This window comes from Drosophila obscura, unplaced genomic scaffold (genome assembly GCF_018151105.1).
Source record: "Drosophila obscura isolate BZ-5 IFL unplaced genomic scaffold, ASM1815110v1 contig_180, whole genome shotgun sequence".
In the NCBI taxonomy this organism is placed as follows: domain Eukaryota; kingdom Metazoa; phylum Arthropoda; class Insecta; order Diptera; family Drosophilidae; genus Drosophila; species Drosophila obscura.
In genome coordinates this window covers 191616-263704 of record NW_024542768.1, presented here as the reverse complement: position 1 = coordinate 263704, position 72089 = coordinate 191616, and the positions used below count along the sequence as shown (strand labels likewise).

General features: G+C 46.8%; 2 protein-coding genes and 1 pseudogene across 2 annotated transcripts; 2 read left to right on the top strand and 1 right to left on the bottom strand.

The window, feature by feature from the left end:
• Window positions 1-591: 591 nt before the first annotated feature.
• Window positions 592-5706, top strand: LOC121404018 (annotated as a pseudogene).
• A 49191-nt stretch (window positions 5707-54897) lies between these two features.
• On the bottom strand, window positions 54898-60119 carry LOC121404017 (myb-like protein A). The gene is made up of 3 exons (XM_041592531.1): window positions 59996-60119; window positions 55779-55957; window positions 54898-55182 (listed from the first exon to the last, which is right to left on the bottom strand). Exons 1-3 carry the CDS (start codon window positions 60117-60119, stop codon window positions 54898-54900), a joined length of 588 nt encoding a protein of 195 aa, XP_041448465.1.
• A 2766-nt stretch (window positions 60120-62885) lies between these two features.
• Window positions 62886-69044, top strand: LOC121404016. Its single transcript, XM_041592530.1, has 3 exons — window positions 62886-63139; window positions 68370-68646; window positions 68974-69044. Exons 1-3 carry the CDS (start codon window positions 63065-63067, stop codon window positions 69042-69044), a joined length of 423 nt encoding a protein of 140 aa, XP_041448464.1. The 5' UTR covers window positions 62886-63064.
• The last annotated feature ends 3045 nt before the right edge of the window (window positions 69045-72089 follow it).

The window sequence follows — 72089 nt, the reverse complement described above, 5'->3', positions numbered from 1 at the left end:
TCCGCTTCCACTAACAGACGACTGTATAAGGAATTATTATTTTTTTTGCATATTCCTTCCGATAGTCTCTGCCACACCAGTAGCAGTTAATTTCTTGGCTCCGATCCTCGTGCTCGTGTATTCTATCGGCCCTACCACCTCCACGGTATAACAAGGGGAGCAAGAAATCGACCAATTCCGTCCACAATCCATCCGCACTAGATAAGGAAGATTAGTTGCCCACTGCAAGGGTCCGTCAAAAGGGTAAACGGAGGAAAGCCGCACTAACAATATTTTTTTTTTCAAATATTGCCACAGCCAGTGTGACCGTTCCTCTCCTCGGCGTGTATCAATTTGATCCACTCATTGCTTGGGAACCTCGATCCAGAGCGGCCACAAATAATTCGAGTTGGTATTAAAAATTGTTGTCCAACATCGCGCGAGTCCCTTTCCTTTCTATTCCTCCAGCAGTGGGTTCCTTTTTGTGTGTTGAAGGGATTTAGTGCCTTCTCGTGTGGTGCCCAGCCCAGGATTAGTTTTTTTTTCTGTTCTTTCGCCAATCCGCGGATTCCGCATCCGACTTCGCATCCAACCTCTGCGTGTGCGAGTAGTATGCCAACGGGGGACAAGGACAGCAAAGGGTTCTTGGCTGCGACATCTCCACGTCGGCTACGCACCTCTTCCGCCTCAGGAACTACCCCCACTCAAAAGATCAAGTCGCCAGTCACTCCCAGAGCAGCCAGTAGCAGCCCAGCTGCGAGGACCAAGTCGGTTCTCTTCCCGTCTCCCGTCACTCTCAAGGTGCCAGCTCGGATCCAAGGCGATCCAACCAGCTCCTTCGGTAATAGTCCCGTCAGCTCGAGACCTTCCATCACAATGGCTCAACCCGCCACCACTACTGCACGAGCAAAATTAGCCGCCGCCATTGGCCGGCTGGCTCATTTGGAAGCGCGCATCACTTCCGCTCCATCCGCATCTCTTTCCGAGGTTCGCCGAGGACAAATACTGAGTATGTGGGCGGATGTCGAGGCGGAATATAAAGCTTGCTCCGCAGTGATGGTTGACGAGGACCCAAAGGTCCAAGAAGACATCCGAGAGAAGTACGGCGAGTGCTATGGGGTATTTGAGCAGTGCCTCGCCGACCTCAATGCTCAGCTGGTCCAAACAGCAGTCCATCCGTCTGCACCGCAAACCTACCAGGGCGGCTGCCGACTGCCTCCCTGCGACATCGAGGTCTGCGCAGGAGATTACGTCCGTTGGCCTACTTTTCGAGATTTATTTACTGCAATTTACATAAATAATTCTAGGCTGTCTCCGGTAGAGAAGTTGTACCATCTCACCGCGAAGACAAGTGGCGATCCGAAGGCCATAGTCGAGAAGTCCCCGCTCAGAAACGATGGTTTCGAGTCGGCATGGTCGGCCCTCCGAAACCGTTATGAAAATAATCGGCTCCTGGTGACCAACCAGATAAATATTTTGCTCTTTTTGCCTCGCGTCGAGTCCGAGACCAGTCGAGCTTTAAAAGAGCTTCAAAGCACGATGCAAGGGGTCCTCACCGCCCTTGCTCACTCCAAGGTCTGCACCGACAACTGGGATAGCCTCCTCGTTACTATTTGTGCCTCCAAGTTGCCGAAGTTGACCCGGTCTTTGTGGGAAGCGTCCGTCACAGACAAGAAGGAGGTGCCTCCATGGACGGAAATCGATGCCTTCCTCACTCAGCGCTATTTGACGCTAGAGGCCATGGAGAGCGACCCGTCCACTTCCAAAGGCAATCCGACCCCACCATCGTCCAAAAGTTCCTTGAATCCGCAATCCTCTGGAAGCAACTCCAATCCGTTCCGGTCTCATGGTAGTCCCGTGCCAAGGAAGTTTCACTCCTTCCAGACACAAGTGAGTCCGAAGAGAGAACGTGTGATCTCTGTTCCAAAGAGAACCATCCGATCCGACTGTGTCCGCAGTTCCTACAAATGACTGTGGATGCACGAGCCAGCTGCATTAAAAAAAGGCAGCTGTGCTTGAACTGTTTCGCTAGAGGTCATCAGCTCCGTGAATGTGGAGTCCGCCACCACACGCTCCTGCATCGGGGGACTCCAGCTCCCAGCGAGCTGACTTCCACAACAGCGGAGGATCCCGCTTCTTCCGTCGCTCCGCCCAACGTTCAGAACTATTTTGCTTCGGGAACAAGAGCGGTGCTTCTCGGTACGGCAATAATCAACATCTGCCACCGGGGGACAAATTTCCGTGCCCGCGCTCTGATCGACTCGGGCTCCGAGGCGACGTTCATTACGGAACGTCTCTTTAATATCATCCAGTTGCCATTCCGCCTTATTCAGGCCCAGGTTTCAGGCCTAAATGAGACTGTAGCAGCTCAATCCAAGAAGCTCTGTGATTTGTCCATTCGCTCCCTGATGACGCCGAGCGTACAGTTAAACGCCACGGCCTACGTCCTGCCCGACATAGCCGGCAATCTCCCTTCATATCCGATCCCGCAGAGCGCGTTGCGAGACTTGCCGAACCTGCCTTTAGCAGACCCTAAATTTTATGAGAGCTCACACATAGACGTTCTGATCGGAGCCGACATCCTTCCGTCAGACCGACATCTGTGGTTCCCTCCTCGGACAGCAAACCATCTTTGGATGGGTCCAGTCCAGTGCCAAGTGCTGTTCCAGACCAGATTGCATCTTTCTCCACCCAAATTTCCCACGTCCGCGATGCTCCATTGGACAAACTTCTCACAAAGTTTTGGGAGGTGGAGGATCTACCTATCAAGGTATCAGAAGAGTCGGACTCCTATTGCGAAAGAAATTTTCTTCGAACCACGTCAAGAACGTCAAGTGGAAAGTACGTGGTAACACTGCCGTTTCGTGACCCCGATCATTGTGGATGAGGCCTGGGGCATTCAAGGTCCATTGCCCTAGCTCAGTTTCTCCGAAATGAGAATCGGCTAAAGAGAAACGTTCCATTTCAAGAACAGTATAACTCTGTGATCCAGGAATACTTAGATCTCGATCATATGACAAAGGTTCCGTCCACTAACGAGTCCGCCAATTATTATCTTCCGCACCATGCGGTAATCAAGCCGGAGAGCACTACCACGAAAGTCCGAGTGGTATTCAACGCGTCCAGCCTTTCTGCGAACGGCACGAGCTTGAATGATCTTCTTCATGCTGGTCTGGTCCTCCAATCCGACTTAACCCTCCAAATCCTGAAGTGGCGCTATTTCCGATACGTCTTCAACTCCGACATTACAAAGATGTATCGCCAAATTTGGGTACATCCAACGTGCACGCCCTTCCAGCGAATATTATTTCGAAACCAGGAGGGTGAGATTCGGGATTATGAGCTGAAAACCGTGACCTTTGGTGTCAATTGCGCTCCGTTTCTAGCCATCCGGGTACTGCAACAGCTTGCCGACGACATCCAGTCGCGATTTCCAAAGGCAAGTCACATTGTACGGCATTTCATGTACGTCGACGACGTCCTAGTCGGGGCAGACTCCATCAAGGAGGCTCAGCTGGCTATCCACGAATTGCAGGCCGCCCTCAGCTCTGCAGGTTTTCCACTGCGCAAATGGACGTCCAACCAAAAGGAGATTTTGGCCGAGCTTCCGAGTGACCACCTCCTGCACACCGATTTTCTGGAAATCGATGCCGAGAGCACGGCAAAGACCCTCGGAGTGCGCTGGAAGGCGGCGTCAGACGAGTTCTTCTTTGTTTCTCCCGTGTTCACGCTTGAGTTATCCTACACCAAGCGAGAAGTTCTTTCCCAAATTGCGAAGCTGTTTGACCCCGCGGGGTGGCTAGCCCCATTCATCGTCCGGTCCAAGATTTTTATGCAGGAGATCTGGTTGCAAGATTTGGGATGGGACGAACCTCTTCCAAGTTCGTTGTACCAACGCTGGCTGGAATTTCTGCAAAGTTACGCATCACTACCCGAGATCAAGATTCCAAGATGGGTATGTTACCAGCCATCGGTAAAAATCGAACATCACGGTTTCTGCGATGCCTCCGAAAAGGCGTACGGTGCAGCGCTCTACGTGCGCGTCGAGTGTGACCAGCATATCACGGTGCATCTACTGTCGGCGAAAACACGAGTCGCTCCCGTGAAGACCGTTTCGCTTCCTCGACTAGAGCTGTGCGGTGCAGTGCTCCTTTCCGAAATGGCGACGGCTATCCTGCCAAGCATGCCGACGGGAAGTCATCAATGCTACTACTGGACCAATTCTACTATTGTACTGGCCTGGTTGAGCAAGCCCGCTTGCCATTGGACTACCTTTGTGGCCAATCGAGTGACGAAAATAGCTCAGACTACCGAAACCAGTCATTGGGCTCATGTTCGTTCCGAACATAACCCCGCTGACTTAGCCAGTCGAGGCGTAGCTTTACCAGAACTGGTGGGTAGCCAACTCTGGTGGCATGGACCAGCGTGGTTGCAATCTCCACGTGATCAATGGCCAGCCCAAGCCGCCGAAACTCCAGTTCAAACCCTAGAGCAGCGGGCCGTGAAGGTCCATCTCGTTTCCAGCCCACCCGAAGATTTCCTGGAGCGGTTCTCCCAGCTTGAGAAGGCTCTTCGAGTGCGGGCATATGTTCTACGTTTTATTCAGTGTTGCCGGAAAGTACCACTCGCATGTATGGACCACCTCACTAGTGGGGAAATTAACGAAGCGGAGCGAACTCTTATCCTAGAGGCTGAGCGCCGGGACTTCCCCCAAGAATCTCACTGCCTGAGTGGTAAACGTCCCGTGCCAAGTTCAAGCTCTATTTTGAATCTGAACCCCTTTCTAGACCGACAGGGGATCATGAGAGCCTGTGGCCGGATCACAGCTTCACAAGATCTGAAGTATGATGAGCGCCATCCAATCATCCTGTCCTATAGTTGCCGCCTGTCTCGCCTGCTCGCTCACTTCACGCACAGGATCACTCCCCATGGCGGCAATCAACTGATGACGCGCCTCATTCGCTGCAAATATTGGATCCCGAGAATCCGGAACCTGATGAAGGGCGTGGTGAACTCCTGCAAGGTCTGCATCATCCACAAGAAGAAGCTACAGATCAACTGATGGGTGATCTCCCGACAGACCGAACTTCTTTCTCCAGACCGTTTACCCATACCGGTATTGACTATGCAGGTCCTTTCGACATAAGGAACTATACCGGGAGAGCGTGCCTGATCACCAAGGGTTATGTGTGCGTATTTGTATGTTTTGCCACGAAGGCCATTCACTTGGAGGCTACTTCCGACCTGACCACCGAGAAGTTTCTAGCAGCTTTCGCTCGCTTCGTCGCTAGACGAGGTTGTCCGCAGCGTATCCATTCCGACAATGGAAAAACTTTCGTGGGAGCAGCAACTGTACTTTCTCGGGACTTTCTAGAGGCGTTCCAGGATTCGGTGACTGAGGCATACAGCCATCAACGGGTTGCATGGCGTTTCATCCCGCCAGGAGCTCCACATATGGGGGGCCTTTGGGAAGCCGGCGTAATGAGTTTTAAAACGCTCTTCTACAAGGCCACGTCCACCCGGAAATATACCTTTGAGGAGCTCTCGACGCTGCTCGCTAAGATTGAAGCATGCCTAAATTCCAGGCCACTCTCACCTATGTCCGAAAGTCCGACAGAGTTGCTGGCCCTCACTCCAGGGCACTTCCTTATCGGAGGACCGTTAATGGCGACCGCAGAGCCCGAAATTAAAGAGAACCTCCAGTCGATCATTAATCGGTGGCAGCATTTGAAGGCTCTCAACCAGCAGTTCTGCCAGAGGTGGAAGGATGAGTACCTCAAGGAACTCCACAAGCGCAACAAGTGGCAGACGGATATGCCCAATCTTCAGATCGGCGATATGGTTATCGTGAAAGAAGATAACCTGCCTTCTAACGACTGGCGACTCGGAAGAGTACAGTCCGTGTATCCCGGCGCCGATAACAGGGTTCGGGTGGTAGACATTCTTACTGCCCGCGGTGTGCTCAAACGCCCGGTCGCAAAAGTCGTTCTCCTTCCGGGGGAACTCCCTCGTCCCGTACAACAATAACGGAAGGCGTCCTCTGCCTAGCCCGTTTAGTAATGCATCTCCGTGTCTACTATTCCATCCAAGTTTCTTTTCGCCTCCAAAAAAACCCTCGTTTGTTCTTCCAACAGTACTTAGAGAAGTGCCTGTCACCTGTTCCTAGCACGTTACTAATGCTTCTCCGATTCTTTTTTTCCGAACCAGTTCATTTTGCATCCAGATCCTGATGGCTCCACAACCCCGTGTCAATCACACCTCAGGGAGCAGACGCTCCCGAGTACAAGCTACCTCCCGCTGCCGAGTCTGCTCCGGAAGCCATCCACTACGAGACTGCCGTAGCTTCCTCAAGCTGAGCGTGGCGAAGAGGCTCCGAGCCGTGCTGGTCAACAAATACTGCCGGAACTGCCTGGCTCATCAGCACTCTGGCAAGGATTGCCGAAGTGGTGGCCGGTGCAAGGTGTGCCACAAGGACCATCACACGCTGCTCCACATGCGACCGTCCCAGCGCCCAGCCCGCTCGGAGTCGCCAGCTCCGTCTCCAGCTCCGTCTCCAGCGCCGGTGTCCCGAGCCGATCGCCGCCCCCGTTCTCCGGAAAGACGCCCCAAGCCGGGGCCCTCCCGGCGGCCAGCCCGCTCAAAGTCGTCGGCCGCGACTCCAGGTCCGTCTCCAGCTCCGGTGTCCCGAGCCGATCGCCGCCAACGGGTTCCCGCAAGACGCCCAAAGACGTGGTCCTCTCAGCGCCCAGCCCGCTCGGAGTCGTCAGCCGTGACTCCAGGTCCGTCTCCAGCTCCAGTGTCCCGAGCCGATCGCCGACCCATCGTGGGTCATCCGGCTCCATCGGTCGATACGCTGCTCCAGCACCGAAGCACCAACTGCCTCCCGACAGCCCGAGTGGTCTTGGACACGGGAACGAAAACCCACGAGGCAACGGCGCTCATCGACCCATGCACGCCTGTGAGCTGCATTGACGCTTCCTTGGCCGCCGACTTAAAGTTGCCCAGCACGCGCATCGGAGCGGAGAAGGTGGCCACAGCCATTATCCGCGCCAGGACCGGCGATGTCCAATTGGACGTGGTCCTCAAACTGGCTCCCCGCTTACGCGTCCGCACGCCGCTGCGACCCTTGAGCGAGGCGACTCGGGTCAGGTTCAACGACATCAGCCTTGCCAATGAGCATTTCCATCGCCCGGCCACCGTCTCTCTAGTATTGGGAGCGGATGTCTACCAGAAGGTGATCCAACCCGGGTTCCTTGCTCGAGGAGACGGCCTTCCAGTGGCCCAAAGCACCGTTTTCGGATGGATTGTGTCCGGGACCTGTACGCAGCCATAGGAGGTGATGTTGCAGTCCTGCAAGGGGGGGAGGATGTTTAGGGCAGCAGCGCGGTTAACAGCGCTCTGTTAGCTCGCGCGCTCTCCCATGCCCTTCGCTCTCGCGCGGCGTGGACGCGATCCACTTAAAAATTTGTCCGATTATTCATGTCACATAACAAGATTATGTAAAAAGAATGTTAACTTCGAATGGACAGATAAATGTCAGAAAGCATTCGAATATTTAAAAGTACAATTGATGAAACCAACCTTACTGCAATATCCAGATTTTAGCAAAAAATTTTGTATAACAACGGATGCAAGTAAACAAGATTATAATGGAACTCAGCTACCAGTAGCGTATGCATCAAGATCATTTACAAAGGGAGAAAGTAATAAAAACACAACAGAACAAGAATTAGCTGCAATACATTGGGCAATAAAACATTTTCGACCATACATTTATGGCAAACATTTCACTGTCTAAACTGACCATAGACCACTTACCTATTTATTTTCTATGATTAACCCCAGCTCAAAATTAACACGTATGAGACTAGATTTGGAGGAATATGATTTTACTGTGGAGTATCTTAAGGGAAAGGACAACCATATAGCAGATGCGTTATCAAGAATAACCATTACAGACTTAAAAAATATACAAACAACCAATACAGTATTAAAAGTCACTACAAGAAATCAAAGTAGACAAAAAACCTGCGCAGGTTCAAACACAGAATTGCAAAAGCAATCGATCTCTTCAAAGCCCAATATATACAACGTCATACAAAATGATGATGTTAAAAAAGTAGTGACCTTACATTTATCTTCGACTAAATGTTTCTTTAAACATGGGAAAAAGATATTTGTGAGAATTAAAGTTAGCGACCTTTATACTAATGGAACCTTCGACTTAGGTCAATTTTTCCAAAGGCTTGAAAAAGAAGCCGGTATAAATAACATCAGCCAACTTAAAATGGCACCGAGCGAAGAAATCTTTGAGAACATTTCAACAGATTCTTTTAAGAAGAAGGGCCATAAAATATTAAAGAATTTAAGAGTAGCGCTACTCAAACCGGTGACCACAATAAAAGAAAATAAAGAAAAATAAGAGATACTGTCTACATTCCATGATGATCCAATCCAAGGAGGTCACACAGGTATAGCTAAAACATTAGCGAAAATAAGAAGGCATTATTATTGGAAAAACAGGACACGTCAAATTACAAATTATGTGAGAGAGTGTCCCAAATGCCAAAAGTCCAAAACGACTAAACATACCAAGACCCCATTGACTATAACTAAAACACCACAAATGGCGTTTGATAGGGTAATTGTGGATACGATCGGTCCACTTCCTAAATCAGAACAAGGAAACGAATATGCAGTCACTTTAATCTGTGACTTGAAAAAATACCTTGTAGCCATACCAATCAAGAACAAAAGTGCAAAAAGCTAAAGCTATACTTGAAGATTTTATTCTAAAGTACAGTCCAATGAAGATGTTCATTACAGACATGGGAACGGAATACAAAAATTCAATAATTGAAGATTTATGTAAAAACTTAAATATTCAAAACATAACATCCACTGCACATCATCACCAGACTGTAGGAAAAAAAGGGAGGGACTGCCTTGTGCAGTGTCTTGTGTTCGGGCTGATGGACTGCCTGTATCTTGTATTCGGGCTGATGGACTGCCTAGTGCAGTGTCTTGTGTTCGGGCTGATGGACTGCCTACTCTATCGGCCGATCTTGGCCCTTTTATGCAGCTGGCGATCGCACCTGAGACCAGGAAATAATTAATTCTTGCTGACTTAAGGTTATTGGGTAATAATAACTGTGGTAACTAGGCCGAAGCTTGGTGCTTCGTTGACAATTTTTAGTGAGTCAGGGTGGTTTTGCTGATGCTGCATCCCGGAAGGTGCAGTTGGGAATTGGGTATTTGGTTTCAAAAGAAATGAGTTTTCGCTAACTCTGCATCGCAGAAGTTGAGTGGCAAGTCGATCATTTTACGTTGGCTTGACTTATTGTGAAATAACGCAAATGATATTTCTTATGTAGGCCGTCGATTGCGAAATGTCACAATTGTTGTGTGGACAAAAATGTGTAGAGTTGAGAGTTCTTAATTAAATTGCGAGCGTTGCTTAGAAGTATTTTTATTTCCTGGGTGCTGACACACCGCTATTTGTGGAGAACCGTGGCTAGAGCCATGGTTCGTTAGCTCGGTGTATATCAGTTTGGTTATTTTCTCCCGCCAGCGTGGATGCGCTGACACTTCGCCCTTTGTGACGAGCCATGGCTAGAACCATGGTTCGTTACACCCCCCCCCTTTCTTCCGGGTGGGTGATGGAGAGATTAGTGGGGTGCTGAGGTTCGCCTTTTCCCTGTTCTTTGGCTTGTGCCGAGTCTCCGGATTCGTCGCTTTTAATCTCGTCACTTTAGCGTGGCGTCGGTAACGTTATATTTTCTACTGCTGCTGTGATCGTGGCCTTTCTGCTGTTCTGGGTGCTTTGTAGTTGGTGTCTGCTTGGTGGGTCGATTATCCCATATGACGATGGTTTTCTCGGCGGTTTTCTTCGGTCGTTCTTTATCCACGCATTCTTGAATCGGCGGTGCTATGTCGGGAGCCAAGGATCCGTCGGTAGTTCTAGGTCGTCTTCGGTGGGTTCGGTGGCTCCGGAGTCAAACGTTTGATTCGGGTCTTTCGGTAGGATGGGTCTGTCGAATGTAAATGCTTGGATCAGCTGTAAAAGCTATGACAAAGAATTGCTCCATCGAAAAAGTTAAACTTATCATGGAAGCGGGACAGTTCAATAACATGAACGAAGCTGTCTCCAAGTTCGTAAATAGTTGCACAGATGCAACCGGTAAAACTGATACCGTTCTGTACCATAATCGGCAGAGTAATAACTCATATAGAGGAAACTCATACCGAGGCGGAAGCCGAGGTGGATACCAAGGTAATTACCGAGGTAGTTACCAAAGTAGCCAAAGCCAAAATTCAATTGTCAAATAGACTTAAAACCAGAAAATGATTGGCTCATCCTGAGACCAAATAATTTCAATTATCCCATCAATATTCCAATATATCATACACTAGAAAACAATTTAACAATTTTACCAGCACGATCCGAAGTTGTCCGAAAGATTGCTATAAATACAGCAATTGAATATATATTCATACCAAATCAAGAGATTCAAAATGGAGTATACATTGGAAACTCTATTTCAGACTCTCAAAACACCTTCGTCCGAATATTAAATACAACAAATAAAAATGCAATCATTGAATTAAATACTATAAAATTCGAACCATTAGATGATTATGACATAGTAAATACCAATCCTAATAATATTCAGACCGAAATTTTAGACAAGTTAGATAAAAACCTCCCCTTTTCAATTCAAAACCATTCTTACAGAATTATGCACCAAATACTGTGATATATTCGGAACAGAAACCGAATCGATATCAACTAATAATTTTTTTAAACAAAAGATAAGAATGAAAGATGATGAACCGATATATATAAAAAACTACAGAATTCCCCACAGTCAAAAAGAGGAAGTAACAAAGCAAGTAGAAATGCTAATAAAAGACAAAATAGTAAAACCCTCAGTCTCTGAATACAACAGTCCATTATTAATTGTCCCGAAAAAATCATTACCGAATTCAGATAGTAAAAGATGGCGCCTAGTGATTGACTACCGCCAAATAAACAAAAAAGTTTTATCAGACAAATTTCCACTTCCCAGAATAGATGAGATTTTTGATCAATTAGGTAGAGCTAAAAAAGTAGAAAAGTATTTCATGCCTAGATCTGATGTCAGGTTTTCATCAAATAGAACTTGAAGAAAGTTCAAGAAATATAACTTCATTTTCAACGAGCAATGGCTCCTATCGCTTCACGCGATTACCATATGGTTTAAAAATAGCGCCCAGTTCTTTTCAAAGAATGATGACAATTGCAATTTCAGGTATTATAGAGAAATACCCAGTCCCAACGGACGCAGATAGCGCTAGAAGATTCGTTGCATTTTGCAATTATTATAGACGTTTCATTAAAAATTTCTCCGATTATTCATGTCACATAACAAGATTATGTAAAAAGAATGTTAACTTCGAATGGACAGATAAATGTTAGAAAGCATTCGAATATTTAAAAGTACAATTGATGAAACCAACCTTACTGCAATATCCAGATTTTAGCAAAAAATTTTGTATAACAACGGATGCAAGTAAACAAGATTATAATGGAACTCAGCTACCAGTAGCGTATGCATCAAGATCATTTACAAAGGGAGAAAGTAATAAAAACACAACAGAACAAGAATTAGCTGCAATACATTGGGCAATAAAACATTTTCGACCATACATTTATGGCAAACATTTCACTGTCAAAACTGACCATAGACCACTTACCTATTTATTTTCTATGATTAACCCCAGCTCAAAATTAACACGTATGAGACTAGATTTGGAGGAATATGATTTTACTGTGGAGTATCTTAAGGGAAAAGACAACCATATAGCAGATGCGTTATCAAGAATAACCATTACAGACTTAAAAAATATACAAACAACCAATACAGTATTAAAAGTCACTACAAGAAATCAAAGTAGACAAAAAACCTGCGCAGGTTCAAACACAGAATTGCAAAAGCAATCGATCTCTTCAAAGCCCAATATATACAACGTCATACAAAATGATGATGTTAAAAAAGTAGTGACCTTACATTTATCTTCGACTAAATGTTTCTTTAAACATGGGAAAAAGATATTTGTGAGAATTAAAGTTAGCGACCTTTATACTAATGGAACCTTCGACTTAGGTCAATTTTTCCAAAGGCTTGAAAAAGAAGCCGGTATAAATAACATCAGCCAACTTAAAATGGCACCGAGCGAAGAAATCTTTGAGAACATTTCAACAGATTCTTTTAAGAACAAGGGCCATAAAATATTAAAGAATTTAAGAGTAGCGCTACTCAAACCGGTGACCACAATAAAAGAAAATAAAGAAAAATAAGAGATACTGTCTACATTCCATGATGATCCAATCCAAGGAGGTCACACAAGTATAGCTAAAACATTAGCGAAAATAAGAAGGCATTATTATTGGAAAAACAGGACACGTCAAATTACAAATTATGTGAGAGAGTGTCCCAAATGCCAAAAGTCCAAAACGACTAAACATACCAAGACCCCATTGACTATAACTAAAACACCACAAATGGCGTTTGATAGGGTAATTGTGGATACGATCGGTCCACTTCCTAAATCAGAACAAGGAAACGAATATGCAGTCACTTTAATCTGTGACTTGAAAAAATACCTTGTAGCCATACCAATCAAGAACAAAAGTGCAAAAAGCTAAAGCTATACTTGAAGATTTTATTCTAGAGTACAGTCCAATGAAGATGTTCATTACAGACATGGGAACGGAATACAAAAATTCAATAATTGAAGATTTATGTAAAAACTTAAATATTCAAAACATAACATCCACTGCACATCATCACCAGACTGTAGGAAAGAAAGGGAGGGACTGCCTTGTGCAGTGTCTTGTGTTCGGGCTGATGGACTGCCTGTATCTTGTATTCGGGCTGATGGACTGCCTAGTGCAGTGTCTTGTGTTCGGGCTGATGGACTGCCTACTCTTTCGGCCGATCTTGGCCCTTTTATGCAGCTGGCGATCGCACCTGAGACCCGGAAATAATTAATTCTTGCTGACTTAAGGTTATTGGGTAGTAATAATTGTAGGGTGTGGTAACTAGGCCGAAGCTTGGTGCTTCGTTGACAATTTTTAGTGAGTCAGGGTGGTTTTGCTGAAGCTGCATCCCGGAAGGTGCAGTTGGGAATTGGGTATTTGGTTTCAAAAGAAATGAGTTTTCGCTAACTCTGCATCGCGGAAGTTGAGTGGCAAGTCGATAACTTTACGTTGGCTTGACTTATTGTGAAATAACGCAAATGATATTTCTTATGTAGGCCGTCGATTGCGAAATGTCACAATTGTTGTGTGGACAAAAATGTGTAGAGTTGAGAGTTCTTAATTAAATTGCGAGCGTTGCTTAGAAGTATTTTTATTTCCTGGGTGCTGACACACCGCTATTTGTGGAGAACCGTGGCTAGAGCCATGGTTCGTTAGCTCGGTGTATATCAGTTTGTTTGTTTTCTCCCGCCAGCGTGGATGCGCTGACACTTCGCCGTTTCTGACGAGCCATGGCTAGAACCATGGTTCGTTACACCCCCCCCCCTTTCTTCCGGGTGGGTGATGCAGAGATTAGTGGGGTGCTGAGGTTCGCCTTTTCCCTGTCCTTTGGCTTGTGCCGAGTCTCCGGATTCGTCGCTTTTAATCTCGTCACTTTAGCGTGGCGTCGTTAACGTTATATTTTCTACTGCTGCTGTGATCGTGGCCTTTCTGCTGTTCTGGGTGCTTTGTAGTTGGTGTCTGCTTGGTGGGTCGATTATCCCATATGACGATGGTTTTCTCGGCGGTTTTCTTCGGTCGTTCTTTATCCACGCATTCTTGAATCGGCGGTGCTATGTCGGGAGCCAAGGATCCGTCGGTAGTTCTAGGTCGTCTTCGGTGGGTTCGGTGGCTCCGGAGTCAAACGTTTGATTCGGGTCTTTCGGTAGGATGGGTCTGTCGAATGTAAATGCTTGGATCAGCGGGGCCAAGTCCGGCGGCCACGGCTCCGGGACTGGTTCGGGCTCATGTCCGGTTGGATCGGCGGCTTCGGAGTAAAATGGCTGGCTGGGGTCTTCGGGTGAGAGGGTTGTGTCGAAGGCGCTGGGCGTTTCGATCCTCCGTTGGTAGTCGCTTATGTGGGCGACGATGGGTGTGGCGTTGGCCGTGGGTAGATATGTTTCATATCTCTGATGCAATACTTGGGTGGTATTGGCGGTCGTTTGGCTCATGAACAGGTGAGTCTCGGCGATTCCTCTTGTTTTGGACCAACAGCTGGTACGGGCGACAAAGATCTCGGACCTGGCTCTAGGCATGTCTCGGTGCATGGCGCTAGCAGTCAAGTCGGTACGCGGAAGGTACTCCATTGTGTTGGCGAGGATCGGTGTGGCGTCGGCCGTGGGTACGACAGGGCGGCGGTCGGTGCATCGTGGGGGTATCGTCCTGGTTTCCGGGCCCGCGTTGTGGGGCTCTGTTGATATCAGTTCAATTATGGGCCCCGACCAGCGTGGGGTTAGCGTGGCTGTTTCCCGTGTTGCTGGGCTGTCGGATGGTGGTTGCCGTTGTCCTTTTTCGCTGCTGGCGGTCGGTTTTGAGGGTGTCCGTGCGTTCCCTGCTTCCGATGCGGTTTCTCTGCGTGCTTGCTCTGTTGCTTGTCTTGGACCTGGGCTTCCTGTGTCGAGCGCCGGGTTCAAGTGTGTTTGTCTCGTGTGTGAGATCCTCGTGGTTTGTTTGGGGTGTGTGTCCCCTGTGGTTGGCCTAGGACGCGGTTGCTCCGTAGTGACCGTGGGACTCGTTTTCCCGATTGCTTGGTTGTGGTTGGCTTGTATTGGCCTCGGATTCGTGTTCTCCGTTGTGGGCCGGCGTTTCGTATTCGTTGCGATTGGTTTGGGTGTCAAGTGCTGCGTTGCGTTATTGGGTGCCGTGTGCGTTGTGGTAGGTCGTGGACGTAGGTTCGTTGCGATTTGTTGGGGTTTCTGGTATCGGGGTTCGGCGTCTTGTACGTGGATGGTAGTAAGCACGGGTTCAGTGGGCATGGGGTGACGGTCTCGTAGCTGTAGCAGCGTGGATCCGCATTGGATCGTAGTTTCGGTGGCACCTAGGAAGTCCATGCCGACAATGACTTGTCCCAACATGTTTGGCAGGACCAGGAGCGGGATTTGAACCTCTCGTTGATCCAGCTTGATGTGCGCCAGTAGAACTTGTGAGATCTCTCTGACCGAGCCATCGGCCAGGCGTATGCGGACGCATGCATCTTGCAGGTTGGTGTTGTTGTCTAGTTGTCGGGCGAGGTTTGCGCAGATGAAGCTTCTGGATGCCCCGGTGTCGATTGTGGCTTCCGTTGCGTGTCCTCCTATGGTCACCATCGCCACTATCCAGCCGTTGCTTACGTGTAGAGGGTTATTTAGTCGCGGGTTGGAGGAGGCGTCGTTCCCGGCTGATCCCGTGTCAGTTGGGGACGCATGTCGTTTCCCGACGTGTTTTGGCGGCAGCAATTTACGGTCCGTGTGCCGCGTTTGCCACATTCCCAGCAGAATAGGATGGAGGGATTATGGCAGTCGTATGCCGCATGCCCCGCTTCACCACACCGGCGACAGGCTGCGCGTGGGTTGGTGATGGGGGTCGTGATCATGTGATGGGCTACGTCGGGATTCGCCGTACTGTTTGGATGAGCTGGTGGTTTCCCTGGTGTGTCTGTCGATTCCCAATGGGGACTCAGAAATGGCGTCTGGTGCGAGTCGCAATTCCTCGGCTCTGAAGCCGGCCTTGCGTATCTTGGAGTGTTACGCGGGGGTGCGAAAGTGGTTGGGATGGTCCGCTCTTGGATGCTCTCGAACTCGGTGGCCAACATTGTGAGCTGTGCTAAGCTTTGTAGTTCGTGTCGCCGCACGTACATCTGGTATGCTGGCAGGGCGTTATCGTAGATCCTGTTCAGTTCCTTGGCTGCGTCGTACCTGGCGTGGTGCATGAGTAGACGTATCTCGATGAGGTAATCTTTGAACAATTCTCCTACCGCTTGCTTGCGGGCTCGGATCCGGTCTTCCAATTGTTCAAAATACCGTGGCGGCAAGAAGAAAGTCAAGAATTCTTGGCGGAAATATGCCCATGAGCTGCCTTGTAGTTGGCTGGTGCGGTACCAGCGACTGGCCCGATCGGTGAGAAGTTCGGTCATGGCTCGAGGTAGCTGATTTGTGTCCACCCCATATGAGAGAGCACGTTCCTCGAGTAGTTCCAGAAACGCGAGTGGATCGTCCTGTCCGTCGAACCTGATCCCCCATTTCCGAATCTGTTCCGCGATGTGGGCGGTGGAAGGGTCCATGGCTGGCACGATCCTCTGGGTGGGCGAGCGGCTGGTCTCCGTAACTGGAGGTCTGGGCAGATCGGCTGGCGTTACGATGCGTGGTGGGCAGGGTGTGCTGTATTCGGCCGCTGTGGGGACTTGTAACCCGGCTTTTGGGTCGTTTTTCCGCTGGTCAGACGGCCCAGGAGTGGTGGGCATGGGCGACTTGGAGCGTCCTGCTGGTCTGGCGTATTGCCGTTCGAGGTCGGCCAATCGAACCCAGGCATCCTGCGAGAGTGCTCCGGCGACTAGGGTGGCGAATCTCTTTCGTCGTTCCTCGACTGTTCCGTCGTTTCCGAATCCGAATTCCTCGGCCAGGGTTTCCAGCTCGTCCCGCCGGAGTTTGTAGATCCAGCCGGTTGTGACTCCTGGATTGGTATGGAGTCCCTCCGGGTAAAATTCGTCGGGTTGACCGGCGGTTAGTAGCACTGACTTACGTGTTGTTTGTGGTATTTCTGCTTGTAGCACTTTTGCTCGCGACTGGATTTTGCGTTTTGGGCTTGACGGTTATTGATCCTTGCTAGCCTAGTTTCTTTCAGTGGCCGTGGGTCTTTACTCCACAAAGCTCCGTATTAAGGTGTTAGTCTCCTTAAAGTCACCAAAAAGTCCCTGCTCGGGCGCCACTTGTGAGGTCCTATTTCAGGCTGAGGTATGCATCAGTCTGTCCAGGGTCCACTACAAGACAATTTGTAGATCGCAGGTGACTTTTAGGTTCGGAGCGGCCGAAAGAGAGGTAGGACGCAGGAGGACCGTTTTGCTGCTGACAAAAATACTTCAAGAAAATCGTCGTTTTGGTTTTGCTGGTGTTTATTATTTTATTACTTAATTCTTTGTGGGTTTGTGTACGATGGATTACTTGCGGATCTTGTTACCTTGCCTTGGAGCCGTTGGACTGGGGGTGCAGTGTCTTGTGTTTGGGCTGAGGGACTGCCTAGTTCAGTGTCTTGGGTGTGTGACTGAGGGACTGCGTAGTACAGTGTCTTGGGTGTGTGACTGAGGGACTGCCTTGTGCAGTGTCTTGTGTTCGGGCTGATGGACTGCCTACTCTTTTGCCGATCTTGGCTCTTTTATGCAGCTGGCGATCGCACCTGAGACCCGGAAATAATTAATTCTTGCTGACTTAAGGTTATTGGGTAATAATAATTGTAGGGTGTGGTAACTAGGCCGAAGCTTGGTGCTTCGTTGACAATTTTTAGTGAGTCAGGGTGGTTTTGCTGATGCTGCATCCCGGAAGGTGCAGTTGGGAATTGGGTATCTGGTTTCAAAAGAAATGAGTTTTCGCTAACTCTGCATCGCGGAAGTTGAGTGGCAAGTCGATCATTTTACGTTGGCTTGACTTATTGTGAAATAACGCAAAATGATATTTCTTATGTAGGCCGTCGATTGCGAAATGTCACAATTGTTGTGTGGACAAAAATGTGTAGAGTTGAGAGTTCTTAATTAAATTGCGAGCGTTGCTTAGAAGTATTTTTATTTCCTGGGTGCTGACACACCGCTATTTGTGGAGAACCGTGGCTAGAGCCATGGTTCGTTAGCTCGGTGTATATCAGTTTGGTTATTTTCTCCCGCCAGCGTGGATGCGCTGACCCTTCGCCGTTTGTGACGAGCCATGGCTAGAACCATGGTTCGTTACACCACCAAGCTGAGCGGTATTGTTTCGCTAAGCTGTAACATAACAGTGTGTTTGTTTGGAAATTGTCTTTTTATTTTTTATTAATTTATTTTTGGTCGAACTCAAGACTCGGTTACGATACCGATAGTTTTGGATTCGGAACAAAAAAAAACAACAATAGAAGACCGAAACACCAATTTGCCAATTGGCAGTGGAAATTGCCAAATAATTACTATAAGTGCGCCGTGCCTCGCGAGTAATTTATTCGGTGAGTGGACGATGTTGATTTGTGGCACACGAAAATCGTACTTATCTTGGGATCCTGGTGGTGAAGGCGATGCCGTGCTCGAAGGGTTGGGGAAGGCGAAGTAAATCCGGCTCGAAGGACCAATGTTTGAGCGTAGAGGCGGTGCGAAATCCCAGGATCGATTCCCAAAATAAATACGAGATGTAGCGGTCCAAGTTCTTCAATATGTACAGATTTATTCGTAGGGTTTAGGTAGTCGCGTGCAAAAGCCGGCCGTTTTGCTTAGGGTGGAAAAGCGAATTAAAATAGATCGGTGGCACTCAAGCTGCCGATGGCTGTCGACGGCGAGAGCGGGAGCGTGGGCGTGAGCGTGGGCGGGAGCGCCAGCGTGGTGAGTATGCGCGCGAGAGCGCGTCGCCGGGGGGAATAATGCTCTTAAGTACGAGGGCGAGAGCGAGGGCGACCGCTTGTGTAGCTGGAACGCTAACAGCGATGTGTGGCTGGAATGCCCACAGAGCGGTTGCCCCGCCAGCGCCGTCCTCACTCTGAATAGGATCTATTATTGCTCGTTTCTTTAGTTTGAGCGTCATAGGCTTGGCTATGTTAGCGAAATTAGGAATGAACTTCCTATAAAATCCGCATAGTCCTAAGAATGACTTGATTTATTTCGTGGTTTCGGGGATGGGAAACCCTGTGATGGCTGTGATCTTGTTAGGATTTGGTATTATTCCTTCGGGTGTAACTTCAGAAACTCACACTTATCCATTTGTAGCTTGAGGTTTGCGTCTCTCAGCTTGCCAAATACTTTTCTTAGTGACAGAAGGTGTTCGTCCAATGAAGTGGAGAAAATTATTATGTCATCTAAGTACACCAAACAGTCTGTGAAAATTAAGTCTTCCAAAAGATCGTTCATGCATCTTTGGAATGTGGCGGGGGCGTTGGTTAGCCCAAATGGCATTCGAGCATACTCGTAATGACCATGTTTGTAGAGAAAGCTGTTTTCGCGATCGAATTGGGTTCCATTGGGATTTGATGGAATTTGATGGAAACCTTTTGCCAAATCGATTGTGGAGAAATATTGGCACTTTCTTAATTTGTCTAGGATTTCATCCATTCTTGGAGTTGGAAACTTATCCTTTATGGTTATCTCGTTGAGACCTCTATAGGCTACGACTAACCTGTACTTCTGTTTTCCGGAAGCGTTTATCTTCTATAGGCTACGACTAACCTATACTTCTGTACTTCTGTACTTCTTCTTCGGAATCATTGAATTGAATTTACGAATTATTCCTTGCTCAATCATTTCTTTGATTTGCTTATTGACTTCTTCGTCATGTATTTTGGCATACTTATATGGCTTTCAGTATACCGGATCTTCGTGATGTGTTTGAATTGGATGTTTGACAGTACTTGTGAAGGTCAAATTGTCACCATCTCTGTACTGCACATCGCTGAATTCATACAACACCTTCTTCAATTTTTCTTTCTCTTCGTTCAGATGCTCTAGCCTTAGCTCGTGACATTCCCTTAGTTCATTATCGATAGCGGAAGTGAAGTATTGATCCCCTTCTGTGGATGAGTCAAGGCACTTCTGTGCGATATTATCTTCTTCCGAAGATGTATCTTTGCACTTATGTGCGGTCTTAACTTCTTCAATTGCTTCTCCACTAATAATGATTGGGAATGTTCTTTCTCCTAAACTTACAGTATTGTCACTGTAATTAATTATGGCTTTGCTAGCCATCAGATATTCTCTTCCTAGAAGGACATCGTAGAAGTTATCCGAAAAGTTATACAGGTAGAACTTCTGCTCACTGGGACAGACTTTGTTGGGGGGGCTAACTATACTTTTGGTTAACTTAACTGGTCCGTTGATGGTATGGACCTTGAGGTTTTCTATATTTATGGGGGCATTCGGAATGTTTTCTTTTATGATGTTTATTGATGATTCCGAATCCACGATACCTCTAAGTATTTTGTTATTTAATTTTAGGTTTATATAGGATCCCCCTCGGTTTCTTTCGAGGCTGTTTGATTCCATCCATTTTCATCTGGTCGCTTTGGCTTTCCCTAATCCTTTTAGTCGGTTGATTGGGCCTGCTGCCACTAGCTTGGTTTTGATTCATTTGATAATTCACAGGATTCTGTGCTTGACCTTTATTCAAGGAGTTACGAAACTCCTGTTGCAGTCCAGGATTGTTATTATTATGCCTAGATGTACCTGAACAAAATGGATTCTGAGCTTGTTGTGTATTACTACTAAAGTTTGGGTAATAATTCCCATTATTCTTCTGAGCGCACTGCTGCGGTTTAGGCTGATCTTTATTGGTATTCTTATCTTCTCTCTTAGCTTCGTACAAGCCTTCTTCTTGAGCGGCTTTTTTAAGTTTAGACAGTGTTGTTATGTCTTTTCGGACTAAGGTCATAAAGGTCCTATCTGGGAGTTTACGCGATATTACATCTTTAATTGTATTATTTAATGAGTTTTGATAGATCAGGGTGTTGGCTGCACTGTTTTCTAATGCTAGCTTATTAGTAACTACAAGGGCTTTAGTTTCTAGGTCTTCTATAAACTAACGAAGACTCCCATTGAATTTTGTGAAGTAGATTTGTCGCAGAAGTTCTTCGTATGGTGTGTGGTTCTTGAATTCGTCTATCAGAGCATTCTTCAGCTCCATCCAGGTGTTAGGTTGCACCATTTGTGAGAGTCGTTGTGCTTCTTCGGTCAGCTGCACCTCAACGGCTCCAAACAGTATTCGTGACTGTCTGGCGTCTTGCGTCGGGTACAGTTCTTGTATGTACTCAACGAGTTTGATGAAGGAGCTCAGCTTTCCAGCTGATCCGTCATAGGCTGGCACTTGTCGGATTGACAGTAGTGCTTGGTTTAGGTGAATTTCACTAAGGGTTGCAGGTGGTAATGCCATTTTGATTTGTAATTGATTTTAGTTCACTTCACGTGTTTCACTCAATGGATTATTTAGTTGTTGATTTATTTAAATCGTTGCTCTTGTGATTTATATAATCGTTGCGATTTTGGGTTACAGAATTATTGTTTTGTTTAACGTTTGTGTTTGGCCTAGTGCTACGTTGCACCTAGGTTCTTTGGCGGATTCATTTGGTCTAACTAGCTTCGCTAATCTCCAGCAATCTAGTCGTTTAGATTGCTTCTAATAGATTAGTACCGGACCAATAACGTTAGTGTTTGTGAATCCAACCGGCTGCGCCAATAAGAATTCCCGAGTTCAAAAGTAGGTTTTTAAAAAGATATTTTATTTAACCGAACTTATATAATAGAACATAGGATATGATAATGAATTCCCCAACTCAATGTTAGAAAGTCTCAAACGGAACTGCCTTCTTGTTCTCGAGTTATTGATCTCGAGACTTCTGTTGGGAAGCTTAAAGCTTATATACATGGGTGTGGGGGTGAGTGCTGGGCATATGCATAACGTGTATAGGTGTGGGGGTGGTTATGAATATGTCAAGTGCTTAACGTATACTTAATGCGTATGTGGGTGTAGGGCATTATGGATATGTTACTATATATATTCAGGTCAACCCAACGGATTTTCCCTTGTTTAAAAGGCTATTCTTAAAATACTTGTGCATCCCCGCAACCTCCGTTGAGTGCGAAAGAGTATTTAGCCAAAATTTTTTTATAACAAAAAATGAATATATTATATGGATTTTCTGGTTTAAAATTTAAACAAACTTTAAATACTAACCAAATATGTATGGATTTTAATATTTAAAATTTAAACAAACTTTAAACTTTAAAGCCTAGTACTCAGACGCGCTAAATTTTCAGTCGACCGAAAGTGCTATATATTCCGCTCGGTTCCTAGTGTGACCTAAGTTGGCAAAATGTATGCTCTACGGTTACACTGTTTGGTGTTTGTTTACAAACAGAAATCTGTTTTAATTTCAAATGTTTTGCTAAAGTAAGCAGAAATGTCTTATTTGTGGACGCTGTGGAGCTGGAGGGCAATAATGCACACGGCACTATTGAATAAATCCGATCCTGCAGGAAAGATATGCAATCAACATGGTTTTAATCTTCTTTTTAAAGATTAAAATGCGTAAAATTAATAAATAATAATATCCATGTAATCGGTATTCATTCGACTCCCTAATTAAATTTAATTTATCTTCATTATTGAACTTTTTTTGCTGGCTGGCACTTGTTTCCATCCATATTTAATGTGCGTGTGTTGTGTGTGTTTTTGTGTCATGTCATTAGACGATGGAAGATGAAAATTTTCAATGTTCCGATCGAGATGGGAAAATACCATCGGTTGCTTTTCTAGTATGTATCGAATGGATTTTTCTCGGAACTGAGTATCGGTCGGCGAAACGCCTGCTACGAAATTTTCGGTCGACCAAAAAACAGGGATGATTTCTTAAGCCTAGTACTCAGACGCGCTAAATTTTCAGTCGACCGAAATCAGGGATGATGTTCGTATGAAACCGATAAGAAATCATCCCTGTTTTTTGGTCGACCGAAAATTTCGTAGCAGGCGTTTCGCAGACCGTACTCAGTTCCGAGAAAAATCCATTCGATACATACTAGAAAAGCAACCGATGGTATTTTCCCATCTCGATCGGAACATTGAAAATTTTCATCTTCCGTCGTCTAATGACATGACACAAAAACACACACAACACACGCACATTAAATATGGATGGAAACAAGTGCAAGCCAGCTAAAAGAGTGCAATAATGAAGATAAATTAAATTTAATTAGGGAGTCGAATGAATAACGATTATATGGATATTATTATTTATTAATTTACTCATTTTAATTTTTAACGAGAAGGAACGTGTGAGTCGCTTCTGGTGACGCGACTCTACTTATACCCGTACTCAGTCAGCATATACATTTTTGAGAATATAATTATTTAGAATTAAAAAAAAAAATAATAATTTTACATTTTACATTTTTTTGCTACATCTGTTATCTACATCTACATATACTATGTATATTCTACATCTAACATGTACATATATTCTACATGTACCATTTAGATTCTACATCTCCTCCGCTAGGGGTTGCTCGCGCACTGAACGCGGCAGATTGTGCGAGCGAGAGGAAAAATGAGTCGCGCTGTTGTTTGCTGGAGGGGTCAGGGGAAGCAACTGAAAATTAATTTCGTCATTTTGGCTATAATTATGATCCGATCTAGTTCAGATTTGGCAATCTGGTAGATATGGGCATTTTCTACGATACTGCGTTTTTAGTTTTATAGTATCTTTAAAATTGTGCCTGCCACAGATTTTCGTCCTTTGTGGGGGCGGAAGGGGGCGGGGCGAAATTCTGAAATACACTTGTAGCAGTGTGATATCACATAAGTCTGGAAACCAAATTTGGTTTCGCTAGCTCTTATAGTCTCTGAGATCCAGGCGCTCATCGACACGGACAGACGGACAGACGGACGGACGGACGGACGGACGGACGGACGGACGAACATGGCTATATCGACTCGGCTATTGATGCTGATCAAGAATATATATACTTTATGGGGTCGGAAAATTTTCCTTCTCTGCGTTACACACATCCACTTTTACCACAAATCTAATATACCCCTTAACTCTTTTTTGAGTACGGGTATAAAGAGAAGATTAAAACCATGTTGATTGCATATCTTTCCTGCAGGATCGGATTTATTTAATAGTGCCGTGTGCATTATCGCCCTCCAGCTCCACAGCGCCCACAAATAAGACATTTCTGCTTACTTTAGCAAAACATTTGAAATTCAAACAGATTTCTGTTTGTAAACAAACACCAAACAGTGTAACCGTAGAGCATACATTTTGCCAACTTAGGTCACACTAGGAACCGAGCGGAATATATAGCACTTTCGGTCGACTGAAAATTTAGCGCGTCTGAGTACTAGGCTTTATCGGTTTCATACGAATATCATCCCTGATTTCGATCGACGGAAAATTTAGCGCGTCTGAGTACTACGCTTTAAGCCTAGTAGCAGGCGTTTCGCAGACCGATACTCAGTTCCGAGAAAAATCGATTCGATACATACTAGAAAAGCGTCCGATGGTATTTTCCCATCTCGATCGGAACATTGAAAATTTTCATCTTCCATCGTCTAATGACATGACACAAAAACACACACAACACACGCACTTGGAAACAAGTGCCAGCCAGCTAAAAAAGTTCAATAATGAAGATAAATTAAATTTAATTAGGGAGTCGAATTATTATTTATTAATTTTACGCATTTTAATCTTTAACGAGAAGGAACGTGTGAGTCGCTTCTGGGGACGCGACTCTACTTATACCCGTACCACTAACCATACAGTATATAGATGTGCCAGTTCATACAAAGAAAGGGGCGCAAGCTGAGTGTTCTGTCCCAGCACCCCCAGGTCTTCGGCTAGGGTGCTGGGACCATTCGGCTGTGGTGCTGAGACGTTCGGGTCGTGGGCCTGAGACGTTCGGCATTTTTTCGACATGTTCGATTCATGACGAGATGCGAAAGCAAGCTGAGAATTGCAAATGTATGTGTGTAAACAGACACGACAAAATTTTGTATCAATTCTTATTTTCCGAAACCGTTTTGAGTTGGTTTTGAGTTTCGTTTCCAGGTTACGTAAATGTGTGTGTGCCATGTATTCACACATACTGTGCTTGTGTGTGGGCTCTACAATTGTTGGCCGCTTGAATTGGTTTTTTGTTTTGCTTTGAGGGCTGATGTGATGTAGCGACCTATTCAGGGGCGGATCAACCCTCAACCGGGCCCTGGGCAACCATCAATCTGGGGCCCTCCTTTATTTTGTATTTTTCTCAGTGGCCATTATATTTTGTATTCATTATTTGGAGTTTTGTTTTTTCAACAAAATTTTTCTGTTATCCCTAGGAGTGCCCTAGGCAACTGCTAATCCGGCCCTGGACCTATTCCCGTCGTAAGACGGTGTGTTCTGTCGCTCGACTCGAAGCCGTTCATAAAATATTTTTTCGTTTTGTTTTGAAAAGCTAATGTTGCGACGGGCGCGCGTGGTATTTCTTCCATTCTCCTTTCGGCTTGCCTTTGCCTCTGCTTTCGGCTTCGTCAATGCCTCGACCCGCGTCGAGTCGAGCGACAGAATACACCAAGAAAATATGAAGTCTTACGACGGGAATAGGTCCGGGGCCGGATTAGCAGTTGCCTAGGGCACTCCTAGGGATAACAGAAAAATTTTGTTGAAAAAACAAAACTCCAAATAATGAATACAAAATATAATGGCCACTGAGAAAAATACAAAATAAAGGAGGGCCCCAGATTGATGGTTGCCCAGGGCCCGGTTGAGGGTTGATCCGCCCCTGAATAGGTCGCTACATCACATCAGCCCTCAAAGCAAAACAAAAAACCAATTCAAGCGGCCAACAATTGTAGAGCCCACACACAAGCACAGTATGTGTGAATACATGGCACACACACATTTACGTAACCTGGAAACGAAACTCAAAACCAACTCAAAACGGTTTCGGAAAATAAGAATTGATACAAAATTTTGTCGTGTCTGTTTACACACATACATTTGCAATTCTCAGCTTGCTTTCGCATCTCGTCATGAATCGAACATGTCGAAAAAATGCCGAACGTCTCAGGCCCACGACCCGAACGTCTCAGCACCACAGCCGAATGGTCCCAGCACCCTAGCCGAAGACCTGGGGGTGCTGGGACAGAACACTCAGCTTGCGCCCCTTTCTTTGTATGAACTGGCACATCTATATACTGTATGGTTAGTGCCCGTACTCAGTCAGTATATACATTTTTGAGCTTATGATTTTAAAGAATTTTAGAAAAAAAAAAAATTTTACATTTTACATTTTTTGCTACATATGCTATCTACATCTACATATATTATGTATATTATACATCTAACATGTAGATTGTACATGTTCCAATTAGATTCTACATCTCCTCCGGTAGGGGTTGCTCGCGCACTGAACGCGGCAGAGTGTGCGAGCGAGAAAGAGAATCAGTAGCGTCAGCAGCGCTGGAGAAGGAGAGGGAACCAACAGAAAATTAATTTCTTCATTTTGGCTATAATTATGATCCGATCTGATTCAGATTTGGCAATCTGGTAGATATGGGCATTCTCTACGATACTGCCTTTTTAGTTTTATCGTATCTTTAAAATTGTGCCTGCCACAGATTTTCGTCCTTTGTGGGGGCGGAAGGAGGCGGGGCGAAATTTTGAAATACACTTGTAGCAGTGTGATATCACATGAGTCTGGAAACCAAATTTGGTTACCCTAACTCTTATAGTCTCTGAGATCCAGGCGCTCAACAAGACGGACGGACGGACGGACGGACAGACAGACATGGCTATATCGACTCGGCTATTGATGCTGATCAAGAATATATATACTTTATGGGGTCGGAAAATTTTCCTTCTCTGCGTTACACACATCCACTTTTACCACAAATCTAATATACCCCTTAACTCTTTTTTGAGTACGGGTATAAAAAGAAGATTAAAACCATGTTGATTGCATATCTTTCCTGCAGGATCGGATTTATTCAATAGTGCCGTGTGCATTATTGCCCTCCAGCTCCACAGCGCCTACAAATAAGACATTTCTGCTTACTTTAGCAAAACATTTGAAATTCAAACAGATTTCTGTTTGTAAACAAACACCAAACAGTGTAATCGTAGAGCATACATTTTGCCAACTTAGGTCACACTAGGAACCGAGCGGAATATATAGCACTTTCGGTCGACTGAAAATTTAGCGCGTCTGAGTACTAGGCTTAAACAAATTTAAAACTTTAAATACTAACTGTTGAAGTAACCAGTGTGTTACATACAAAAGAGACAAAGATCTTATCGATGATGTATCGATAGTTGGAATTGACGATAGGCCATCTCTTAAGTTTGATCTCTCTCTTCTATCTCTGACTCTGAACTGTGCGCATGCAAGCCGCGGCTATATATACGAAAAGAACATTAAAGAAACATTTAAAAGTATTACACAAACCGTCTTAATTATTACTCAGAATATTACATAAACCAACACTAACGAAATATGTAGAGGAAAGAAAGAAAGAACTACTACTACAAACCAAATATGTATATTATTGTGGGCCCTTCCACTATCGTCGACTATCGATAGCAATATCGTGAACTATCAATGGTTGTGAAAGTACTATCGTCTACTATCGATAGTTCTCCACTCTCATGGATGTCTTGGTTCGTCACAAGCAGGCGAAGCAACCAACGCTAAAGATAATATCTTTAAGATATCAACTCCAACGAATTCGAAGACTCAGCACATACCAGAAGACCGGAGACCAGCACAATGGGGGCTTACGCAATAAGTATCGAAAATAATATTAAATAAATAAATATTCCGAAAAATATATCCACGAAGTTCCAACTAAATTCCTTTCCCACGGTACCGGTGCACACCGATCAACTTACCTGGGACATTGGACACTTGTTGGGAGGCGATTGCGTTACCTAACCCTCTGTTACCGGGCAATCCACTCGGCAAAATATATTTATGTAAGAACTTTCCAAAATTCCGCAATAAGATATCTTTAAGACATTGGTGGAAAAATCGATGACCTGTCGATCTATAAAAGGCACTGCCTGGCATTGAGACGAGGCAGTCGATCGGCAGTCCATCAGCCATAGCAGTCAGGCAAATAACAAACACGCAAATCGGCAGTCGATCGGGAGTCAATAGGCCGTCTATTAGAAATCAAGAACCACCATATATGTCGCGGTCAGTCGGTCAACATAACCGAGAATAATAATAACACGAAACAATAAAGAAACCGATTAAAAATTCAAGGAACCAAAAAGTGTTGGGATTTCGCTAACCATTCTATTACAGTTGCTGGCCAAGTTCCTGGTTTTTCTAATAAAGTCCTCGTGAACTATAAATTACTTGTATTTCAGGACCCTGGACAGACTGATACATATCCCAGCCTGAGATAGGTCCTCACAGTATGCACAAACTAAAATAGGAGCGGTAATTAATCGCCCCCAACGATTAAAAGCAGAAAATCCCCATTTCTTCATTGATAAAGGGATTTAGTCGCCAAAAACGGAGGACTAATATCGTCCTTTTACGAACCTTTCGATATACATATGTACAGTATCTTCGATACTCCTTATTCTGGATCAACTCGACAATTTTGTGAAAATCCCATCGTACTTTACTAGTGACGGAGTGACCTCAAATATAAGATTTCTTTCTTTGCATTTTCGGAAAAAGCGGAAAACGAAAACGAACACTCCTAGCAGCTTGAGGTGTGAGAAGTATCCCTCTATTAAATCCACTAAATCATTTGATTCAGCGGACACGGTCAGTCCGGCCGCTGTTTTCCTGGTTTCTAGCTTCAGCTCTTCTTCGGAAAGCTCGAAGTGTGGATTTCTGGGTCAGCTCTCTTTTTCTTTCTTCAAAAAAGCTTGTTCCAGTTCGACCGATTTTAGTCGGTTACAGAGATCTGTGGCACATAACTCAAGCTCTGGAAGCATTTTCGTCTTGAGCTTTTTTCGACTTTGCAGTCAACAACGAAACCTTGAAACCTTCTGCAGGCTGTAATGACCTATCTCAGGCTGAGGTATGCATCAGTCTGTCCAGGGTCCTGAATTACAAGATATTTCTAATTCACGAGGACTTTATTGGGAAAAACGGGAACTTTGCCAGCAACTAAAATAGAAATCACAACACTTTTTGGTTCTTTTAATTTTAATGGGTTTCTTTATTCTTCCGTATTATTATTCTACCCGGTTATGTTATGTATTATGTTATTTTTAATTGTTCTACGACGCGTATCTTGGTTTGACTTGCGTGTTTGTTATTTTCCTGACTGCTACGGTTGGTGGACTCGCTCTCGATGGCCGATTGACTGCCTTTTTATAGATCGGCCGGCCTTCCATTTTCCCATGAATGTCTTACAGATATCTTATTTCAACTCCAGACCGTGGGAAGGGTTCTTACATAAATATATATTGCCGAATTATAGTCTGCGCGTGCAGAATGGCTGATCGGTAACAGAAGGTTACCTAATCATTAGCCCTGTAGTCAGTGTCCAGTATTCCCGGTAAGGAAAGTCGGAGACTGCTCATGGGCTCGCGCATGGGAGTGTCCAATGTCCCCGGTAAGGTGATCGATGTGCACCGGTACCGTGGGAAAGGAATGTAATTTAGGGAAATTTGAGGTTTTATTTAGTGTTATCGATATAGTTATACATTTAGAGATATTGTCAACTTAAAGACAGGTGTTCCTGTGTTGTGACGAACCATGGGGAATCTGACTCCTCGTCAGAGGAGAGGACGATAATATTGTAACGAACCATGGTTCTAGCCATGTCTCGTCACAAACGGCGGAGGGTCAGCGCATCCACGCTGGCGGGAGACAATAATCAAACTGATATCCACAGAGCTAACGAACCATGGCTCTAGCCACGGTTCTCCACAAAATAGCGGTGTGTCAGCACCTCCGGGAAATAAAATAGTCTTAAGCAACGCACACAATTAATTAAGAACTCTCGATCAACAACTCTACACATTTTTGTCCACACAACAATTTAAAACACCGCACCTCTTGGGACATTTCGCAACCGACGGCCTACATAAGAAATATCATTTGCGTCATTTCACAATAAGTCAAGCCAGCATAAAATTATCGACCTACCGGCCACAATTCAGCTATCACCTTCCGCGATGAGGAGTTAGCAAAAACCCAATTCCCAACTGCAGCCCACACCTCTCGCGATGCAGTCTCAGCAAAACACTACTGACCCAATAAAACTCGTCAATGAAGCACCAAGCTTCGACCTAGTTACCACACCCCACAATTATTGTTATCCAATAACCTTAAGTCAGCAAGAATTAATTATTTCCGGGTCTCAGGTGCGATCGCCAGCTGCATAAAAGGGCCAAGATCGGCCGAAAGAGCAGGCAGTCCATCAGCCCGAATACAAGGCACTAGGCAGTCCATCAGCCCGAATAGAAGGCACTAGGTAGTCCATCAGCCCGAACACAAGACCCGCAGTCCCTCAGTCACACACCCAAGACACTGCACTAGGCAGTCACAAAAGCAAAACACCACACTACGCAGTCCACCAGCGCACCATTCAACTACGAGTCAAAGTAGCAACGTAAAATAATTAAAGTGAATGAAAAAGGATACTGAATAAAACCAAGAAACCAGCAAACAAAAACTCTCGCATCATCATTTCTCGCTTGCCTACTGCATTCAAGCCAGCCCGACACCTGAAGTCACCTACAATCTACAAATTTTCTTGTAGCGGACCCTGGACAGACTGATACATACCTCAGCCTGAAATAGGATCTCACAAGTGGCGCCCTAGCAGGGACCTTTTGGTGACTTTAAGGAGACTAACGCCTTAATACGGAGCTTTGTGGAGTAAAGACCCACGGCCACTGAAAGAAACTAGGCTAGCAAGGATCAATAACCGTCAAGCCCAAAACGCAAAATCCAGTCGCGAGCAAAAGTGCTACAAGCAGAAATACCACAAACAACACGTAAGTCAGTGCTACTAACCGCCGGTCAACCCGACGAATTTTACCCGGAGGGACACCATACCAATCCAGGAGTCACCACCGGCTGGATCTACAAACTCCGGCGGGACGAGCTGGAAACCCTGGCCGAGGAATTCGGATTTGGTAACGAAGGAACAGGCGAGGAACGACGAAAGAGATTCGCCGCATTAGTCGCCGGAACACTCTCGCAGGACGCCTGGGTTCGACTAGGAGACCTTGAACGGCAATACGCCAAACCAGCAGGACGCTCCAGGTCACCCATCCCCAACACTCTTAGGACATCTGACCAGCGGAAAACCGACCCAAAAGCCGGGTTACAAGTCCCCACCGCGGCCGAATACAGCACACCGTGCCCAGCACGCATCGTAACGCCCGCCGATTTGCCCAGACCTCCAGTTACGGAGACCAGTCGCTCGCCCACACAGAGGATCGTGCCCGCCATGGACCCTTCCACCGCCCACATCGCGGAACAGATTCGGAAATGGGGAATCAGGTTCGACGGACAGGACGACCCACTTACATTTCTGGGACTACTCGAAGAACGTGCGCTCTCATATGGGGTGGACACAAATCAGCTACTGCGGGCCATGACAGAGCTTCTCACCGATCGGGCAAGTCGCTGGTACCGCACCAGCCAACTACAAGGCAGCTCATGGGCATATTTCCGCCAAGAATTCTTGACTTTCTTCTTGCCGCCACGGTATTTTGAACAATTGGAAGACCAGATCCGAGCCAGCAAGCAAGCGGTAGGAGAATTGTTCAAGGATTACCTCATCGAGATACGTCTACTCATGCACCACGCCAGGTACGACGCAGCCAAGGAACTGAACAGGATCTACGACACCGCCCTGCCAGCATACCAGATGTACGTGCGGCGACACGAACTACAAAGCTTAGCACAGCTCACAATGTTGGCCACCGAGTTCGAGAGCATCCAAGAGCGGACCATCCCGACCACTTTCGCACCCCCGCGGAACACTCCAAGATACGCAAGGCCGGCTTCAGAGCAGAGGAATTGCGACTCGCACCAGCCGCCATTTCTGAGTCCCCATTGGGAATCGACAGACACACCAGGGAAACCACCAGCTCATCCAAACAGTACGACGAATCCCGACGTAGCCCATCACATGATCACGACCCCCATCACCAATCCACGCGCAGCCTGTCGCCGGTGTGGTGAAGCGGGGCATGCGGCATACGACTGCCATAATCCCTCCATCCTATTCTGCTGGGAATGTGGCAAACGCGGCACACGGACCGTAAATTGCTGCCGCCAAAACACGTCGGGAAACGACATGCGTCCCCAACTGACACGGGATCAGCCGGGAACGACGCCTCCTCCAACCCGCGACTAAATAACTCTCTACACGTAAGCAACGGCCGGATAGTGGCGATGGTGACCATAGGAGGACACGCAACGGAAGCCACAATCGTCACCGGGGCATCCAGAAGCTTCATCAGCGCAAACCTCGCCCGACAACTAGACAACAACACCAACCTGCATACACCTGCATCCGCATACGCCTGGCCGATGGCTCGGTCAGAGAGATCTCACAAGTTCTTCTGGCGCACATTAAGCTGGATCAACGAGAGGTTCAAATCCCGCTCCTGGTCCTGCCAAACATGTTGGGACAAGTTATTGTAGGCATGGACTTCCTAGGTGCCACCGAAACGACGTTCCAATGCGGATCCACGCTGCTACAGCTACGAGACCGTCACCCCATGCCCACTGAACCCGTGCTTACTACCATCCACGTACAAGACGCCGAACCCCGATGCCAGAAACCCCAACAAATCGCAACGAACCTACGTCCACGACCTACCACAACGCACACGGCACCCAATAACGCAACGCAGCACTTGACACCCAAACCAATCGCAACGAATACGAAACGCCGGCCCACAACGGAGAACACGAATCCAAGGTCAACATCAGCAAACCGCAACCAAGCAATCGGGAAAACGAGTCCCACGGTCACTCCGGAGCAACCGCGTCCTAGGCCAACCACACGGGACACATACCCCAAACAAACCACGAGGATCTCACACACGAGTCAAACACACTTGAACCCGGCGCTCGACACAGGAAGCCCAGGTCCAAGACAAGCAACAGAGCAAGCACGCACAGAATCCACAACGGAAGAATTGAACGCACGGACACCCTCAAAACCGACCATCAGCATCGAAAAAAGACAACGGCAACCACCATCCGACAGCCCAGCAACACGGGAAACAGCCACGCTAACCCCACGCTGGTCGAGGCCCATAATCGAACTGATATCCACAGAGCCCCTCAACGCGGGCCCGGAAACCACGACGATGCCCCCACGATGCACAGACCGCCGCCCTGTCGTACCCACGGCCGACGCCACACCGATCATCGCCAACACAATGGAGTACCTTCCGCGTACTGACATGATTCTTAGCGCCATGCAACGAGCCATGCCTAGAGCCATGTCCGAGATCTTCGTCGCCCACACAAGTCGTTGCTGCGATACCAGAGGCGTCATTAGGACTCACCTGTTCACGTACCAGTCTGGCTGTAGTATAACACGAGTACTACACCCGGCATACCAAAATCTCGTACCCATGGTCGACACCACACCCATCGTCGCCCACATAAGCGACTACCAACGGAGGATCGAAACGCACAGCGCCTTCGACACAACCCTCTTACCCGAAGACCCCAGCCAGCCATTTGACTCCGAAGCAGCCGATCCAACCGAACATGAGCCTGAACCAGTCCCGGAGCCGTGGACGCCAAACTTAGCCCCGCAGATCCAAGCATTTCTAGATGAGGAGCTACCAAACTTTGATGGCCTCCACGGGACGTGGACAGCAATGATGCGAATAATTGATGAACAAGTGGACCAGTTGATTTCATCGAGCCCTCCCGGAGCCCCCACAGCGCCCCAATTGTACTCGTCCGTTAAAAGAATGGGAAATGGCGCATGTTCATGGACTACCGGCAACTCAACACACATTCCATCCCCGACGCATACCCGCTGCCTAGGATCAACTATATTTTGGAACGGCTACAAAACGCGCGGTTCATCACCACCCTCGACTTGAAAAATGGATACTGGCAGATCCCCATGGCCTACGAAAGTAGAGAAGCAACAGCTTTCACAGTACCGGGCCGAGGCCTCTACCAATGGAAGGTGATGCCCTTTGGACTACACTCGGCACCGGCGACATTTCAGCGGGCGCTCGACACCGTGATTGGGACCGATATGGAACCATATGCCTTCGCGTACCTAGACGACATTGTCATCGTTGGGCGAGATTTCAACGAACTGCGGATTCCCGACTGCGGAAAAATGCGCGTTCTTTCAAACCCAAATCAAGTATCTCGGCCATATGATCAGCAATGAAGGAATCCACACTGACCCCGACAAAATTGGCGCCGTCAAGGAACTCCGGCCGCCCACCAACCTAAAAGAGCTTCGTCAATGCATCGGGATGGCGTCCTGGTACCGAAGATTTGTACCAAACTTCACGATGGTCGTCCAACCGATATCTCGACTACTCAAGAAGGACCTACCATGGGTATGGACCGAAGCCCAGCAAGTTGATTTCGACCGACTAAAAGAACTCCTCACTTCCGCGCCAGTTCTGGCTTGCCCCGATTTTACCGTGAAAGTCCTTACGCAGTCCTTACGCAGGAAATCGAAGGCAAGGAGCGAGTTATAGCATACGTCAGCCGACGACTCAACGCGGCAGAGGAAAACTACTCCGCGACCGACAAAGAATGGCTGGCAGTCATCTGGTCCATCCGGAAACTCCGGTGTTATCTCGAGGGATATCGGTTCGACGTGATCACCGACCATGTCGCACTCAAATGGCTGAACACACTGAAAAGCCCCTACGGTAGAATAGCAAGGTGGGCAGAACCAACAATACAAGTACGACGTACATTATCGGGCAGGTAAGCAGAACGTAGTTGCAGATATCCCGACAACCCCGGGGAACCCTCGCGCGAGTCGAGGAAGTAAAGGTAACCTGCTCCTGGCTCAAGTGCAGGATACAACAAGTTCAGGACGAACCCGATTACACTCACGAGAACGGGGAATTATATCGACACCTGGGCCGCAACACTGAGCACAATGAGGAAACATCATGGAAACTGTGCGTACCAAAGGATCGTCGCGCAAGATTCCGCCAAGAATGCCACGACCAACCCATTGCCGGCCATCTAGGAATCCGTAAGACCATAACCCGAGTCTGTCAACGGTACTATTGGCCAGGGCTTTACTCGGACGTAAGGAAATACGTCCGCAGCTGCACCAGCTGCCAGAAGTTTAAAGCCCAGCAACGCCAGCCGGTGGGTCAGATGCTCACTCGCAAGGCAGAGGAACCATTTGCAACGCTATGCGCCGACTTCGTTGGACCACTGCCTCGATCCAAGAAAGGGAACACCATGCTGCTTGTATTCCACGACACCTTTACCAAATGGGTAGAACTGGTGCCGCTTAGGAAAGCCACCGCCGCCACATTGGAGCTAGCTTTCCGTGAGCGGATACTCAGCCACTACGGAGTCCCGAAACAATTTGTGTGTGACAACGGTACACAATTTACGAGCCGGACTTTTCTGCAAACGGCAGGGATAGAGTTACAACACACCTCCCCGTACTGTCCCCAGGAAAACCCTACGGAACGAGCCAACAGAACAGTCAAAACCATGATTGCTCAGTTTTTGGGGGAGCACCAGAACACTTGGGACGAGCTAATTCCGGAAATCTCACTCGCCGTGAACTCCAGTATCTCGACCGGCCTTTCTACTGTACGGGAGAGCCTCGCTTACCTGGAGCCCTGTATGATGAAGTTACACCTGGCACAGGAAGCCCGCCAGACACCGCGCTCCGGAAGGCGGCGCGGTTCAAGGAAGTGTTCGCGATAGTGAAAAATAACATCCAGCGAGCCAGCCAAGAGCAGGAAAGACACTATAATCTCCGTCGAAGACAATGGCACCCCACGGTGGGCACTTTGGTACTGATGCGACAACACTGCGAACGAAGCAGACACCACGGCTGACTTATAAACAAACAGAGCGGTAAGTGGGGCATGACCGGTCACAAAATAGGGCTGACGGAGCCCAAACGATCGGCTGACCCACATCGAAATACACCGGCCCCTAAAATGCAAGCTCCGCACGCCACGCGCGAAATAAACACCCCGGAAGGAAAAAATGACCTAAAACCACCCAACGAGATACACTATATATAGCTGGACCATGACGATAGTCAAGCAGCACATCTTCACAAACCACCGACGCACCGGTCAACAAGCTAACGCATCACCAAGTATTCACCCAAAGAGATATCACCCAAAGAGATAACACCACGATGTCACCACTCCTGATAATCCTGATCCTCACCACCACCACACAGGCCACGGTAAAAATTAATGACTACATTACTACTAAAGTAAGCCTCTTGAAGAATTGTCCTAAGTCAATTTTCTCGTTAATAACACGTCAACACGATTTTTCCTCAAGGAACAAAACGAACTTTTTCTTAAAGATTTGGGGCTTAGAAATGGTTTGATGATATTTTTTTTTTCTATGGCAGAACTTTTTTTTGAAGAATTTTAGAAAACTGGTATTTTTTTTTTAACCTTTTTTCAGAGGTAGCGCTTGTTTTTTTCATATAACTGTAGTATCTTACGTCTGGTTGTAAAACTTTGCTATTTTGAAAAGATAATTAAAACAGCTAGAAGTTAAGCCCAAACACTTTGTGATTACAGCTTACCGTCTGGGAAATATAAAGCATTTGTTTCGTCATGTCGTCGTCTTAGTTAATGTTTTATGTTAAGATTATTTTTGAATTGTTTGAAGTCTAGTGTAAGTAGGTTAGGGCAAGGCGGGAGCGCAATAAAAGCTCGCTCTTTCGCTCAAGGCGAATTCGCCCCGCTTTGCCACCGTAGGTTAGTTAGGCATAGAATGAAGTGGAATGAATTTTATAATATAATCGTTGAAATTGGATTCGATCGAGCGCACCTAAAATTATTTCGTCCCCGCCTTTAATAAATCTATACGCCACCCAAGTATTTCGGTTTTGTTTAATTAGAAAAACTATTCTAAATTTTCATGGCGCCCCCGGGTGGACGTAAAGCATAAATAAAAAGGCAACAAATAATAGTGACAGTGACACAGTGTAAAAACAGTGTAACAAAAATACGCCAACATTAGTTATAAATAATATAACTAATTAATTCTATATTATAGAATAAAAAGTATTGTATCGTTGCCCGCGTCGTGTGTGTATCAAAGAACAAAAGACTTGCCAAATCCATCGTGTAGGCCGCGCAATACCCTCACCGCCTGTTGCTGATCGTGGCTGCTACCCTGCCGCCAAACCTGCTGCTTCACCGTTGCTGCTACCCTGCCTATACTTGCTGTTTTACCGCCATACACAGACCCCGTAGCTGCAACCTAGAAGATCTATGGCCCCTTGTGATTGCACGGACTGCAAGAGGAAAGTGGCAGCTGGACTTAAAGATCCGAACGCAGAGCCTGAGGTATTTGTGCAAAAAATTGAAAGCTAGAGCCGAAGACATACATAAATACATATATAAATTGTCTTGTGCTGGAAAAATTGCACCTCGCTTTCAATTCTTGGCACAGCCGTATGATATAGTAGAGTTTGATTTGCATGCATTTAATTTATTAGTGCACATACATACATATATAACACCATATAACACATATGTACAAAAACCATACCATACTCTATTTGAACCGCTATTTGGACGCACAATTATATATACATCGTTTACCGCAATCACTGTCGCCCCCCCCGTTCCCCTCTCGTTGTGTGAAATTCGCCAAAAAGTTGGTTCGTTAACCCAAGCCGCGGTGTATAACACTTACTTCCATACATACATACATACATACAAGCAGCTGCACCGGTGCATTCTTTTCGTCTCTCGCTTTCGCTTATCCACCGTTGCTTGCTGTGTATTTGGTGGGAGAATTTCGTTGCCGCGCTTGATCAAAACGGAGCGCCAAGTGACGCGCTACCCTGTTTTTCGAGGGTATATTGTTTTTCTTGTCACTTCGCAAGTGACGCGCTACCCTGCATTCTTAGGGTATATTGTTTTGGCTCTCAGTTGGAAAGTGACGCGCTACCCTACATTCTTAGGTATATTGCTTTCGGCTCTCAGTTGGAAAACTACGCGCTACCCTACAGTGTGAGGGTATATCGTTTTGGCTGTCACTTGCAACCAACTATACACCTCGTGCCTCGACATTCAATTATTGTCGTTCTCGATTTTCGTTCTTGTTTGAACATTTATTATTTCTTTATCTACAAAAATATTGGTTTTCGTCGCGTAGATTATAAATAGTAAAATGGCACAAGAAAATAAGTCTGTTCTCGATGACTTAAAAAGTAAGCTCAGAAACCGAGTCAAAAGCATTCGCCGCTTAGAGGATCGATTAGAGGGCGGGTCGATTCCATTGCAATTGACAGAGCTACAATGCAGACTCGATGTTCTGAATTCTGCTATTAACAAAGCCAACCTATTGCAGGAGCAAATAGAAGAAATTGATAGCAAAGATGAATTTGGAGCCGAGCTGGAAGAAATGGCCATTGTAACCAAGGCAAAGATAATGTCGCTTATCGATGCCTTGAAGCTAACAAGCGATCCGCCGCCCTCGGTATCAGCTTCTACAGCCCCAACTCGTGCTCGACTTCCGAAATTGGCACTACCAAAATTTAGTGGTAAATATTCGGAGTTTAAAAATTTTATTAGCCTTTTTGAGACTCTTGTTCATAATGATGAGAGTATACCGGTGATCGAAAAATTTAATCATTTAATTTCGTGCCTCTCTAATGAAGCATTAGGAACAATAAAGGCGTTCCAAGTCACCGAGGCCAATTATGCAAAGGCCATGGACAGCCTAAAGCGAGTATATGACAACGAATGTCTAATATTCTCGAACCAAATCTCCGCACTGTTTAATCTGCCAAAAATCTCGCAACAGTCCGCATCGTCCCTAAGAAGCCTCATCGATACAGTGTCATCGATCTATGGTTCATTATTATCGATAGGAGACGATACGAAGATTTCGAATGCAATGCTCATTCATCTCGTTTTGAACAGAGTCGACCCAGTGACTAGACAGAAGTGGGAAGAACAGCTTGACTTCGAAAAGTTGCCGCTTTGGTCCGACTTTGAAAAAGTTTTAAATCGTCGATACCAGCATTTGTCTGCGGAAGAGTCGACAAAGCCAAGGCAAGAAAAAGTCATGCCAAGCAAGTCGCACAATCGCAGTTCATTTGCTTGTTCTTCCACTCCCCCAACAGTAGAGCTCAGCGAACATGCAGCTATTGCAATTCGGGAGACCATGTAGTGGCCAACTGCACGCCATTTTCACGTCTCTCGGTTATGCAAAGGTTCGAGTTCACAAAGTCTGCGTCCTTATGTATAAATTGTCTGCAAAAGGGTCACACTGTTGTAAGATGCAAGGTCGCCAAATGTCGAGTTTGTGGCCGCTCACATCACACATTGTTGCATCGATACACAGTGACTGATAATAGTCTCGCGTTGCCGCCACCCCCAGAGAGTTCGTCTCCTCCTTTAAATCAGGACCACCCTTCCACCTCTCATGCTCTGCATGCGACTTCGTTGGACAGGGTGATTTTGGCTACGTCGATCGTAAGTGTCAGAACAAAAAATGGTGAACACGTTTTGGCCAGAGCTCTCCTTGACTCTGGATCCCAAACAAACTTCATCACGGAAGACCTCGCCCACCGCTTACAGATCCGTAGAGAGGAGTCGTGTATTACCTTGCTTGGTATTGGTGAATCCAATTCTCAAGTAAAGAATAAAATACACACTGTGGTGAAGTCGCGCATAAATGGTAGTGAGTTCTCCTTTGATTTTTGGATCCTGAAATCAATTTCAGGTTATCATCCTGACCAGTCAGTTAATGTAACTGATTGGAAAATCCCAGAGAACCTACCACTGGCAGACCCCTATTTCTACAAGCCACAAAGAATAGATATGCTGATTGGAGCTGAATCATTCTTTGAGTTATTAGCTGTTGGTCAAATCAAGCAGGTCCTGACTAACTCTTCAGAAGACCCTTCTTGGCTGGGTTGTTTCGGGAAAATATGTTTCCAAAAGTTCTGCCCCCCCAAACGGCAAACAGTTTGAGTTGCAGTGAAGAGCTGTTAGTTTCCATTGATAGGACCTTGCAAAAATTCTGGTCACTGGAAGAAATGCCATCTCAAAAGAAAATTATTTCGCCTGAGCACACGTTATGTGAAAATCACTTTCGGAAGACGACTCAGGTATTGCCATCAGGTCGGTTTGAAGTAAGGCTGCCGTTTAAATCAGATCCAAATTGTTTGGGCAACTCCTTTGAGGTTGCTAAACGGCGGTTTTTGTCGCTCGAAAGAAGATTGTCTCGTGACCCTGAGTTGAAGAAAATGTACTTGGAATTCATGGAAGAGTACCTCTCCTTAGGACATATGTCACCGACTGACAATACGGTTCCTTCTACTCCACACTACGTAATTCCACATCAGTGTGTCCTTCGGCCCCAAAGTACGTCCACCAAGCTTCGCGTCGTGTTCGATGCGTCGTCGAAGACGTCCTCTCAGGTGGCCTTGAATGAGATTCTGATGGTCGGACCAACCATTCAAGAGCAATTATACTCAACACTGCTCCGCTTCCGTCTGCACAGGTTCGCCCTGACTGCCGATGTGAAAAAGATGTATCGCCAAGTGATGGTGAATGAAGCGGATAGGCAGTTTCAGATGATAGTGTGGAGAAGAGACCCATCTGAGTCCTTGAGATTATACAAGCTTAACACCGTGACTTATGGGACTGGACCAGCCCCTTTTTTGGCTATCCGGTGTTTAAAAAGGTTGAGTGAGTCTGTGAAGCTATCATTCCCTAAAGCTGCTGACGTTATTGGGTCCGACTTTTACGTTGATGACATGTTGACTGGTGCTGCATGCGTAGAGGAGCTAAGGGCAATTAAGTCCGAAGTATCTCAGGTTCTTCAGACCGCAGGGTTTAAGTTAGCGAAGTGGTTTTCGAACTCACCTGAAATCACCGCATCTGAGAGCACAGCAAAACCCATAACGATCTCGGATTCAGAATCGACTAAGGCGTTAGGAATCTCATGGTTGCCTAAGGAAGATGCCTTTCAGTTTAAAATTTACAATGAAGTCATGGGTCTCCGAGCGACAAAACGGAACATACTGTCGGTGACATCGAAGCTGTTCGACCCCCTTGGATTGTTAAGTCCTATCGTCATAAAGGGCAAGATCCTATTGCAGGAACTTTGGCTTAACAAACTAGATTGGGATGAGTCGATTCCGATGCATTTGGAAACAGCATGGAATATGTTGAAAAATACACTGTCTCAATTGGAAGAGATATCCATACCTCGGTTTGTGTATTCCGATCCGATGTCACCGATCCAAATACATGCCTTCGCTGACGCCTCCATGAGAGCTTATGGAGCGTGCGTCTATGTCCGTAGCAGAACTGCAGAAGGTTTAAAAATATCATTGTTGACTTCAAAGTCCAAAGTAGCGCCGCTCAAGACCAAAACGCTCCCACGGCTTGAGTTATGTGCCGCTCACCTTCTCGCGGATCTCTGTCACAGAATCAAGCCCCTATTAAAGGTCCCTATCGAACGAGCTGTTTATTGGTCAGACTCTGAAGTAACTCTTCACTGGATTCGGTCGCATCCATCTTCGTTGTCGACGTTCGTTTCGAATAGGGGTGGCTGAGATTCAGGAGTGGTCAGATGAAGCTACGTGGCGGCATGTCCCTACAAAACAGAACCCTGTAGATATTGTGTCAAGAGGTTGTGACGTCAAAGAAATCGTCCAGTCAATCTGGTTTGAAGGACCATCATTTTTGAAGGATGAAGAAGAGACCTGGCCAAAAAACCCTCATTTCGAGCCTACAGAAGATGTCGAGATGGAGAAGAGGAAGAACGCGGTCGGGCTGACCGCTGCGGTAGAAATTTCGGATTTGGTAGATGTCATCGAGGGATTCTCGTCACACCTCAAGCTGCTTAGAGTGTTTTGTTATATGTTCCGCTTTATAAGAAAATGTAAGAACCCGAGCATAACGTTTGAAAAAACGGTTTCACCGACCGAGTATGATGAAGCCTTTCGCAAAATTGTTGAAGTTATCCAACATCACGAGTATCGTGAGGAAATCGAGAAAGTTCGGAAAGGATCTAGAGTTGGTCCTAGTCTTCAGCGGTTGAACCCTTTCATCCATGAAGACACTGGTACTTGGTGTACTTTTTCGTTGTTGAGAGTAGGGGGGCGACTAGCTAAAGCTCCTATATCATACGATGCCAAGTTTCCGTTGCTTTTGACGAAGCGTTCGCAATTCGTGCGGAGCTATGTTCGTCATCTGCACCATATCAATTTTCATGTCGGCCCACGAGCACTTGTGAGCATCCTTCGACAGAGTGTTTGGATCGTAAACGCTCAGGAGGTCTGCAGTCAGACAGTTCGATCGTGTATCCGCTGCTTTAAATGCAAGCCTCGACTGCTGACGCAACTGATGGGAAATTTACCCGCAGACCGGCTCCGTGCTCTCCGCCCATTTTCAATTTGCGGCGTTGATTTTTGTGGACCCGTCTCGACGACATTGAAAATTCGAGGAAGGCCCCCATACAAGTCCTATATCGCGCTTTTTGTTTGTTTTGCGTCCAAAGCGGTTCACTTAGAACTTGTATCTGACTTGACCACTGATTCTTTTTTATTGGCTTTCCAAAGGTTCGTTGGGCGCCGAGGATATCCCCAGATCGTCCATTGCGACAACGGGACGAATTTCGTCGGAGCGAGCCGACACCTCAGCGTTTTGCAGAAGGCGCTCGAGGACGGGGCGGACGCAGTTCGCGAATTCGCGTCAAGAAAAGGATGCGAATTTGCGTTCATACCGCCTCGAGCGCCGCACATGGGAGGACTCTGGGAGGCAGGTGTCAAGTCTGCGAAGAGCCTACTCCTACGGGCGGTAGGCAGCGTGCTCTTGACCGCCGAAGAGCTCGCCACAGTCCTCGTCGGGATCGAGGCCGTCCTGAACTCCAGGCCGCTGGGAGCCCTCAGCCAGGACCCCAGCGACGGCGAGGCACTCACGCCCGGGCACCTGCTGACAGGCGGGTCGCTCATCGCCCCCCCAGCACTGCGGACTCCGGACCAGGAGGGTCTCAGCTGCTTGCGGCGATGGCAACTTGCCTCGTCAGTCAGGCAAGCGTTCTGGCGGCGATGGTCCAGGGAATATGTCCTGGGCCTTCAAATTCGGGGCAAGTGGCACCAGCGGAAACCCGACGTCAAGGAGGGAGACCTCGTCCTCGGTGCCGAGGACAACATGCCTCCACAGGAGTGGCTCCTCGGGAGGGTGATCGCCACGCACGCCGGGGAGGACGGCATGGTCAGGGTCGTCGACCTTAGGAGGAGCGATGGGGGCATTTTTCGGCGGGCCATCCACAAGTTGGCGCCGCTACCAATGGGTTGAAGCCGCTCAGGCCTTCAACGGGGCCGGTGTTTCGTCATGTCGTCGTCTTAGTTAATGTTTTATGTTAAGATTATTTTTGAATTGTTTGAAGTCTAGTGTAAGTAGGTTAGGGCAAGGCGGGAGCGCAATAAAAGCTCGCTCTTTCGCTCAAGGCGAATTCGCCCCGCTTTGCCACCGTAGGTTAGTTAGGCATAGAATGAAGTGGAATGAATTTTATAATATAATCGTTGAAATTGGATTCGATCGAGCGCACCTAAAATTATTTCGTCCCCGCCTTTAATAAATCTATACGCCACCCAAGTATTTCGGTTTTGTTTAATTAGAAAAACTATTCTAAATTTTCAGCATTGAAATGCAAAAATGATGATTTTTGTGCGGTATTTTTTACGAAATTTTGACTTTAAAAACTCAGGAAAAGTCGAAAAAAAATTATATCCTGTGTCCTCTATTTTTTTTTGTATAGGTGCATTAATTTGGCGTCGTTCAAGGTATCGCTCATTAAAATCTATGGAGAGACTTTGGAGCTAAAATTCGTTAACTAAACATAAAATATGGAAAAAGTTAACAAAAAATACCTATTGGAAGGATGCGCCCTCGGAGAACTACCATCTTGCCGCGATGAGGGGGCTTAGTAAGCGTAAGGAACCCAAGAGCTTTACCGGCGGTAGCGTAATGCTGCCAGAAGGGCCACCCCAGCCGGGCAGGTCATGGGGGAGCGCCGAAGCTAAAAGTAGTTCACCCTGGCGGTAGGGATAAAACGCATCCGTTATGGGGGAATGTCCGATAACGAAAGAACAGTTAAGGTGCAGGGAGTCGGAGACCCAGTACCGGCGGTGATTGGGGGTGTGAGCGCAGGCCCCCCGGCGTCGATATCCTGTGACTGCAGGAAACCCGAGATGGCAGTGGAGTGCTTGGCTGCCAAATCGTGTAATGCCTCAAGCAACAGAAGGATCCGCAGACAGAAAGGGACGATAGAGGATCTGGAACCGGGAACCACAGACGGAAGCTTCGTCTTCACTGGTCCCTCAGTGTCGGAGGCAGAGTTGGCTACCGCCTTCTCTCGACTCGGATACAACGAGGAGCCGCAGAAGGCGGAGCCACAAGTCACGGCTCCCAACATCCAGGTCGACTCGGGTCCACTACCTGTGACGGATGAGAAGACGGAGGCTGAGACCCTACGCAAACGGCTGTCGGGATACAGGGCAAAGACCCCCCGATACGCTGACGGCGAGGGAAAGGAGCCTCAAGAAGAAGCACGAGCAAAACGTGCGGAGGTACGGGCGGCTTAACGGAGTCGCTCCTACCAACGGAGACAAAGCCTCCCCAAGCGCACACGCGGCGGTGACTGAGGGCCCCAAACCGTCGACTTCAGCGTCAGCATCAGCCGGCACGAAAACGAAGGTGGACCAACCCTCAAAGTCATCGTCTGCGAACGCGCGAGGGAGAAAGGGGAAAAAGTTGTCCGGGAAGCAGAGGGGGACGACCACACCTCTGACGCAGAACACGGCGTGTGCCAAGGCACCACCAACGCCCTCTGTACAGAGGGCACCGGTGGAACCGACTGGTCGAGAGCCAAGGTTCAAGCGACAGAGAACGGACGACTCCACAAAATCTTCCGAGTCGAAGAAGGCGAAACCAGATGACATTCTGGCCAGCCTAGGATCGCCGGCCGAGCTGCAGGTAGCCATCATCGACCAAAGTCACCCAGAGGGGAAGATATCGGACGTCAATTGGCTGAAGGCAGAATCGGAGATCCTGACCGCCATGAAGGATGCCATTGTGCGCGCAGATAACCCGTTTGTCTGCGAGTTCAAGGGTATCAAGTGGTATAAGGGAGCCAAAGCAGTGGCCTGTGGCAATGCAGAAACTCTTGAGTTTCTCAAAACCACGGTCCAAGGTTTTGGTGAACTTTGGCCAGGAGCGGCACTCCGCGTGGTGCCGACGGATCAGATTCCCAGGAGAACGATCATGAAGGTATGGATTCCTCCCCCGATTAAGGCGGATGAGGACACACTCGTTCTGATCAAGGCACAGAACCGGATCCTGGAGACATCTGACTGGACCATCACAAGAGCGATAGCGCGAGACAAGGGGAACGGCAAGGAACTCTGGATCAGCATTGGTCAAGAAAGCCTGGCCAAACTCCTTGCAACGGACTGCCGCATATCCTTTGGTATGGGCACCCTGGCGGTAGCAGTACCGCGACACCCCAGGTCCGCTGAATAGCATGAAGGTGGTGCAGATTAATCTGCATCACTCAAGTGTACCATCGGTGGACCTGCTGCGGTTTATGGAGGAGAAGGCGGTGGACGTGGCCCTCATCCAAGAGCCCTGGATCGTAAGTGAAAGGGTTCGGGGCCTGAACGGTCGCGGATACCGCCTTCTCACGCCACACCCCGCGGGTAAGCCAAGAACCTGTATCGTGGTAAGGAACGAGCTTAATGTTCTGTTTTCTTCCAGGTACAGCACTCCGGACCTAACGGTGGCACTATGTGAGAGGGAGGACGGGAAAAACCTATACCTAGCCTCTGCATACCTGCCGTACGAAGAGGAAGACCCACCCTCGGAGGATGTCAGGGCCCTGATTCACCAAGCGCGGAGGGAGGGACTTGATATTGTCTTAGGCTGTGACGCGAATGCCCATCACTCCCTCTGGGGAGTGTGCAACCGGGGAGACCACCCCACCTTCCGCAACAGGAACCGTGCAGAGGTTATAGATATAACACTGGCCTCGAATAGCGACTCCCTTACCATCGATGACTGGCACGTGTCCAGTGAGTGTTCCTTTTCGGACCACTACAGGATAGTGTACAGCATCAAATGGAACAAGGAGAGGCCCAAGGCCTACCGCAATCCCAAGCGGACAGACTGGAACCGCTTCTCCGCAACCGTACAGAAGGTGCTGCCTAACCCACCGGAAGGGGACATAATTCAAACGGAAGCACTAGAGAAAGCTACGCAGACCGTCACTAATGCTCTACAGATGGCGTTTCTCAAATCCTGCCCGATCAGCCGACCCCCAAAGCCCAATCACAACCCGTGGTGGGCACGGGAGTTGAGCGAAGTCAGAAAGGAATCGAGGAAACTCTTCAATAAAGCAAAAGTGACAAACACACAGGAAAGTTGGGACGAGTATCGCCGCAGCTTCAATACCTACAAAAACACCTGTAGGAGGGCGAAAAGGGAATCATGGGCAGCCTTCTGCGATGCCATAGATGGTACCACTGAGGCCTCAAGGCTTCGACGCGTACTGTCGAAGGCACCCACCACACCAGGCCTGCTCCGCAGCCAGGACGGTACCTTCGCAGAGAGCAGCCAAGAATCCCTGGAGCTCCTCATGAGTACTCACTTCCCGGGTTGCTCAGATGTCACCGGTGACGAATCCAACGCCACCAACGACACTGAGGATCATCCAGGAGAGGAAATCGAGGATCTCATACGAAATATAATGGCACCAGACAAGATTATCTGGGCCATTAAATCATTCAGTCCCTACAAGTCACCGGGACCGGATGATATCCGACCAGCCATGCTGCAAGCAACTTGCCTGTACCTACTACCATGGCTGAAGAAAATATTCGAAGGATGCCTCCTAACTGGGTACGTCCCCCATGGGTGGAGGGAGGTGAGAGTGATCTTCATCCCCAAGGCCGGGAAGATAAACCACATCACCCCAAAGGACTACAGACCCATCAGTCTGTCGTCATTTTTGCTTAAAACGATGGAGCGACTAATGGATCTATATATAAGAACCAAGCTAGACAAACAAGTGTTCAGTGGAGCTCAGCACGCCTACCTCAAAGGTAGATCAGTTGAGACCGCACTACACGAAGTTGTTGGGCATATCGAAAAGAATCTAAGCTATAAGGAATATGCCTTGGCGGCCTTTCTAGATATAGAAGGGGCCTTCAACAACGTCAGGATCGAGTCAATAACGGCCGCACTGGCCAAGATTGGTACACATCCGACGGTAACCGGATGGCTAGACAGCGTTCTCAGGAGCAGAACGATAAGCGCCAATCTAGGCTCCTCCTCGTCAAGAAAGACGGTCACACGAGGTACTCCGCAAGGGGGAGTTATATCCCCTCTCCTGTGGAACCTGGTCCTCAACGACCTCCTTCTTCAGCTGGGGAGGAGCGGATATAAGGTTACGGCCTATGCAGACGATCTAGTAATACTGGTAACGGGTAATTTCTGCCCACAATCAGTGACCTTCTAGAATCCGCACTGGGCACTACCGCCAGCTGGGCACGCCAGAACGGTTTGGGGGTCAATCCTCAAAAAACAGAACTGGTGCTGTTCTCACGAAGATATAAGATACCGAGTTTCAAACTACCAGCAATCGGTGGAACGACACTCGAGCTATCGAGCGAAGCCAAGTATCTTGGTGTCATCCTTGACTCCAAACTCTCCTGGAAGAGAAACACGGAGGAAAGGAAGAAAAAGGCAATGGCAGCTTTCTACACCTGTAGGAAGACTTTTGGACGAACATGGGGCTTACAGCCGCACATCATCCATTGGATGTATACAGCGGTAATAAGACCCATCCTGACATACGGAGGCATGGTATGGTGGGAAGCGGTAAACACCAAATTCCTCCTGGAGAACCTCCGTAGAGTCCAACGGACAGTATGCCTTGGGGTCACCGGATCTCTCAAATCCACCCCACAGGCAGCTCTGGACACCATGTTAGGCCTGGAACCGATAGACCTTCATCTTAAGTGCAAGGCTGAGACAAGTGCCGCTAGGCTATTAGCCGCGCAGTTCTTCAAGCCATCGCCTTATGGCCACGCCACTATACTCCGTATGGAAGATAGTGGAACGGCCAGGTGGAGTGACTACTGTGTCTCAGAGTTCTCATGGAAAAGAAACTTTAAAGGACACATACCGGATAGGGAGAAATGGAAGAGTAACACTGTCCTGGGGCAGGAGCTGGAATCTTCTCCGAACAACTAGCAACCAACATATCCCTAAGACTACCAGACTGGTGCAGTGTATTCCAGGCGGAGATATATGCAGTATGGCAAGCGGCAAAGTTGGTATACACCTTGGAGATACCTCCGAGGAACATAGCAATCTGCGTTGACAGTCAAGCTGCCATCAAAGCCCTGGTATCCTGCAAGACCACAAGCAGACTCGTACGTGATATGGTGGACGCACTAAACCAGATCAGCGCGCACTCAATCACACTCACGTGGGTTCCGGGTCACACCGACATAGCGGGCAACGAGAGTGCGGACGAGTGTGCCAAGCCAATGGCTTGGATCGGCCAAGCCAATGGCAGACGCAGTCAGCGACATAAGGAGACCACTACGAGACATCATCTCGCAGATGATGGGCCGAGCCAGAACGAGATCGGACAGGAGGTGGAACACCACACCCAACTGTGAGATCTCTCGCTCGCTCTGGCCCCACTATGACCTTAAACGCACCAAGGCTCTCCTAAGCTTCAGGAAGAGTCGGGTGCGAACACTGACGGGAGTTATAACGGGGCACTGTGTCATCGGCCGCATGGCCACAAGGTACAGACTGCCCCACCATGACTTCTGCCGCAGCTGCAGGGACGAGGAGGAAATAGAGAGCATCCAGCACCTTCTCTGCACCTGTCCTGCACTCATGGGGAGGCGTCACCGAATACTCGGTGGCGCCTTCTACGAAGATCTGGACAGCCTGGCAAACATGCCTCTAGAGAAACTGGTGCTCTTTATAGAGGCCTCGGGATGGTTCGCGAAACCTCCCTAGGCACCGGACAATATCCCGTGACGAGTGTGGGCATCACAATGGGCAGACTTGCCTCCGAGTGACCTCGACTTCAGTCGAGCAGCCCTATAAACCTAACCTAACCTAACCTACCTTGAACGACGCCAAATTAATGCACCTATACACAAAAAATAGAGGACACAGGATATAATTTTTTTTCGACTTTTCCTGAGTTTTTAAAGTCAAAATTTCGTAAAAAATACCGCACAAAAATCATCATTTTTGCATTTCAATGCTTTATATTTCCCAGACGGTAAGCTGTAATCACAAAGTGTTTGGGCTTAACTTCTAGCTGTTTTAATTATCTTTTCAAAATAGCAAAGTTTTTTACAACCAGACGTAAGATACTACAGTTATATGAAAAAAACAAGCGCTACCTCTGAAAAAAGCTTAAAAAAAAATACCAGACTTCAAAAATTCTTCAAAAAAAAGTTCTGCCATAGAAAAAAAACCATAATTCTTTAAAAAATTTTAAATCCCCATATCTATCAGAAAAAGTCGGTTTGGATCCTTGAGGAAAAAAAAAGTTCGATTTTGTCGAGTAGTGTAATCAGGTCATTCACTATAAATTGGCTACTAATTCTTTTCCCCTTTTTGAATAGTAAATTCGGAAGGGTCTGAATGAGCTCGACATGTCGTTTTACTTCTTTTTTATATTCATATTAGGAGTGTTTTTTATTTTTAATTTTTCGGCTTCCAACCGTGTTGTTACCTTGAGTATTTGGGCTGCCTTGGCAGTTAAACTTTTCAAATCTGATATTTCTATGCGGGATAGCGCATCCGCTACATAGTTCTCCTTCCCTGCTATGTACTCCACCACAAAATCATATTCTTCTAAATCCAATCGCATACGTGTTAATTTAGACGAGGGGCTTTTCATTGAAAATAAGTATGTTAATGGACGATGATCGGTTTTTACTAAAAATTTGGTACCGTATAGGTAGGGTCTGAAATATGTGATTGCCCAGTGAATGGCTGCTAATTCTTTTTCTATTGTTGATTTATTGGATTCGCATTTTGTGAATGCCTTAGAGGCATATGCAACTGGTAGTTGTTTGCCATCGTACTCTTGGCTTAGTACTGCTCCACATGCGAACCCGCTAGCATCTGTGGTTAGGCAAAATGATTTTTTGAAATCTGGGTATTGTAAGATTTGAGGGCTTATAAGAGCCTGTTTAAGATCATTGAAAGCTTTACCGCACTCTTCCGTCCATATAAAAGGTGTATTTTTTCTACTTAATCTCGTTAGATTTCGCGCTTGTTCTGCAAAATTTGGAATAAATCTTCTATAGTAGTTACAAAATGCAACAAATCTTTTTGTTTCGTCTGCTAATGTTGGTGTTGGGCAATTTTGAATTAATACGAACTTGGTGTCATCTGGCAATATTTCCTTGTCTGTGCACTTATGCCCCAAGTAAGTTACTTCGTGACTGAAAAATAAACATTTATCTGGGTGCAACTTTAGATTGTATTTTCTGCAGATAGTGAATACATCCTTTAGGTCTTTTAACATGTGTTTTTCGGAACATCCTAATACGACCAAGTCGTCCATGTAGAGGCATGCTTGTGCAGGTGATAATCCAGCAAATGCCATGGTCATCATTCTTTGGAACGAGTTTGGCGAAATCTTGAGGCCGTAGGGCAATCTTTTGAATTTATATGTACCGTTGTCTGCTGTAAAAGATGTGACATTTCTTGACTGTTTCTCTAGTTCAATTTGGTGGAAACCTGATGTTAAATCCAAACAAGAGACATATTTTGATCTTCCCAATTGATCCAAAATATCATCTATTCTGGGTAGTGGCAACTTATCGGCTATAAGTTTTTTGTTTATGCCCCTATAATCAACTACCGTTCTCCATCTTTTTTGAGGATTGCGCGGTAGTGATTTTTTTTTGTTCTTTTTTTTTAACTCGCTCATCATTTATTAGTTTTAATTTTTGTTTACTGTTATTGGTTCAGTTTCCAATGCAAATATGTCAATGTATTCAGAACAAAGGGTATTCATCTTATAAATTTTGGAAAGATTTTATAAAGTTTTTCGTGATTTCTTTGTTTGTCTATCTTTGAGTTTTGAATGTCGTCAAAACTTTCCGTTTGAATATTTGTATCGGATACTGTATTATTATTATTGCTAATAACCGTTTCCCGCTTTTGCTTGACTCTCTACAACGCGGACATTTTGGTAGCCCCCTCGGTTATTATTTGGTGGGTTACCTTTGTTTCTGTAATAGTACCGAGTGTTGTAGTTTACGCGGAAACTTCGGGTACCCCGGAAACGGCCTCTGTTTCCACGATACCCTTTATTTGCATGGTACTCGTACCTTACGGTATCCGTTCATCCAGTTGCTTTAGTGCAACTGGAAACCAATTTCGATACCGCCGCGCTCATTGTCGAGAAAGTGCCAGCCTGAATTATTTTGACCTAAGAACTTCCCATTCCATTCCGGATGGAAGTTAAATATCTGTAGTTTGTAATTCAGTTTAAATTAAATCTTTTCAAGTTCATTAGCCCGGGATATATGCCTTTTCTTAAGGCTTTTATGGTGCATATTATAAATTTTAATTATTAAGTTTATTGACGCTAAAATAACCAATATTAAAAGTAGAAACCACAATTCATAAATGCTGTCGGTGTGGTCAACAATTTGGATTTTATTTACCACATTGGCGTTTGGGTTTTCCACTTTCGACTGTGTTTTTCCCATTTTTGGTTTTTATACCCGTACTCAAAAAAGAGTTAAGGGGTATATTAGATTTGTGGTAAAAGTGAATGTGTGTAACGCAGAGAAGGAAAATTTTCCGACCCCATAAAGTATATATATTCTTGATCAGCATTAATAGCCGAGTCGATATAGCCATGTCTGTCTGTCCGTCCGTCCGTCCGTCTGTCCGTCTGTCCGTCTCGATGAGCGCCTGGATCTCAGAGACTATAAGAGCTAGCGAAACCAAATTTGGTTTCCAGACTTATGTGATATCACACTGCTACAAGTGTATTTCAGAATTTCGCCCCGCCCCCTTCCGCCCCCACAAAGGACGAAAATCTGTGGCAGGCACAATTTTAAAGATACGATAAAACTAAAAACGCAGTATCGTAGAGAATGCCCATATCTACCAGATTGCCAAATTTGAACTAGATCGGAACATAATTATAGCCAGAATGAAGAAATTAATTTTCTGTTTCTTCCCCCTCCCCCTCCCGATCCAGACAACACAACTCATTTTCCTTCTCGCACGCACACTCTGCCGCGTTCAGTGCGCGAGCAACCCCTAGCGGAGGAGATGTAGAATCTAAATGGTACATGTAGAATATACATGTTAGATGTAGAATATACATAGTATATGTAGATGTAGATAACAGATGTAGCAAAAAAATGTAAAATGTAAAATTTTTTTTTTTTCTAAAATTCTAAAAAATCATAAGCTCAATAATGTATATACTGACTGAGTACGGGTATAAGTAGAGTCGTGTCCCCAGAAACGACTCACACGTTCCTTCTCGTTTTTTTTCTAACTTCTTTAAAATGTGGGTTATTAAATTTTTTAACTTTTATTTTATTATTTATTTTTAGGTTAAATGCAAATCATATACATATATAATTTATTTAAGATATTTCATCTAACAGTATATCAAATTGTAGTACATATTAAAAATTAATTTGAGCTAAAAGGTTGTTTCGCCTGTAGCCGTTTCTTCGCATCACGAAGTGCCGCCTTGGTTGCGTCTAGCAGCTCTCGGTAACGCTGTATGTCGTCGGGCGATCCGGTTGCCGCCTTCTCGCACTCAATTAAAAGCCGGCGAGTTCTGATGAGGCGAGCCTTCTATCCGCCCCTCTTTGCTTTTGGTACCGCTTTGCCGGGCGATGTTATTTCTCGTGGTGGTGCGGCTCTCCATTCTGCCGTGCCTTGTATTCCTCAATTGTCAGCCTCTTGGGGCCCGACCGTAGTATATATAGTATATTCCATACATGTGTATGGTCGGGTGTATTCTTGGTGGCTCTCTCTGGGTTTATGGACTCCCAGCCAAGAATTGAACCTCGTCTTCAGACGTCATGTGAGAAATATTTGGTTTTATATATTTTTCTTGTTGGTTTGTTTCGTTTCTAGCTAGTACATAAGGGGCTGCCTCCATGTGATCGTCACTGTCATCCTGTCATTGATTTGCAAGGACGTTGTTTTTGTTTCAAACGTCCTGCGTCTGTTGGTTGACAAAACGAATTTTGGGACATGACAAGGACAAGCCTTGTATATTTTATTTATTTTTGTACTGGCATCTGGCATCTGGCAATAAAAAATTTTTTTTATTAGTCTCCTGGAATCTTCTGATTCCTCCTGGAATCTTCTGATTGCTCCTGGCAGGATCGCCATGTAATAAGTATATGAACGCGCTTGGCAAGCTCCGTTTTATTAATGAATCTTTATTGATTTAAAACGTATATTTATACAGAAATCATAAAGGCGAGTTTCCCCCATGCAGCTGTATTGACGTGGGAAACAAAGCCTCGTTACGTAAGGCTCCCACGGTCAATATGCAATATGAGGCGTCGGAATTCGGACGGCGGCGGTAGCTGCCCAATGCCCGTTACGCAAGGTTCTTGGTCTGGATGCAGACGCATCACTTTTGGGAAATGCCAGCGACCGCCGCTGGGCCCGCATCATATTGCAATTTGTCTCTAGAGTGGTGCTAAAATTGATTAGCCCAAACACACTGCATGAATATACTACACTGGTGATCTCGTGGTTGCGGCTGTACGTCGCTGTTCTAGCCATGTCTCGTCACAAACGGCGGAGTGCCAACGGATCTACGCCGTTCGGGAACAACAATCAAACTTATATACACAGAGCTAACGAACCATGGCTCTAGCCACGGTTCTCCACAAATAGCGGTGTGTCCGCATCTCCCGGAAATAAAATAGTCTTAAGAAACGCACACAATTAATTAAGAACGCTTGATCAACAACTATACACATTCTTCTCCACACAACAATTTAAAACACATCACCTCTTGGGACATTTCGTAATCTACGGCCTATATAAGAAATATCATTTGCGTTATTTCACAATAAGTCAAGCCAGCATAAAATTATCGACTTACCACTCAACATCCGCGATGCAGAGTTAACAAAAAGTCATTTTGAAACCAAATACCCAATTCCCAACTGCACCTTCCGGGATGCAGCCACAGCAACACCACCCTGACCCACTAAAAATTGTCAACGAAGCACCAAGCTTCGACCTAATTACCACACCCCACAATTATTAATTAATTATTATTTCCGGATCTCAGGTGTGATCGCCAGCTGCATAAAAGGGCCAAGATCGGCCGAAAGAGCAGGCAGTCCATCAGCCCGAACACAAAACACTGCACTAGGCAGTCCATCAGCCCGAACACGAGACACTGACTAAGCAGTCCACCGGCTCACAGGCCAAGTAACAAGATCCGCGAGTAATCCATCGTAAACAAACCCACAAAGAAATAAGTAATAAAAATAATAAACACCAAAAAAAGCACAAACCACGATTTCTTGAAGTATTTTTGTCAGCAACACAGCGCTCCTCCTGTCTCCTACCTCTCTATCGGTCAGACAAGGCCTCTCCAAACCTAAAAGTTCCAGCAATCTACAAATTCTTCTTGTAGCGGACCCTGGACAGACTGAAGCATACCTCAGCCTGAGATAGGACCTCACAGCATGTTCATTTCTGTGTCGGCGATTTTGATGGAGTTGTCGGGAAGAATTGTCGTGTCGAATGCGCTTGGGTGGTCTGGTCGGGTGGGGTCCTCGGAAATGTTGGTGATGATGGGTGTAGTGGCAGCCATGATTGCTGGATATCTCTGGCTTGTGTCTTGAAGGAATATCTGCTCGACTTCGTCCGTTCGTCTAGCAGCGTATATATCCCTCGGTTCCATTGTATTCCTTAAATTCGTGATCCTTGTCCTAGTGCCCGTGATCGTTGTTGATATTGTCGTGCTCGTGCTCTTTGTGTGTGTTCTCGTACTGGTGGTCTCGGTGGCCATTCTCGTGCTTGTGGTCTCTGTGGAAACTATCGTATTCGTGTTTCCTGTTGTTATCCTCGTTATCGTGTTCTCTGTTGCTTGTGTTTGATCCTTGCTTTTTGTCGTAGCGGGGTTTTCTGTTGGTTTTCTTGCGTTTGCGTTCTCTGTTGATGATGTCGTAGCCATGGTTGTGCAAGGAGGTTCCGCTGGGGTACAGACTCTCAGTCTGGCCAGGGCCCGGTTGATTACAGCAAGATTTTTATTTGTTGCGGGACCTCGAGAAGATCTATATAAATGTCGCACTGACGCACTGGAATGCGAGGGCGGACACGTGTGGTGAGGGGCAGTTAAATCAGAGCCACGGGCACTGTGCTTCCACGTCCAGTGCCGCAAACTGTCTCTCCAAACTAAAGGGAAATAGCTACTGGGGGAGGGGGAAGGATCAGCTCTACGGGCACCGTGTTTCCACGTCCAGTGCCGCAGACTGACTCTCCACACTAAAGGGAAATAGCTACTGGGGAAGGGGGGAGTATCAGCTCTACGTTTCCACGTCCAATGCCGCAGACTGACCCTCCAAACTAAAGGGAAATAGCTATGGGGAAAGGAGGAAGGATGCTTCCGCGTCCGGCTTCTGTAAGTTGAGGTTGGAACTTTGGTGGATTAAATGGACTTCAGTCGCGGTGGCAGGGGTCGGGGGTACCAGCTTGAGCTCCCAGTTCCCTCCCAAGAGAATAACCCGGATGAAATTGCTTTATTCCTTTTGTAATTTTATTTAATCAGTCCCTACGCCCTACCTATCGCACTTAAGTGAAGACAGCTTACCCTCTCCACGAGAGGCTCGTTTGGTTGTTGCGTGGTTTTCCTTTCGTAGTTGGGGGGCGGGGTGGGCACGGTCACTTTTGGCGGCAGGGCACCGGTTTTTGTTTTCCGCGAATACGACTGGTACTTCTGGCGATCTCCACTTGACTCTCGAGCCGCACTATTCGACGCGGGCTCGAACCCTTCTTTTTAAGGCAGCGTCTTGTCAGAGGTACTCGGGCCGTTTCCCGATCGTCCATCGGGATCACGCTGTCTCCCTCTTTTCCATGTGTGGGGGTGAGTCCACCCTCTGCTGAGAGTCTCTGCTGAGAGTCGCTGCTCAGCCTTCGTTCCTCTGCTTGCCGCTCTGCCACTGCGTTCTGGGCTGGGCCGCATTTTGAGCGAAGTTGCTCTCTCTGCTGTTGCGCGCCGTTTCGGATCGTGACGTATGCGTCGCTCTCTCCCGTAGGTCTGTCGCTGGGCTGCATTTTGAGTGAAGTCGCTCTCTCTGTTGTGGTGCGTCGTTTCGGACCGTGACGTATGTGTTGCTCTCTCCCGTAGATCGTGGCCTGCTGTGCTCGTTTGTCAGGTGTGACGTCACTTGTTCTTCGCTGTGGCTGTGTGTGTGTGTGTGGGGCTGTCAGAGATGACGAGTACGGTGACTGTTTCCTGACCACGGTTTGCCCTATGAATTTACGATGTCTTTCCCCTACTCGGCTTTCGCCTCTGTTCTCCACTATATCTGTATATATATATATATATATATATATCTTATATCTCCCTTACAGTTGTTTGCCATTGTTCTCCCTTGAGGATGTCGTGGTTGGGTTCTCGGTTGTTGGTCGTTTGGTTTTGTTCTCGGGTCCTTGGGTTAGCACATGGCTGGCGGTGGTCATCGGCTCGTCGTAAATGTAGGCGAGTGGTTCCGCATTGTATTGTGGTTTCTAATAGAAACAGAAAGTCCATGCCCAGGATAACGTTCTCCACCATGCTTGGCAAAACCAATAGGGGTATTCGTACCTCGCGCATAAGTAGTTCAGTGGATGCGAGTAATTTCTTGAGTAATGGGCCTCACTGACCCGTCGGCTAGACGGATCTGCATTAGCGCGTCTCGTACATTTGTGTCCGTAATTAATCTTTCGACCAGAGCTTGGTTTACGAAACTTCGGGTTGCTCCTGTGTATATAGTTGCATCTGTTGGTCTTCCTTCAATCGTTACCATCGTTACCATTCTGTCCGCCATATGGAAAGCGTGGGAGTACGACGTGTTGCGGTGATTCCCAGGTTCAGTGTGTCTGCTTGTTTCATCCGTAAGAGGCAGAGTTCTCCTTATAGATATCCCTCGGATATCAGGACTACAGGTGGCACATTGTTTTTGGCCGCTGTGGGCGGGGGAACGGGTATGCCAAGTTTGTGATCGAGGATATTCTTCTTCAGGATTCCAGGATCCTTGATTATTTCTGCAGGGTAATACTCACTCTGATCACCGACGGTACTTTGATCTATGCTTAGATGTAGAAGCTCGTGCTCGTGAAAATGGAGGGTAGGCGTAGCGGTATTTATTGCTGGCTAGTGGTGTTTTAGCGCACTAGTGTTAATATCTTGTCTTTTTCCTTTGTTTGTCTGTATATTGTGTGTATGGTTTTCGTGGCTCACTTATTCCAGTTCTTCTTTTATCTCCGCACGGTTCCATTTTAGGAACTGGCACTGGAAGTGCGTCTAAACTTTAATTTGTTTAAGAGTTTCACTGTATCTGCACTGCGATGATTTCTCGGACCGGCACTGTACTTGGTTCGGGAATGTTGGCAGAAACAAAGCTGACTTGAACTACTTCAATAGTTTTTCGTGCCGGCACATTACTGTTGTATTGCGATGACTTTTCGGACTGGTACTGTAGCGTTTTACTGCGATGACTTTTCGGACGGGCACTGTAGCGCTGGTTTCGCGATCTCCAATATGTGTGTATTAGAGTTTTCAGAGTACGGGCGTATGTGTGTGTGTGTGTATGTTCTTGTGTATTTACACTAGGTGCATGTTTTCTGTGTTTAGGTGCTACTCGTACTTTCTTTTGGCTGTACTTAAAGCACGTGTTTGGTCTATATGAGTTTCAGTGAGGCTTCGCCTCGACTAATCCCCCTAAAGACTCTGCTCGGGCGCCACTTATAAGGAACCTATTTCAGGCTGGGGTAAGCTCAGTCCGTCCAGGGTCGGCTACAAGAAACTCGTAGTTGTTGTGAGGACTTTAGGCGAGGGACGAGACCAAGCCAGGCAATGTGCGTTGTCGCAAAGGCTCAGTGGGATCAGAATAAGGAGAGGCAGAGCAGTGCGTTGTCGCATAGGCTCAAAACGATCAGGAAGAGGCGGGGCAGAGCAGTGCGTTGTCGCAATGGCTCGGGGGATCAGGAGAAAGGGAGGCTGAGCTGTGGGTTGTCGAGAGGAAGTTAAGGAGAAGGCGAGGCAGAGCAGTGCGTTATCGCAAAGGCTCAAGAAGATCAGAAAGAAAGGGGAGTTAGTAGTTAATTTGAATAAAATGACTCGAGAGGCGTGGGCTTTGAGTATTAAATTATGTGTTTATTCAAGTAATATTCGATAATGAGGTCCCTGGCTGCATCATGTGGTTGTTGCTTACAACTTACGTGTGAACAATATAAGGGAATTGAACCGGGCTGAGTTGGATATGCGCAGGGTCCGCGTAGCAATGGGCACGTTCTGTGTTCGCGGCGGGTTCGTGTGCGTGCCTGTACGCGTGTTTACCCTTGTTACCCGTACTCAAAAAAGAATTAATTATTAGTTAATTAATTAATTAGATTTTTGGTAAAAGTGTGTGTAACGCAGAGAATGAAATGTTTCCGAGCCCGTAATGTATACATATTCATTTTTTTTTTTTTTTTGATATTAAGTTACTTTCAATTGTGATTAGTTGAAGGATTTTTTTGGCCTCCACGTCTGATACGGGTTAACGCCACCTCCTGATTGTTTTCTTGAAAGTCTTGAATAATTGTTTTAACTGTTAAATATGATGACTGGAAGAGTATGTATGATGCTCATGCAATGACGTTATTGTTAGTAAATGGTTAGCGTGCTTGATTTACAATTTGATATTTGCGATGCGTATGAATTCAACAATGTATTTGTAAAAGGCGATGGGTTCTTTCAGTATAGGATTTGAGTACTGGAAAACGATTTCTTTCTTGAGAGTAAGCGGGACATATAAAAATTATATGTGAAGTGTCTTCAGGTAGGTTGCAGGAATCACATAAATTGTTATTTATTACTTTCATTCTAGTAAGCGAAACTTTGTCTATTCCGTGACCACTTAGTAGTCTGTTAATTTGTTTGATTTCCAGACGGCTTAGATTACAGTTTTTGTCCTCAAGCCATGGTTTGTCCCGTATATAAGGAAATAATTTTCTTTCTTTCCGTCGCGTAAGTAATATATTCTCTTTCCCAATCTTCTTGAGACTATAAGAGACTATAAGAGCTAGGGCATTATTTGGTTTCCAGACTCATGCACAGACTCATGCACCCAGGCACATTGTTCGGAGCAGCCGCTGGCAACAAGCTCTTTGCGCTAGATGGCGCTCTTACATCGAATGCACGCTCGCTCTTACCATAAAACGCTCGCTCACTGATCGTAGATCAAGTCCGGGTGCATAGCGTTGAGCGGGCTGAGTAAGTTGCATTGCTCTTGAGAGCGTGGGAGTCCATCCCGTGAGAGCAAACGGAACGGAATAATATAGTCTGACGACCCTTGAAAGTAGTTATATGTTCAGTAGCCCTTCGCCATAAAACACACGGATTGAATTTGTTAGGTTAGCTTAGGTTGACCCGGACGGCCCTCATGGGGCCACGCATAGGCCGATATGGCCCTTAGTTGTCCGGATGGGGGGGTGCATGAACCTTCTTCATTGTTGTGAGGTTTCAAAGTCCGTGAGGATCGAGGTGTTTTTCGCGAAGGCAAGAAGTTCCTATGGTGTCCTTCTAGAGGCATCTTCCAGTGACGCCATCACAGGGGTACGCAGGTATTTTCTTCTTGCCCTTGATAGCGCCGGGCAGCTGCATATGAGGTGTTCCAGGGTTTCGATAGCCCCTTCTTTATCGCATTTTCTGCAGTTACCACTGTTGGTGATGCCCAGTTTAACTGCGTGTGCTGCAGTTAGACAGTGTCCTGTGAGTATTCCCACTAGCATTCTGCAGTCCTTCCGTGGAAGGTGCAGTAAGTAGTGTTTAACTAAGTTTACCATTGAGCTCCTTGCACATGGTTCTCGAGATTCTGCAGGTGGTGGTACTCTTCCACCGGCTTCTGGCCTTCTTGTCCGCTTGTTTCTCCAGAGCGCTTTGTAGCGTTCTAAGGGAGACAGGCATGTTCTCAGTTCTGTCAATGGCCAACCCGACGCCTTCCTTAGCCAGTACATCCGCTGTCTCGTCACCTTCGATGCCCTGGTGGCTGGGAACCCAATAGATCCGCACTGACTTTGTCGTGCTTATGTAGTCTAATGCTTCCCTGCTCGCCAGGACGTTTCTGGAACTGACCGCTGACGACTGCATGGATCTTATCGCCGCCTGGCTGTCCACGAACAGGTTTACCACGCCGTGTGAACGATCGATGGACTGAGCCGCCTCTGCCGCCTCTGCGTAGACCTCCGCCTGGAATATGCTGCATTGGCCCGGTAGCTTATAGGACAGCCTTATCTCAGGGTCTGTACAGTATATGCCCGCTCCTACTCCTCCTTCCATCTTGGAGCCGTCGGTGTAAATGTTGAGATGTTGAGTCTGGTCCCGATCCCTTTTCCAGTCGTCGGGTCCCATAAATGAGGTTGTGTTTACGTCCAGGCAAGTTTGGGGGATCATGTAGTCAGATATACTGGTCATGTCTCGGCCAATGGAACTGTGCCCGAATCCTTGTAGAGACATATTGCCTGATGCTACTAAGCGTTGTGCCGCCTTTCCTGCAGTCAGTTTAGCGTGGATGTCCAAGGGGTCGATTCCGACTGGTTTCGAGTGCTTTTGTTGGAGTTGACCTCAGCGCCCCCGTAATGCAAAGCAGTGCCTGCCGCTGGGTCCTTTCCATAAGCTTATTGTACGTCGTCTTTTCCGTCGCTTGCCACCACACTAAGACTCCATACATCAGAGTCGGTCGCACCACCGAGATGTAGATCCAGTGCATTAAAGCAGGTGACAGGCCCCATGTACTGCTGAGCATCTTCTTGGATGCATATAGCGCAATGGTGGCCTTCTTCACCATTTCCAAAACATTGGTCCTCCACGCCAGCTTGCTGTCCAGTACTATGCCAAGGTATTTGACTTGCGTTTTGGGGTCAGCCTGGTTTTTTTCAATTTTCGGGGGGATCCATGCCGGTACCTTGTATCTCTTGGTAAAGAGGAATAGGTCCGTCTTTTCCGCGTTGGTCCTACTGAGTCCTACTTTTTCCGCCCACTCACATATCTCCCTGAGTGTTGATTCCATTATGGAGCTTAGAGTCGATGGAAATACTCCCGTAATAATTATGCTTATGTCATCCGCATAAGCTGTTATTTTTGGGGCTCTCCTTTTGAATCTCTTTATTAGGTCGTCGACCACCAGGTTCCACAGGAGGGACGAGAGGACCCCACCCTGAGGTGTGCCTCTGTGTGCCCCTTTCACCAAGGAAGCGGTGCCACATTCTGAGTATACCCGTCTACAACTTAGAAGGTTCTTTATCCAGAGGTTGATTGCGGGATGCGTGTTGGTCGCTTCTAGGCGGTCCATTATTGCGTTAGTATTTACGTTATTGAATGCTCCGGATATGTCTACAAACACTCCTAGAGCATAATTTTTATTTTGGAGGGCATTTTCGATGGTGGCTACTAGCGAATGCAGTGCCGTCTCTACCGATTTCCCTTTGGTATAGGCATGCTGGTTGGTTGACATCCGCCACCCTACATCGTTTCTACAGCTTTTCTAGTGTTTTGAGTAGAAAAGAGGTGAGGCTTATCGGTCTGTAGTCATTGGGGCTCATATGGCTGCACTTTCCTGCCTTTGGAAGGAAGACAATCCTCGAGGTCCTCCATTGAATAGGGATATAGCCCGTGCTCAGGCAAGCTGAGTATATTGCAGAGAGCCATGGGGTGATCAGGTCTTTGGTCGCCTGTAGCATGGCTGGAAATATACCGTCTAGTCCAGGTGCTTTCGTACCCACAAAGGAGTCTATAGCACAGTGGATTCTCCTAAACGATATGAGGTCCTGATGCCTTGTAGCGTCAGCAACCTCGGTGCATCCTGGGAAGTGACCTTCCATTAGTGCTCTTCACTCCTCAGTCCACTGTCCATCGTATTGCTTGAGCTGACTCTGTATGGTAGGTTGCTTTGATAGCAGCTTCCGGAGTCTAGCCGTTTCTGGGACTTTCTCGATGTTGGAGCAGAAGTTCCTCCACGACTTTCTTTGTGCCCTTCGAATTTCTTCTTGTACTCCCTGAGTAGGATTTTATATCCCTCATTGATCATCTCATCACTCGCCTGTTTGGCGATTTTGAAGAATTCTTTGAGGTTGTTTCTTTGGAGCGATAGGTCCCGGTTCCACCAGAGTGGTTTGGTCCTCTTTTTTGTTCTCGAGGGTGGGCACGATGCGTGGTACGCATCCAGTAGTTCCCTGGATAGGGTCTCTAGGGACGTTTCTATGTGTTTCGTCATGTCGTCGTCTTAGTTAATGTTGTATGTTAAGATTATTTTTGAATTGTTTGAAGTCTAGTGTAAGTAGGTTAGGGCAAGGCGGGAGCGCAATAAAAGCTCGCTCTTTCGCTCAAGGCGAATTCGCCCCGCTTTGCCACCGTAGGTTAGTTAGGCATAGAATGAAGTGGAATGAAATTTAGAATATAATCGTTGAAATTGGATTCGATCGAGCGCACCTAAAATTATTTCGTCCCCGCCTTTAATAAATCTATACGCCACCCAAGTATTTCGGTTTTGTTTAATTAGAAAAACTATTCTAAATTTTCATGGCGCCCCCGGGTGGACGTAAAGAATAAATAAAAAGGCAACAATTAAAAGTGACAGTGACACAGTTTCTCAAGAGTGTAACAAAAAATATATACACATACAGAAAGTTATAATAAATAACTAGTTTATTCTATTATAGAATAAAAGTGTCGTGTTTGTGTATCCAAATCATTGCCAAAACCATCGTGTCGGCCGCGCAATACCCTCACCGCCTGTTGCTGATCGTGGCTGCTACCCTGCCGCCATACCTGCTGCTTCACCGTTGCTGCTACCCTGCCTATACTTGCTGTTTCACCGCCATACACAGACCCCGTAGCTGCAACCTAGAAGATCTATGGCCCCTTGTGATTGCACGGACTGCAAGAGGAAAGTGGCAGCTGGACTTAAAGATCCGAACGCAGAGCCTGAGGTATTTGTGCAAAAAATTGAAAGCTAGAGCCGAAGACATACATAAATACATATATAAATTGTCTTGTGCTGGAAAAATTGCACCTCGCTTTCAATTCTTGGCACAGCCGTATGATATAGTAGAGTTTGATTTGCATGCATTTAATTTATTAGTGCACATACATACATATATAACACCATATAACACATATGTACAAAAACCATACCATACTCTATTTGAACCGCTATTTGGACGCACAATTATATATACATCGTTTACCGCAATCACTGTCGCCCCCCCCCGTTCCCCTCTCGTTGTGTGAAATTCGCCAAAAAGTTGGTTCGTTAACCCAAGCCGCGGTGTATAACACTTACTTCCATACATACATACATACATACAAGCAGCTGCACCGGTGCATTCTTTTTGTCTCTCGCTTTCGCTTATCCACCGTTGCTTGCTGTGTATTTGGTGGGAGAATTTCGTTGCCGTGCTTGATCAAAACGGAGCGCCAAGTGACGCGCTACCCTGTTTTTCGAGGGTATATTGTTTTTCTTGTCACTTCGCAAGTGACGCGCTACCCTGCATTCTTAGGGTATATTGTTTTGGCTCTCAGTTGGAAAGTGACGCGCTACCCTACATTCTTAGAGTATATTTCTTTCGGCTCTCAGCTGGAAAACTACGCGCTACCCTACAGTGTGAGGGTATATCGTTTTGGCTGTCACTTGCAACCAACTATACACCTCGTGCCTCGACATTCAATTATTGTCGTTTTCGATGTCCGTTCTTGTTTGAACATTTATTATTTCTTTATCTACAAAAATATTGGTTTTCGTCGCGTAGATTATAAATAGTAAAATGGCACAAGAAAATAAGTCTGTTCTCGATGACTTAAAAAGTAAGCTCAGAAACCGAGTCAAAAGCATTCGCCGCTTAGAGGATCGATTAGAGGGCGGGTCGATTCCATTGCAATTGACAGAGCTACAATGCAGACTCGATGTTCTGAATTCTGCTATTAACAAGGCCAACCTATTGCAGGAGCAAATAGAAGAAATTGATAGCAAAGATGAATTTGGAGCCGAGCTGGAAGAAATGGCCATTGTAACCAAGGCAAAGATAATGTCGCTTATCGATGCCTTGAAGCTAACAAGCGATACGCCGCCCTCGGTATCAGCTTCTACAGCCCCAACTCGTGCTCGACTTCCGAAATTGGCACTACCAAAATTTAGTGGTAAATATTCGGAGTTTAAAAATTTTATTAGCCTTTTTGAGACTCTTGTTCATAATGATGAGAGTATACCGGTGATCGAAAAATTTAATCATTTAATTTCGTGCCTCTCTAATGAAGCATTAGGAACAATAAAGGCGTTCCAAGTCACCGAGGCCAATTATGCAAAGGCCATGGACAGCCTAAAGCGAGTATATGACAACGAATGTCTAATATTCTCGAACCAAATCTCCGCACTGTTTAATCTGCCAAAAATCTCGCAACAGTCCGCATCGTCCCTAAGAAGCCTCATCGATACAGTGTCATCGATCTATGGTTCATTAATATCGATAGGAGACGATACGAAGATTTCGAATGCAATGCTCATTCATCTCGTTTTGAACAGAGTCGACCCAGTGACTAGACAGAAGTGGGAAGAACAGCTTGACTTCGAAAAGTTGCCGCTTTGGTCCGACTTTGAAAAAGTTTTAAATCGTCGATACCAGCATTTGTCTGCGGAAGAGTCGACAAAGCCAAGGCAAGAAAAAGTCATGCCAAGCAAGTCGCACAATCGCAGTTCATTTGCTTGTTCTTCCACTCCCCCCCAACAGTAGAGCTCAGCGAACATGCAGCTATTGCAATTCGGGAGACCATGTAGTGGCCAACTGCACGCCATTTTCACGTCTCTCGGTTATGCAAAGGTTCGAGTTCACAAAGTCTGCGTCCTTATGTATAAATTGTCTGCAAAAGGGTCACACTGTTGTAAGATGCAAGGTCGCCAAATGTCAAGTTTGTGGCCGCTCACATCACACATTGTTGCATCGATACACAGTGACTGATAATAGTCTCGCGTTGCCGCCACCCCCAGAGAGTTCGTCTCCTCCTTTAAATCAGGACCACCCTTCCACCTCTCATGCTCTGCATGCGACTTCGTTGGACAGGGTGATTTTGGCTACGTCGATCGTAAGTGTCAGAACAAAAAATGGTGAACACATTTTAGCCAGAGCTCTCCTTGACTCTGGATCCCAAACAAACTTCATCACGGAAGACCTCGCCCACCGCTTACAGATCCGTAGAGAGGAGTCGTGTATTACCTTGCTTGGTATTGGTGAATCCAATTCTCAAGTAAAGAATAAAATACACACTGTGGTGAAGTCGCGCATAAATGGTAGTGAGTTCTCCTTTGATTTTTGGATCCTGAAATCAATTTCAGGTTATCATCCTGACCAGTCAGTTAATGTAACTGATTGGAAAATCCCAGAGAACCTACCACTGGCAGACCCCTATTTCTACAAGCCACAAAGAATAGACATGCTGATTGGAGCTGAATCATTCTTTGAGTTATTAGCTGTTGGTCAAATCAAGCAGGTCCTGACTAACTCTTCAGAAGACCCTTCTTGGCTGGGTTGTTTCGGGAAAATATGTTTCCAAAAGTTCTGCCCCCCAAACGGCAAACAGTTTGAGTTGCAGTGAAGAGCTGTTAGTTTCCATTGATAGGACCTTGCAAAAATTCTGGTCACTGGAAGAAATGCCATCTCCAAAGAAAATTATTTCGCCTGAGCACACGTTATGTGAAAATCACTTTCGGAAGACGACTCAGGTATTGCCATCAGGTCGGTTTGAAGTAAGGCTGCCGTTTAAATCAGATCCAAATTGTTTGGGCAACTCCTTTGAGGTTGCTAAACGGCGGTTTTTGTCGCTCGAAAGAAGATTGTCTCGTGACCCTGAGTTGAAGAAAATGTACTTGGAATTCATGGAAGAGTACCTCTCCTTAGGTCATATGTCACCGACTGACAATACGGTTCCTTCTACTCCACACTACGTAATTCCACATCAGTGTGTCCTTCGGCCCCAAAGTACGTCCACCAAGCTTCGCGTCGTGTTCGATGCGTCGTCGAAGACGTCCTCTCAGGTGGCCTTGAATGAGATTCTGATGGTCGGACCAACCATTCAAGAGCAATTATACTCAACACTGCTCCGCTTCCGTCTGCACAGGTTCGCCCTGACTGCCGATGTGAAAAAGATGTATCGCCAAGTGATGGTGAATGAAGCGGATAGGCAGTTTCAGATGATAGTGTGGAGAAGAGACCCATCTGAGTCCTTGAGATTATACAAGCTTAACACCGTGACTTATGGGACTGGACCAGCCCCTTTTTTGGCTATCCGGTGTTTAAAAAGGTTGAGTGAGTCTGTGAAGCTATCATTCCCTAAAGCTGCTGACGTTATTGGGTCCGACTTTTACGTTGATGACATGTTGACTGGTGCTGCATGCGTAGAGGAGCTAAGGGCAATTAAGTCCGAAGTATCTCAGGTTCTTCAGACCGCAGGGTTTAAGTTAGCGAAGTGGTTTTCGAACTCACCTGAAATCACCGCATCTGAGAGCACAGCAAAACCCATAACGATCTCGGATTCAGAATCGACTAAGGCGTTAGGAATCTCATGGTTGCCTAAGGAAGATGCCTTTCAGTTTAAAATTGACAATGAAGTCATGGGTCTCCGAGCGACAAAACGGAACATACTGTCGGTGACATCGAAGCTGTTCGACCCCCTTGGATTGTTAAGTCCTATCGTCATAAAGGGCAAGATCCTATTGCAGGAACTTTGGCTTAACAAACTAGATTGGGATGAGTCGATTCCGATGCATTTGGAAACAGCATGGAATATGTTGAAAAATACACTGTCTCAATTGGAAGAGATATCCATACCTCGGTTTGTGTATTCCGATACGATGTCACCGATCCAAATACATGCCTTCGCTGACGCCTCCATGAGAGCTTATGGAGCGTGCGTCTATGTCCGTAGCAGAACTGCAGAAGGTTTAAAAATATCATTGTTGACTTCAAAGTCCAAAGTAGCGCCGCTCAAGACCAAAACGCTCCCACGGCTTGAGTTATGTGCCGCTCACCTTCTCGCGGATCTCTGTCACAGAATCAAGCCCCTATTAAAGGTCCCTATCGAACGAGCTGTTTATTGGTCAGACTCTGAAGTAACTCTTCACTGGATTCGGTCGCATCCATCTTCGTTGTCGACGTTCGTTTCGAATAGGGTGGCTGAGATTCAGGAGTGGTCAGATGAAGCTACGTGGCGGCATGTCCCTACAAAACAGAACCCTGTAGATATTGTGTCAAGAGGTTGTGACGTCAAAGAAATCGTCCAGTCAATCTGGTTTGAAGGACCATCATTTTTGAAGGATGAAGAAGAGACCTGGCCAAAAAACCCTCATTTCGAGCCTACAGAAGATGTCGAGATGGAGAAGAGGAAGAACGCGGTCGGGCTGACCGCTGCGGTAGAAATTTCGGATTTGGTAGATGTCATCGAGGGATTCTCGTCACACCTCAAGCTGCTTAGAGTGTTTTGTTATATGTTCCGCTTTATAAGAAAATGTAAGAACCCGAGCATAACGTTTGAAAAAACGGTTTCACCGACCGAGTATGATGAAGCCTTTCGCAAAATTGTTGAAGTTATCCAACATCACGAGTATCGTGAGGAAATCGAGAAAGTTCGGAAAGGATCTAGAGTTGGTCCTAGTCTTCAGCGGTTGAACCCTTTCATCCATGAAGACACTGGTACTTGGTGTACTTTTTCGTTGTTGAGAGTAGGGGGGCGACTAGCTAAAGCTCCTAAGTTTCCGTTGCTTTTGACGAAGCGTTCGCAATTCGTGCGGAGCTATGTTCGTCATCTGCACCATATCAATTTTCATGTCGGCCCACGAGCACTTGTGAGCATCCTTCGACAGAGTGTTTGGATCGTAAACGCTCAGGAGGTCTGCAGTCAGACAGTTCGATCGTGTATCCGCTGCTTTAAATGCAAGCCTCGACTGCTGACGCAACTGATGGGAAATTTACCCGCAGACCGGCTCCGTGCTCTCCGCCCATTTTCAATTTGCGGCGTTGATTTTTGTGGACCCGTCTCGACGACATTGAAAATTCGAGGAAGGCCCCCATACAAGTCCTATATCGCGCTTTTTGTTTGTTTTGCGTCCAAAGCGGTTCACTTAGAACTTGTATCTGACTTGACCACTGACTGTTTTTTATTGGCTTTCCAAAGGTTCGTTGGGCGCCGAGGATATCCCCAGATCGTCCATTGCGACAACGGGACGAATTTCGTCGGAGCGAGCCGCCACCTCAGCGCTCTGCAGAAGGCGCTCGAGGACGGGGCGGACGCAGTTCGCGAATTCGCGTCAAGAAAAGTATGCGAATTTGCGTTCATACCGCCTCGAGCGCCGCACATGGGAGGACTCTGGGAGGCAGGTGTCAAGTCTGCGAAGAGCCTACTCCTACGGGCGGTAGGCAGCGCGCTCTTGACCGCCGAAGAGCTCGCCACAGTCCTCGTCGATCTCGAGGCCGTCCTGAACTCCAGGCCGCTGGGAGCCCTCAGCCAGGACCCCAGCGACTGCGAGGCACTCACGCCCGGGCACCTGCTGACAGGCGGGTCGCTCATCGCCCCCCCAGCACTGCGGACTCCGGACCAGGAGGGTGTCAGCTGCTTGCGGCGATGGCAACGTGCCTCGTCAGTCAGGCAAGCGTTCTGGCGCCGATGGTCCAAAGAATATGTCCTGGGCCTTCAAATTCGGGGCAAGTGGCACCAGCGGAAACCCGACGTCAAGGAGGGAGACCTCGTCCTCGTGGCCGAGGACAACATGCCTCCACAGGAGTGGCTCCTCGGGAGGGTGATCGCCACGCACGCCGGGGAGGACGGCATGGTCAGGGTCGTCGACCTTAGGAGGAGCTATGGGGGCATTTTTCGGCGGGCCATCCACAAGTTGGCGCCGCTACCAATGGTTTGAAGCCGCTCAGGCCTTCAACGGGGCCGGTGTTTCGTCATGTCGTCGTCTTAGTTAATGTTGTATGTTAAGATTATTTTTGAATTGTTTGAAGTCTAGTGTAAGTAGGTTAGGGCAAGTCGGGAGCGCAATAAAAGCTCGCTCTTTCGCTCAAGGCGAATTCGCCCTGCTTTGCCACCGTAGGTTAGTTAGGCATAGAATGAAGTGGAATGAAATTTAGAATATAATCGTTGAAATTGGATTCGATCGAGCGCACCTAAAATTATTTCGTCCCCGCCTTTAATAAATCTATACGCCACCCAAGTATTTCGGTTTTGTTTAATTAGAAAAACTATTCTAAATTTTCACTATGTCTTCCGGTGATTTCACTGTGCCCGGACGATTCGCGAGCTTCGAGGTAACTGTCTTTATAAACTTTTCCCAGTTTGTGTTCCGGGGGTTTCTATAGACAGTTATCTTCGTAGAGTTGTCAAATTCGCACTTAAACTGGATGTACTTGTGGTCTGAGAAGGATGGTCTTTCAATGACTCTCCAGCCAGATACCAAAGTACTTGTTCCCGCTACGAGTGTCAAATCTAGCAAGTTTGAAGAGGTGGGACCTACAAAGGTGTATTCCTCTCCTACGTTTGCTACTTCTAGGTTAGTTGATAGTATGAAGTCAAGGAGGGACTCACCTCTATCGTTGATGTCGGGGCTTCCCCACACGTTGTGATGTGCGTTTGCGTCCGTACCGACGAGAAGTTGCAGGTCCTTCGGGCTGGATTCCGCCACTAGATGCCTCAACTCTTCAGGTGGAGCCGGCCTGTCGTGTGCCATGTAGCAGGAGGCTACCATCAGGCGCTTTTCCTTGCTTTCTAGCATCACCACGGTCAGATCGTCAGTGCTGTAATGAGACATAAGGTGAGCATGGATTCCCTTTCGTACGAGTATGGTTCTGTTCCTGCTTACCGATGGTGGATAGAACACGTTAAAATTTTAGGACTTTAGTCCGGCCACAGCATTGCCTGAGGCAACCCATGGCTCCTGGACTAAGGCTATGTCGGCGGGCCCTTGCTCCATGGCAAAGAGTAGCTCCGCCGATGCAATCTTACTCTTGTGGAGGTTGAGCTGCAGCACACTCACCATGTGTTTCTGGCTCAGCTCCGCTCGACGGGTTGACTACTACCGTCAGGTCATCGTCCTCCCCCTCCTCCACCGAGTCCAGGCCAAGACCCTGTGCGGCCTCCACGATGGTGTCCAGACCAAGGTCCTTTTTCACCTTGCCCGCCTGCAGAGTGTGCGCATCTTTGTCCTCGGGGTGGCGCTTTTTCAGCCGCAGGTACACACTGCCCATCCCCCACGCCATCTTCCCGAATCTTGGGTACAGCAGGTCCTCTGACTCCTTGCTGATCTGGATGATCGCACTCTGGCCTCCCTCATTGGGTAGTGGGCTCCCGATATGCAGAATCCTCCAGTTCGCCGTTGGCACATCAGGGTTCAGCCGCTGTAGCAGCTTCAGCGTCGGTCAATTGGATTACGATGGGGAAGAGTACCTTAGCCTTTGGTATGGACGGGATTAGCTCCCTGTCCACCACCTCCAGCTTGGCCCCCTCCCACAACGCTTCCAGTTGGGAGACCGTTTGCGTCAGCCACTTGAGTGTGGTGTCGTCAATACATTTTAGTATTTTGACCCCGTTAAGCCACCCTGCACCATCGAACGTGGGCATGGGGGCCGTTGGGTCCTCCTCAATTCGAGCGAACAGCGCATCCACGAGCCGCGCGTGCACCGTCTTCCACCGCGCCGCCGTTATTTTGCCGTTCTCGTCGCTCCGGTCAATGAGTGCCACGATTAAGTGACGTTTGTTCACCTCACTGACCTTCGCTTTTTGGGGTCTCTTCGCCTGTTTGGGTGTGGTTCCTGCCACCTAGGGCCCGCGTTGCCGCTTGCTCACCGGAGTGTCCTTGGTGGCACTCTCGGTCGAGCATTGCCTTTTGGTGGCGAGATTCTCCTCCACCTTGTTGGCAAATCCCTCCGTCGATGCCTTCATCTGCGGCATGTACGCGAAGTGCAGCCGTCCCACTTTTATCCGTTGCTCGGCCCAGGTCATTTTGGCCTTCTCCTCTTCAGAGAGGTCCTTCCTGCCCTGGAGCCGGCCCATGATTTTGAGGGCCGCTTTGTACTGGGATTGAATTTTTTGCTTGTCGAGAATAAAGTCAACACTTGTTAAGTTTAAACGATTTCGCGTTCTGACTTTCTTTTTTGGAAATTATTAAAGCGGTCGGAAAAGCACGACAGCTCACAACATTTGGAGGATCTACCGAGATATCCGTGTATATCGTGTTTCGTGAGAAGTGTATAAAACATACTCGGGAAGTCAGCAGTTTAATATATTGTACAAACATTATTGTGTGCTAGCAGCAGAAATAACGGAATTGGAACCGCTTGAGTACATATATACAGCATAATCGTATGTGCGCTGCTTGATTCCGTTGCATTTTCGGTCTTCGGTTTCGCCCTCGGTGCTGGTGCAGTTCTGTTACACGTACGCCGATCTTTCGTAGTTGCAGCTTTCTACCTGCATTCGCTGTCTTTGACCGCACTTTCGCTCGTATCGTTAGATCTGCGCAGACGGCTCGAAAAACTCTGTTTCGTGGAGAGTTTACCGTAAACTAAACAATCACATAAACAAACTAAAAATTAAACAAAAACGAGAAGGAACGTGTGGTTTTATGGTTTAGTTTTTTTTTTTAAGAATTTTGTTAAATCCGATATTTTTTTTGTTTTTTTTCAGAGGTAGTGCTTCTATTTTTCACATAACTTAAATATCTTATATCTGGTTGTATAGAACTTCGCAGTTCTAAAAAGCTGACAAATGCAACTATAATTCGTGCCCAGACTCTTTGTATCTACAGCTTAACGCCTGGAAGATATTAAGCTTTAAATTAAAATTTCATAATTTTTTGCGGTATTTTTTTTCGAAATTTTGATTTCAAAAACTCAGGAA

Excerpts from the sequence above, each read along its gene's own strand:
- LOC121404017 (XM_041592531.1), bottom strand. The coding sequence starts at position 60,119 with ATGCCTGTCTCCCTTAGAACGCTACAAAGCGCTCTGGAGAAACAAGCG. Across the intron at positions 55,958-59,995 it reads CATGTGCAAGGAGCTCAATG|GGTTCGAGCCCGCGTCGAAT; the intron begins GTAAACTTAGTT and ends CTTAAAAAGAAG. Across the intron at positions 55,183-55,778 it reads ACGAGCCTCTCGTGGAGAGG|ACTGAGAGTCTGTACCCCAG; the intron begins GTAAGCTGTCTT and ends GGCCCTGGCCAG.
- LOC121404016 (XM_041592530.1), top strand. The coding sequence starts at position 63,065 with ATGGCCCCTTGTGATTGCACGGACTGCAAGAGGAAAGTGGCAGCTGGA. Across the intron at positions 63,140-68,369 it reads ATCCGAACGCAGAGCCTGAG|GTTCGTTGGGCGCCGAGGAT; the intron begins GTATTTGTGCAA and ends GGCTTTCCAAAG. Across the intron at positions 68,647-68,973 it reads CCGCCGAAGAGCTCGCCACA|GAGTGGCTCCTCGGGAGGGT; the intron begins GTCCTCGTCGAT and ends ATGCCTCCACAG.